The sequence below is a fragment of the Cyprinus carpio genome, chromosome A12 (assembly GCF_018340385.1).
Source record: "Cyprinus carpio isolate SPL01 chromosome A12, ASM1834038v1, whole genome shotgun sequence".
NCBI classification, from domain to species: domain Eukaryota; kingdom Metazoa; phylum Chordata; class Actinopteri; order Cypriniformes; family Cyprinidae; genus Cyprinus; species Cyprinus carpio.
In genome coordinates this window covers 19,036,531-19,108,619 of record NC_056583.1, presented here as the reverse complement: position 1 = coordinate 19,108,619, position 72,089 = coordinate 19,036,531, and the positions used below count along the sequence as shown (strand labels likewise).

At 35.5% G+C, this 72,089-nt stretch overlaps 3 protein-coding genes across 4 annotated transcripts; 1 reads left to right on the top strand and 2 right to left on the bottom strand.

Annotated features, from left to right (window-relative positions):
- Nucleotides 1–22,794: 22,794 nt before the first annotated feature.
- map2k6 (mitogen-activated protein kinase kinase 6) lies at nt 22,795–47,140 on the bottom strand. Of its 2 annotated transcripts, none has more exons than XM_042768002.1 (12): nt 45,949–47,140; nt 32,541–32,604; nt 32,335–32,383; nt 31,256–31,369; nt 28,982–29,101; nt 28,551–28,667; nt 28,311–28,362; nt 28,102–28,229; nt 27,065–27,142; nt 26,365–26,504; nt 25,202–25,247; nt 22,795–24,547 (listed from the first exon to the last, which is right to left on the bottom strand). In XM_042768002.1, the coding sequence occupies exons 1-12, from the start codon at nt 46,034–46,036 to the stop codon at nt 24,470–24,472; spliced, it is 1,074 nt and encodes a 357-aa protein (XP_042623936.1). In that variant the 5' UTR covers nt 46,037–47,140; the 3' UTR covers nt 22,795–24,469. The 2 variants fall into 2 exon arrangements, with proteins under 2 accessions (XP_042623936.1, XP_042623937.1); XM_042768003.1 differs by lacking the exon at nt 45,949–47,140 and adding an exon at nt 32,846–33,077.
- An 85-nt stretch (nt 47,141–47,225) lies between these two features.
- LOC109046634 (BTB/POZ domain-containing protein 17-like) lies at nt 47,226–53,819 on the bottom strand. Its single transcript, XM_042767995.1, has 3 exons — nt 53,472–53,819; nt 51,288–51,570; nt 47,226–49,523 (listed from the first exon to the last, which is right to left on the bottom strand). The coding sequence occupies exons 1-3, from the start codon at nt 53,563–53,565 to the stop codon at nt 48,437–48,439; spliced, it is 1,464 nt and encodes a 487-aa protein (XP_042623929.1). The 5' UTR covers nt 53,566–53,819; the 3' UTR covers nt 47,226–48,436.
- A 7,916-nt stretch (nt 53,820–61,735) lies between these two features.
- Nucleotides 61,736–71,461, top strand: LOC109052894 (probable G-protein coupled receptor 142). The gene is made up of 3 exons (XM_019070326.2): nt 61,736–62,112; nt 68,136–68,283; nt 70,459–71,461. The coding sequence occupies exons 1-3, from the start codon at nt 62,083–62,085 to the stop codon at nt 71,409–71,411; spliced, it is 1,131 nt and encodes a 376-aa protein (XP_018925871.1). The 5' UTR covers nt 61,736–62,082; the 3' UTR covers nt 71,412–71,461.
- Nucleotides 71,462–72,089: the final 628 nt, after the last annotated feature.

The window sequence follows — 72,089 nt, the reverse complement described above, 5'->3', positions numbered from 1 at the left end:
GAAATTGAGAGAAGATGCATTTTCATCCAAATTAAATGTTCACACACAGTTACTTACATTATAGCTTGTTAGGAAAAGTCACATGGGACCTTCTGTTCAAACCATAAAATAGAAACACTGACATTGAAAATGCGAGATTTGTTTGTATTTAAACCTGGAAGAAACCAGAAAGCTTTTATGATTTTGGAGGGGGAAAAAAAGAAAGTTATGATATAAAATGAATAAATTCTGCATTATTAAAAATGCATTATTTCAAAGTCATTAATCACTGATATCTATCTATCTATCTATCTATCTATCTATCTATCTATCTATCACAATTCAAATTGTTGTAATTTTTCATATTATTAAATTTAAGTATGATTACACTTCAAACTTTTGCAGACTTTTGGACCCCCACTGTATAACATATACATAAAAAATAAAATACATACATACACACATACTGTACATACTTTTTTTTAGGGAATGAAATAAAATGGATAAACTCCACATTATTAAAGCCGCATTGTTTTAATATAACTAATCAAATAAGCATATCCAAAACACAAAAATTGTTTGTGTGTCTACACACACACACACACACACACACACACACACACATATATATATATAAATAATAGAATTCAAATTATGCTATTCTTATGCAGTATATATGCAGTTTAAATTTAGAGTTTACATTTTCATTTCAATCTTTTGCAGACTTACTAAAATACAAACTGTACAAAATATATCTTAGATTTTCCCCAAATCTCAATTTAAAACAGTAGGCCTTGACTACTGATAACGTCAAACATTAATTCTAATTTGCTAGCTTCCATTCTTTTCATTATAAATTCACTTTACTTGCTCCCCAGTTTCCATGAAAGCCACTCACTTCTGCGAATGCCAGTAGAGTTTTTATTCACCTACTTTGCAGTCACTGTCTCCTATCGTGCTTCTTCTTCTTTTTTCAGTCCCATGAAAATCTAACAGGGAATCACATAGATTAGTAAGCAATTTTTTACATTCTCCACAAGGAAGAAAAAACAAAAGCAGCATAGTTCTGGAGAACATCACATTAATTGGTGTGCTCACACAGAAGCTGAGAGGTGCTCTCACACCAGTCTCCATGACAATGGCAGTGCTAACGGGCTGTTAGAGTGTCCACCTAATGAAAGTTGATGACACATTTAAATGAGCTGACAGTAAGCTTTCGTGCAGTCATGGCAGAGTCAGTGCAAAGGTTCTTCGAGAAAATCAGCAGAAAATGAGTTTTAACAGGCAAAGATTTTATTAAATCACAACAGCTTAATTGTTATTTTATATGGTAACTGGCTATAAAACAGAATTCCTGTCATGCCACATCCCAGCAATATTATTATCTGAAAGACTTAAATTTTGTTTAATTATGTTGCATTTACTTTTTTGCCTATCATACAGGCCAAATTAAAAATGACAACGCCGCAAGGAAATTTATTTACAATTGCAAATGACCATCATTCCCAAAGTTTTACAAATTCCAAATTTGACATTTGAAATATTAGAAAACAATTCATCTATCTATCTATCTATCTATCTATCTATCTATCTATCTATCTATCTATCTATCTATCTATCTATCTATCTATCTATCTATCTATGCCTATGTTATACAAAAAGGTATTTTTCTTGGTTAAAATGTATGAACTATCAATCAGATGATGAGGCATGTAGAATTTGATTGTGTGCAAGAAGTTTTTTCAGAAGAATTTTGATGATGTTGAAAAATTAGAGGACTTAAAATTGTGTATAAATATGATACATTAGACATTATAGGGTAAATGACGTTATCTGAAGGGTTTCACTAACCTAACCTGTCACTCCTGCCATTAATCAAACGTCAATCTTTGCCCATCTTTTTTTTCTTTTTTGTAAAGTTGTGCTTTAATTGTATGAATTTTCCATTTTGTATTTAATTGTATATTCTTGGCCTCCTTAAAAATGAAAATGGGCTTTCTAACAGGTTAAGTTTACTGCAGCAGTTGTATTCAAGGCCTGTTTACTGAGCAAAGATATTCTAAAACAAGTCTGTGAAAATATGTGTCCTTGAATTTTCAGTTTGTATCCTAATTATATCTTTACTGGTACAACAGCAAGGTTATTGCACAAATAGTGCACTAGGACATGTTATGTTAGATGCATAACAGATGCTAACCTCCTTCATTGTCCCGTCTATAGAGTTAAGCTTGACCAGTGGTTGACCAGAACTGATGGTTACTTGTTGGCTGATTGAGCGTCTTTAGTAAGAATCAGATTTCAGCCACTTGTGAAGTTTTTTAAAGCTAAATGGTCTTGGGACAAGGTTTTATACTCCCAAAGGAACCAAAGAGCCTGCTTCAGACTGTCATTCAACTCTGTCCTCCAGATTGATCTTTTTTTAAGGGTGATTCTAGCCGTAATTATGAAACAATGCTCTCTTTGGATACTTGGTTTGGAGGAAAACACTGTACGGAAACTCTTTAATGTGAAAGACAAAGATACCCCTCTACACTTTACCCAAATAGGTCCTCTGAGGTTTCTTTCTGGACATTGAAAAGAGCGAATCCACAGTAATCAACAACATAAGAAGACAGATGTCAACTGGTTAAAAGCAGGGAGTTTTTGTGGAACATGAATACCGTGTGGGAAAACAAGAAGACAATTTGGAGATGTCAGTTTGCTTTATAACTTTCACTTTCAGATATAATTCCTGCCAGTATAATGCCAGAATTAACCCTTGAAAGTTTATTTTGTGGGTTTGGTGTTAAGTGAATCAATAAATAAATTCCAATATATGCATTTCAATTAAAATGTAGTTCCAATACAAATAAATAAATAATCTGTATGCAGTTATTCTCCAGACAATAACAGTTCTGTGGTTGAGGAATAATGATTGAATGATTAATTGATTCAATGAATGAATGAGCAAATATTTGAATGACAAATTAATTAATGACTGAATGCATGCATGAATCAATCAATCAGTCAGTCAATCAGTCAGTCAGTCAGTCAGTCAGTCAGTCAGTCAATCAATCAATCAATCACTCAGTCAGTCAGTCACTCAGTCATTTAGTCAGTCAGTCAGTCAGTTTTATGTCTGTCTCTCTCTCTCTCACACACACACACGCACACACACATACACACACACACAACGCTCAAAACTCTGCATTTGAACAGTCAATAGCAAATACTTAAACTAATAACAAAACATACTTACAGCTGATTTTGAAGCGCCAGATTGTCGTAGCAAAGTCAGAATTACCTCCTCTCCTAGGTTCACGAAACGGTCGTCCATAAAATGCGTAGCTGTTCTGTTGTAAGTAATTTTCAAGATTCCTAAATGCATCTATTTTCGGAAGGCAAAAATAAAGTGCTTTTACTTTCGCCAAGAAACACACAGCATCTCCTTGACATGGCTGCTTCAACACTAACTGCGGTTACTGAAACCACGCCTTCTTTCTTTGCGTGAACATTTGTGTGCATTACGCAGATATTTCCACATTGTGACGTAGACATGTGGGGGCGTGTTAGAATGAGCCCTTTTAGGTGGGTGTGGCAGAGTCTTAAGTTTGATAAAGAATATCTCTTTGGTTTTGAGACTTTAGTCTTTGCAACTTCAGGGATCTTATCTATGCACAATCAGCTTGTAACACTCCAAAGAGAAAGGAAATCTTGAAATCGCATCATATGACCCCTTTAAGAAAATTTAAGGAAAACCACACATTCATCCTGAATGACCTCTATATGATAAAAACAGCTCTTCTAAAGGGATGAAAGTTTTATTTTTAAAGGCTTGTCTGATGCTGTTTTAGATTTCACCCAGCTGTCTCCTCTTTCCCACTCAGCTGGTCAAAATACTCCCTATTTGGCCACCATGGAAACTCAGAACTGCACTGAAAACGGGACACACTGCATTTAAAAACAGCAAGCGGATCTCAAACAGATATTGTCCTTTTCAAACCCATACACGATCCAATACTCTCCCTCTCTCTCCTAACAGCTGTCCAACATTGCAGTGAGCAGCTGTCTGAACTGACATACACTTTGCTAAGGTCAACATGGTGTTTTCCTCTTACACACACAGAGACACTATAATGGGAAATCCCTTGGTGGGACAGACACCAATGGCCCTCGTGAAAGCAAAGACACATGTCCGCATGTCCATAGACTTCCTACTCTTTCACTCGGCCGTACTGTTTAGATGATTAACAGATGACAGTAGATTGCATCAATTTTACTGATGTCCTTTGAATAATATTCTTTGTGCAAATTTAATGTAAAATCAGGCTTATTAATCCAGACTCATGCAGATTCAGATTGGCTGCATTTAGTGGTCAAATAATGACCAAAAAACTGTATATTTGACTGTTTTCCCTGACAAGGTAGTTTTACCTGATTCAGTAGTAAGAAACTAATTGTTAATTGTCCCTATAAGATCTCTAATAAAGAATTTTAACCCATGAATCACATCAGCATCACACCCACACTAGTACAATCAGCACTGACACTAGCTTTAAAGATTTCTTTAGAAATTGCATATGGTACGGTTTGTTTCACCTCCCATTGGCCACAGGAGGCCTTGAATATTTTTATTACTTTGGACAGCTGTGATCTAAATATAAAGGGCCACAACCTACCTTCAGGAAACAGAGAGAGAGGGAGTGAGTTTGTGTACACATTTCTCGATTCCCTCCAATCGGTTTCCTGGGTATAGAAGCCTTTACCTTGCACATTTCTCAAAGCACATTTCTCTGGGAAACCATGTTTTTCATTTTTCTTTGTAGTTTGTTTAAAAAAAAAATTACTGACTCATGTGCCCAGTTCTGACTACACGTTCTAAATGTCAGGAAGATCGCTATGCTTTTCAGACTACATGACTTGCTGTCTGTCTAGAAATAGTTGTGGTGTCACTACATAAATGATCCGCAACAGGAGATCACACACAACTCTGTCACCCAACGACTCTATTTGGTCCCCAAACAATGTTTTGTCACGAAAACACATGCAAGCACTGGAACGGGTATTGACACAAACGACATGTGAAACTGGAGTTGTTTATTTGAAAATGGATATCGGGAAGAAATTAGCACTGCAAGCTATTTGCCTGATGATTTGTTCTGAAAAATTTTGCTCCATTTCTTGTGTCCACACTTTTCTTAAAGCCATGTTGCTGCTGCTGGTTTTCTTCTGGTGACCTTAACCCATGTCTTGCCCTCTTACTGGCTGTAGCTCGTCGCGACACCTGACACCACGGGATGTCGAGTCGGCCAACAGATCCAGATATTTAGCATGGAAGATATTTGTTTGGTGACGGCGAGGTGTCAGCAAAGCCTCTTAGATGCATCTTTGAGTAGTTCACACATAAATATAATATGATAGTACCTAGGATAGCAAAGTCCACTAAAGGAGGTAGAGCTTTTTTGCATTTGGCTTCCAAACTCTGGAATAGCCTTCCTGATAATGTTTGGGGTTCAGACACACATAAAAAACACATCTCTTTGACCAAGCATTCATATAATGCATCTCATAATTTTGGACTGCAGTTATATCTTATCAAATGTGCATTATTATTCTTTAGCTTGGGTTAAACTAATTAATTTTACTTGGCTGGAACAGCAGCTACGCTAATTATGTCTCTATTTGTTTCTCTGTTTTGCCACGCGATGTAACTAGGATTTACACAACCTCCAGTCTGGATCCAGAACACCTGAGAAGAGATAATGCCAGCCCCTCAGAGGACCTCAGATGATGCTAACCCAGAAACAACATACAGAACTACCAAATTTTGCTATAAGTTTGATTGCATAATTGCTGTTAATAATGTTCATTGTCTGTTTGTTTACGTCTTTAATTGATTTTTCCGAACATTTCTGCCATATGCACATAAACTGACAGTCATCGCTGATAAGCTACTACTAAATATTGTAGAAACTTAATTTTCTGTAAAGTTGCTTTGCAATGATTTGTAACGTAAAAAGCGCTATACAAATAAACTTGAACTGAATTGAATGACACTTATGTAGGCAATTATATGTAATTTAATTGATTAATTAATCAGCATATAATGTAATTTATTTGATTAAATACAGTTAGCAAAAATAAACTACAGTACAGTATAACTAAGTATAAATGCTGATATGACAGCTAAGAACAACCAGCCGCTTACGGCTGACTATGAAAGTCTCACAAATCAGCTGCCAGATTCCTCTAAGTGCATCAGTGTGGAAAATATCCACAGGGGTTTTTACTAAGAAGTTTTTATAAACTCCATTCGGTTTATTTATGTCGTTTATTTATTTAAACATCTTGCAGTATTAAAGGTGCAGTTTGGAAGTCACTCTAAGCAACTCTTTGAATCGTAAGTGTCAAGTGTTTTGGAGTCAGCTCACACTTTTTTAGCCAAACAAGAATACTCTCTACTTGTGAATCAGTTTGCACATTTGAGCTTGCTGACATTAATTTAAAACATTAAAACATCACCATTAGAAACGCTCTTCTTTGCATCACTACATGCACAACCTGGTGAAAGCATTTAATTCAACTGTTCATTATGAATTTTCTGTTTGAGTAGTTGTATTGATGATGCATCATATTTAAACAGCTTTTAAATGAAGATTGAGGACTAGGTGTCTTACGGAACCTTATGGTAAATGCTGATTTTTGGATAGCGCTTGTCATATTTGTGCACAGTGTGAATCAGACGATTGGTGAATGGACTGCGGGGGTGCGAAAGCAAAAAACAACAACAAAAAAGGAATGTAAGTCAGATCTCTTTGTTCAGTCCTTCAGAAAGAGTTCAGATGGCTTTGTTGTTACTGCAGACAAAGGGTAGGTGAGAAGTTGTGTGGACAATAACAGCAGTAGACAGACTGCATACACCGAAGAGGATGCTTGATAAACTAATGACGGAACCCGTGTGTGTGTATGTCCGGCCTGGGCACGGCTAGATGATACACAGGTAAACAGGTTCTCAGTCAGGTCCTTGGTGTTGGAGTGAATCTCACAGCAGCAGCTGGTTCCATGTATTGTTCTGGACAAAAGCGTCACTGCCGACTGTGTGACATCTCTCTTGGGTTATCCCCCTGATGACCTAGAGTGACAACACCTTCCCCTCTCACACATCATTAATCTCAATACATCATATCCACTGTCACTACCTCCAATGACATGCCATTTATGCTGCCATGGCAACTCAATATAAATAAATAACAAGGAAAGACCGATGAGGTCATATACTCTTCCATACTGTTTTACAGTTAACATATACAGTTATAGGTCTCAGTGTAGTGTATTAAAGGGATAGTTCACCCCAAAAATGTTAACATAATATTTACTCACCCTCATTTTAATTGTTAAAAGTTTTTTTTTTTATTATATTTAAAAATATGTTTTATATACATTATTTACTCTCTTGCACATATACATATTATTAATAATAATCTATATTAAATTATTTAAAATTTATTTAATATATGAAATAAGATTGGTTTCTTGGGAACCAAATCAGCATATTAGAATGATTTCTGAAGGATCATGTGGCATTGGACTGGTGTAATTCCTGCTGAAAATTTAGCTTTGTATCACAGAAATAAATGACATTTTAAAAAATGTATTTTAAATTGTAATGATATTACACAGTATTACTCATTTTGCTGTATTTTTAATCTAATAAATGCAGCCTTGGTGAGCATAAGAGTTTTATTTCAAGCACATTTAAAAATAACATGGCTATAGCTACTGCTCCTCTAGCTAGAGCAGCTCCAGACCAGAACTAACTAGCGTAAACCAGCTAGGACCATCGTGGAAATGCTGATCTAAGTGGGTCTTTTCAGCAGGTTGTGTATCTCTGGTATATAATTTAAGCATGTGCTGCTGGGGCAGGCTTATGGAAAGATGTCGATACACATGGGAAAATATGCAACAAGCACATAAATAAACACACACACACTTTGTACGTTCTTTACATGACACACCTTTAAACAAAGTACCAACTGGTAATTTCTCACTTTTTATCTCTCACTTTCATCCATGAGATGCATCGTTGCAGCTGTCCAGACCTCTTAGCATCTTTTCTCAGGTACAGATCATGTTTCACCGTCTATAGCAAATATAGTCAAAAACCACTTGGCCCATGGATAAAGAGCTCTGTATGTGTATGCCGGGGGTCTCATTACCTCCCTTAGAGGCTCAACCCCATCATTAAACCCATAGGACCATTAAATGGACAATGAAATATTCTAAGCCCTCTTGCCCTGCGGTTTCAGCAAAGTTCAACGTCTATCAAGACAGACTTAATGGCAATTATGTTTACAGGCATATCAGATGTATCCAATCACCCCAAATCTGTCAATGGAAGACTGAATGAGAAGTTCATAGCTTTCAGCAGGCTGCAAATCAAACATGTTGCTATCTGTGTCACACAGGGTAACAGATTATGACCTCATAACTGTATTAGTGCTGGGAGCTGGGATTTAGGAATATTACTTTCAACGGTTTGCACATGGATGCATTTACAGTACAAACCAAAACAAGTTAAAGTTAAAAGTTAAAGGCAAATTGTGTAATTTCTACTCATTGATATGCATAAATAATGACTGTGTTCAAGCAGGTTTCCTAAATACTACCCCTGGCTGCCCAAACAGATACAGTAGCACTACCCTAAACTCCCACAATTGGCTGAACCAGTGCTGTTGGGCTCCAACAAACTATATATTTTGATATATTGATTTGAAGAGGGGGTCAGAACAGGACAGAAAATAGCCTATTACTTAGAAATTATGATGTTTTTTGATGTAAAAATCTTGATAACATTATAAGTGGACCTCAGAAAACAGTACAAAAAAAAAAAAAACGGTTCATGTCCCCTTTAATGAATTGAACTTTTTTGTAAAGTTTGAGCTAAATTGATTTGTAAGTTATAGAATAAGTGTGTGAATGACATTTATCCCAAAATATAATGGACCAATAAATCATGCAAATAACACTTTATTTTACAGTGTAATTGTTACACATCTTACATGTTATTATAGTAATTCAATTCAATTCAATTCAATTCAATTCAAGTTCTTTTATTCAGCCATGATGTTATTCCAAACACAAAAAAAGAAGAAAAAAATAAATCACATCCACAACAAAATAATAACATTCAATGCTGAATAGGAGCATGAGGAAGACATAGTCTTATAATTTCATGCCCCTTTTTTCAATAATCTGATCTGGCACAAAACAGATGGCTCGTCGTTTTTTTTGTCTTGTTTTTTTTTCTTGTTTTTCCCTATGTCAAGGTACAATATTACTTCACATCTAAATAATTGACAGTTTCAAATTTGTCAAAACATTGGTTCTTATGTTTCACTGCCTTCATATTTTCCAAATACATTTTTTATACATTTTTTTAATTGAACAATTGTGTTACATGATTTTTGCACAATGTCCAAAGAGTTCCATAAACTGATCCCAAGTAATAACAGTAACTTCTGCATAATTACAAGAAACTAAGCCTAAACCAAACCTTAATTAATTGTATAGTAAGCATATGTTGTTAATTAATATTACTCAGTGCTTATTTGTATGATTACACTATAACAAGGGAACTTTAAAATAAATTGTAACCATAAAGCATTGTGATCTTGATTATTATTATTAAAAATTAACTTAATGTTAATTTTTAAAATCAAAATTACGGCTACTAAGTTAGTTGTGGACTGCAGGCATTTTAGGCTTGCAGCTAAAAATGCAAGCGACGACGGCCGACCACTTCATGATCGTCACCTAAATGAAACACATTCAAGGAATATGATCGCCTTGGCCTACAAGATGGAAACTACAAAGACACAAACAAATGGAAATGAACATGATCTCATAAGAGCATTACTAACACTCATTACTCTCCATTTCAAACTAGGCTTCTCTTCTATCTCTTCACTGTACAGCTTGGGTTTTAGCACATGCCTCAGCAAATTGTGTTGCGTTGTATTGAGTTACATGGAGCACAAGCTGATGGAAAGAATACGAGATGAAGACATTTGATACAAAAGAGCCACTGGAAAGAAGTCTTGCGATCATGCCAATGGACCCGTGAGCTGTACTGATTAAAGACGTAAAGAAATTTCTTATCTGGTGTGTGTGGAATTCTCAGGGCAGGAATAATTTCACACTAACTCCCTGGCCTGATGTTTCTGACTCCCCCCCTCCCCCTCCCCCTCCTCTCCTCTCCCAGTTTCCGCTGAGGTCTTTTTTAAAAAGATTTTTGCTTCCTAAAAGCACCGCAGACCGCATGGGAAATTCCTCTCCTTTTCCCTCCATACAGGGGCCTAACCGCGTCCAGTCAATAAAATTAAATCCTCTCTCTTTTTTCCCTCTTGACACACACACACACTTTGTAAACATTTCATTCATTCATTTCATCGTGCACACATACATAAAGACCATCTCATTGAAACATTATAAGGCATTTTCCATGAATAGGGTACAAGTTGTGGTTGCATTCATTTTGCATTCTGTGCCATTTTAAGCATTAGATGCCCAAGGTTTTTTTTAATTTATTTAAAAAAAAAATTTATGAAAAGTATTAGAAAGATATACACTGATTATCTAACCTAGGATAAATCTAGTTCTAATACTAGTTAAACACATCAAATGTCTGTATCTTGCCATATAACCTCTTGACCTTCTTGAATGTATGCATCAATCAAAATCATAATCATAACGTGGTAATCTGTTGAACTGATATTCAATTAACTGTAGCAAAAAAAAAAAAAAAAAAAAAAAAAAGTAAAATATCAATATCATAAAATTGTTTTTAGATTAACTAATTTTTATTTCCAAAATATATATGTATAATATTTATAATTATATTTAATATTAAATTGCTTTATGTGAACATGAATTCATATTTATAATAAACATAATATTAGAATATAAATCTTACAGTATTACATAATATAAATTAAATAAATAATAATATTATATAAATATTAAATATATTCACACACACAAATTATATGTATACCTCTATATAAAATATATTAATATACAAACTTACAAATTATATAAAATAAAATATAAAATGCTCTCTATCTATTATCTAGCTATCTATATATTATATAAAAATATTTATTATATAAATATAAAAACTTTGTCATAACCTTTTTCAGCATGCACTCAGAACCGTACACTCTTGATTATAGATTAACGTTCTGGACTAGACAGATAAAAATCATGAAGATCAGATCTGATTAATTTTTCCTTTCATACTCCATATAATCTGCTGTCCCGTTTTTGACCATTATGCCACTCATTAGGTTCTTGGTGACTCTCACTCTCATTCCCTCCTTATTTTGTTATCAAATACATATCCTTCCCACAACCTGTCCACCTTTGTCTATATTTTGTAATAACAACTTCTAGTTCCGTTGTACTAGGTTGCCCTTTTTGTTTACTTTCTTTCTGATGACGTACTATTGTTGTGCTGGTGTCAAAACTTTTGACCCATTTGAGGCTCTTTGGACAAGTTGTTGTTGTTTTTGGTACTAGATGAGAAATTGTTGTCAGAGGGTAGTGTTGCAGTTTGGAAGCATCTCTTTAATAAGAACCATTCCCTGAAAGCCAAAGCAGTTAACAACCACAGCACAACTGATACATTCATAAAGCTTCCAGATATTCTGTAATGGGTTGAGGGAATACAACACATTTGGATTTGGATCCAAGCCTTGTGGGCTTTAAATTCACCAGGATGGTTAGAAAATCTCAGCTTCGTGATCGGAGAAACCTGTTGCGTGATACTGCATCAAGAAGGGAGTTAAGAGCAGACCGAATATCCAAGACTTTTGGATCCTTTCCTTGTCCCCTATTGCACTCCTCTTGAAAACCTCATCTTGACCTTTTACTTCTAAAACAGACAAATCAGTATTTTCTTATAAATCATATTCCAATAATATATATTTACAACTTTGAAAAAATATTTTTACAGTATAGAAAGATTGTAACTTAAAGGAATAGATCAGAAAAAAAAGACAAACAGCAAATAACTCTTCATATTATATTAATAATGCTGTTAGCTGTAATGCACACTCCTCTGTACAGACGCACAAAGCCACACAACTCTTCCGTCATCAATCTGCCCCAAACCATCATCTGCCCCACTGCACTGCATTGCAGGAGCTTTGTAACAAAACATGAGAGATCATGTAAAGATCCCCTGCATATTTGTGATGGTCCCTTACATAATTGTGTCTGTTGGATGTGTGTGGCGCATGACACATTTTTTGTCCCATGCAGTCCAGTCCGTCAGCTAGAAGGGGTGTGTTATTCAGATGAACGTGGACAGCTGTACTGCCAGGATGGCATACACAAGCCTTGAATGGCATGATGATTTGGCACACAAGCATCATCACGTACACCTAGGTATCATTACGGATACCCCTATGAAAGAGAGAAAGAAAACAGGACATATGCCAAGGTTGGACTAAAGAATCTGATGGGTATATACACCAACCTCTGTGCCAGAAAATGTCTATCAATGGCATCCCAAGTCAACGTGAGTGATTTGCAGAAAGGGAAGGGAGGGAAAGAGTTGGCATGGATAGACCTAGTTAAGCCTTGACGGTCCCAAGGCTTATTTCCTTCATTATCCCAATTACAGATCAATCCTTTCATCAAGAAGAGCAGCAGGACACATTGGAAGCTCCCAAAGGAAATAGTTTGGGGTTGATCCAAGAACAAGCTTTCATTTGGCTCTGTTACATCATCTGGCTAATTTCAGCTAATAATTGTGCAATGATATCACATGTTTTAGGAGCTGGCCAAACTGGTCAAAATGATGAGGATCAAGTCTTGGGGTTTGACTGCGTGAGAAAGCCAAAAAACATTCATAGAGCTGTATGTGTATGTGTGTGTTTCAGCCATGCACCTGGTGCAGCTGGTGCTAGAAAGATCTGCTGGCCAACAGATCCGATCAGTCCTGTTCACCCAGGCTACACTGGCTAGAGCAGAAAGAGTGCAGACCAGCAGAATAAAGAGTCTAGACCAGATTAAGGATTGGCTCAATAAATGATCCAATTAACCCCTGCTGGTAGGTCTTATAACTACAACATCTGGCAGCAAAAAGCATCTTTTTCATGTAAAATTTGCATTTCTGTTTCTTCTTTTTTCTATATTTGTATAAAACAAATAATATAATTTGTAGTATGTAAATATTAAGTTATTTGTTTTATAACATATATAGTTTATTTTGTAATCTATGATATTCTAGAGAGAGAGAGAGAGAGAGAGAGAGAGAGAGAGAGAGAGAGAGAGAGAATTTTCAGGATTCATTACTGAATAGAATGTTCAAAAGAACAGTATTATTTGAAATATATATATATATATATATATATATATATATATATATATATATATATATATATGTGTGTGTGTGTGTGTGTGTGTGTGTGTGTGTGTGTGTCTGTAATAATGTAAAAGTCTTTGTCACTTTTGATCAATTTAATACATACTAGCTGAATAAAGGTTTAATTAAAAAAAAAACATACAGATGACTTGAATGGCAGTGTAAATTTAATAGAAATAATATAAAATAAGATAAAATCAAAGACAATACTATATAAAACCAACCATTAATGGAATTGACAGGGAAAGTAATTTCATTTAAATAATGTACTAATTTACTAATACTAACAACTTGTGTAAAAACTTTTAAATGTGTAGATTAACAATAAAAATAATTCAAAACAAAGATAAATATATTTGCTATTTAATCTATTTCCATCACAAAACAACACACCAGCATAAAAACCTAATCATACTTATTAAATATTCATAATGCATTTGTTTGCCCCACCTACTGGTGTCAAAAAGAAGAAATAAAATTAAAATTAAAAATTAGACACTTTAAGATAAAAAAAAAATATGTAATGGACCTTTAAAAAATGAACATGAACGGTTCAAGTGACTGGTTTAAAAAAACATGGAGCTGATAGTCTCTTGTGAAATATTCACTCAGTTGTGACTGGTGAACCTGTTATATCTCTCAAAGACATCATTTTGCAACCTTTTCCCCTCACGTTGTTGTTTATGGAATGCTAAGCTAAGACAGGAAGCACTTTTTGTGAACAGGATGCCCCCTAAACACCACGCTCCCGCTCAGCAAATAACTTTAACACTTTGCCTTCCCATAGCCAAACACAGCCACCACGCACACTTCCCTTCACATGAACCTTTCCTTTACAGAAAAAAGCCATGTGCAGGAAAAGCCTCCATGCGTGTAGACATAATTAGCCCAAACTCTATTGGTTCTGGTCCTGAATCACTTAACTGTTTGGATTCGGTATAAATAGCAGGCAAACAATGACTCCGAAGTCAGCTGTAAACTATAACATTACCATGTACTGTTGTGATGACTGATGCTACATCCCCCTTTCTCTTTGAACATAGACAGAAGGAAGTCTCTTGTAATTAGAACTTAGTAGGAAGTCCGTGTAAACGTGTGGTAATGCCTCACTTTATCGCCACGAGGAAATGATGGTGTTATTCTTTCACATTTTTAAGTTTTAGACAGAAGAGTTACGGCATGAAGCGATTTTTCCACAAAAAGGAAGGGCTTTGATTCCAGTAACACTTACTCAGACTATCATTAAGAGCAAAGGATATGCGCACACACAGTCACTATTTATCTCTCTGATGACTTTTTTCTCTTTGCCTCTCTCACACACACAAACACACACTCTATTCATTGGCTTTCCCCTAAGGTAGAATGAATGAAATGAGAGAGAATCAATGAAACCCAATCTGAAAATACAAGACCACCCACTCTCCTTTCACCGTCCTCCCCACCGTATCCTAATTCATTTCATTCCCACTTTTCACTCAGGAGGCATGAATAACCAAACACACACATACACATACAAACAGCCTGAGGAGGAGGGGGAGCTGTAACAGGATGTTGTTTGAGCTCCATATCCTGTTTTTTCCCTTTTCCCAACGAGCAACGACACTGCAGGTGCAACTTGTGATCACCCCACCGCTCCACCCCCCCTCCTTTTTTCCATCTCATCTTGCTCTGCCATGTGTACGCACTTTATCTACAAAACACATACATCTTCTGCTATTTCTAGCACAAACTCACACCAAATCTGTACACAAGGATTTTATGTGTATATGACCATGACTAACCGTGAGTTGCCTTGGCCAAACTAAATTAATAAATAAAAAATGTATTAATAATAAAAAAAAAAAAACTCAGTTTTTGAGTGATAAATACAATATTTGGTAATAATAACGTCTGTATTTATTACTCAAAAACTGGTGCATATGCTCAGATCAATGAAGCCTATGAAAACTAGTTTATTATTATAACTAATTGATAACTATATACTTACAGATATTGATTGTATTATTTAGTTACTGAACATTGTCTAGACTTGTCATTCTCAATGTTTCAGGAGAGTGAGTGGTCAAAAAGAAAAAGAAAGAAAGAAGCATATATAATTTAATTTCAGATAGGTTTGTTCTGAAAGTTTCATACATTACTGTTAGAAATAAATTTCTCTGTGGAGGAAACAAATGGGATTTTTACTTCCAGAATCAAACTGCTGCACTTTATTGGGTAGTGCATGCTGTTATGTATATTCTAATACGTAAAAAAGTTATGCAAGTTTTTCTGTGACTGATTGTTACCTTATGTAAGGTCCTTATGTCACATATCTTTTGTGCAAATATTAAGAATAGCCACTGGGTTTATTTTTTTTTTTTTTTCATCCCATAAGCATAAGTCTCATATGCCCCCTGGTCTCTCTCAATGTGCTTTTCTGTTTGAGTGGTCTGGCATGAGAACCAGACAGTTTGATATAAAGGTCTGCAGAGACCTTGTGTCTCGGGTCGACGGGTCTTTTGTACTGCAATCAATTTACAGTGTCTTGTCTGAAAAGCAGCAACGGATGTAAAATGTACATTAAAACCATATTTTACTGGAGGCCCTACTTTTTAAAAAAAAATGTTCAGGAGAGTGAAATTCAACATGAACAGGGTCCCACCAAGCACCCTGCTCTTTATTGGATCTCCATCAGGAAGGCAGAAAAAGTATGAGTTCAGCTCAGGTAGATGGCTTTAATGAACGCAAAGGCTAAAAGACGACCACCTCCCCCCATTTCCTCAAGAAAACGAGGGGAGACTGAGGGGAGAGCTGCACTTCATTACAAATCATTCTCCTGTTTTTAAGTGCAATCATAACAGTTTCCATGACATCATCAGCTGTCAGTATGGGAAGCCGGTCCTTTATATTGTGAAACCCAAACCAGGGCACAGAGAGGAAACCGGCCCCCTCACGCTACGAGAAGTCCCACTGAGAAACACACTCACAATGATGAATGTTACGGTGTGAGTGCGTGCTCAAAGCCATGGAATGACATTAATAGTTACGAAAATTCAAACAAGGCCACTCACAGGTCACCACATACATTGGCATGAATGGCAATGAAACTTAGGGAGACATTATGATCATTATGATGAAAATCTCCTATCACAAAAACAGAATACTGCACAATAGAGATTTTTACATGCTTTTTTTATTTTTTACACGGTTTGTTACAAAATCATGTAGTGATATATGCATTCCAATACTTTGGTGACTTAAATACTTAAAAAGTGGGGCTTCATCTTTTTTTCCCAAATTTGGAACTTGATAGACATAAAACCAAAAGTTAGGTCTAGAATTAATCATAACAAATGAATGCAAGTCTCATATTAGTGCAAAACATTATGTAGCACAAAACAATAAAGCAACATAAATAAGACCAGGTAAGCCACAAAACAACATATTCTAATACTATCTGTGGTATATTTAATATGACAAAATGGATATGTGTTGCATGCCGTCACATCAAAACTAAGCTTGACTACACAAGTACAAGAACACGTGCACCGCGTAGGTGCTTTCAGAAATGCGTCAGACTGTAAGTCATATTGCAAAAAAAGAAAGAGAAAAGAAACCTGTTCACAGATTAGATATTACTACAGGCATATGTGCAAATGTCACCTTCGACAAAAGAGCAGGCGTGCAGAGCATATTTTAACACTTCCTCTGGACGTTTGTGTTTATGACCCCTCAATCCGTGAATTCTCATAAGTAAGAGGAAACAAGTGGAAGTTCCAGTGCCAAGTGGGTAAACAGAAAAAAGGAAAAGAAAAAAAAAAAAACCTGTTCAAACACACTTGCCTGATTTTGTTTCTCTTGATTTTAAAATGTAAAGGCCTTTAATTGGTTTCTGTGATGTAGAATGCTTGTGGGAATCACTCAGCTTTGTTAATTTCTTACTTCTTTCGACAGAATTCAATTGTATTATAGGCTAAAGACAACATGGAAGGCTGAATCAATGCTATAATTATAATTATTCACACAGACACTCTCCTTTTCCTCTAACTCTATTAAACCAACTTGTGACGAAAATAATATTTTTATTTAACAGAGGTGAAGTTCTCCATTATTGAATGGATCCTCTTGCCCTTTAGCTGGATTTAGTTGTGAGAGTATGTGAAGAAAAATATGTTGAGATCTTGAAACAGAGGCCTTGAAGTATGCTATAAATACATCCCCTATCCAAACGGGACATTATTTAGCTCAAGATCATGGGGCGAGGGATGTGCGTCAAAAAACACACAACGCATCAAAGCAGGTGTCCATAAATAGGGGCCGTTATATCGTGCCACACAAACAAGGGCCGCAGGAATTCATCTACTCTTACTGACTCTTATTCTGACTCAACAAGTTCAATGAGTTCATGTGGCCGCTTTACTGTATACACTGCTATGTGACTGCAGCCTAAACCCCATTCAAATAAAAAAAATCAAATAAAATAAAAAATCCGTGATAGGTGAATGTTTTGTTTAAACAATTGTGCAAAGAAATGTGTCTAATGTTCAATTTATTGGATTTTGATTATCTTTTTCAGTCTTTTTCATTATAGGATGAGACCAGGCATTTCTAAAGGATAAAATCCGTTTTTTTTTTTTGAGCCCCTTTCATTAGGGTCACAAAATCGGTCAACTGTTATCTAAATATTCACAAAAATATATTCAGCTGTGTAGACCAGCAAAAATACATGTCCGTACATCTGTTCTCTCAACAAAGAGGAAAAAAACACTCCAAAAGGTTATGCTGTCTGCCTTATTTCTCATTGCTGCAGTCTCATTCATGGATAAAATTAAGTTAAAGCTTCTATTTCATCCTCTGAACCTGCTGAATGACTGGTGACTGTCCTCAGCTCCACAGGGGCATTGCAAAATAAATAAATAAATAAACATGGATAAAATAAGGGTAAAAAGGCTGACAAAAAGGCAAAAAAGGCCCCAAAAGTCCTCAAGCAAAAAACTCACTTTACTCTTTCTACAAAGCAAAGGCAGTTAAAAAACAAACTTGCTGTGCATTTACTGCCAGGTTCAGTACACACTGTAGCCTATAAAAACATTTTGTACACAAGTTGATTTGAGTGTACAGTAGCTAACTAAAAGCAGTAGCACTAGTAACTTTAAGTTAAAAGGAAGCTCACCCAAAATTTTAAATCCTGCCATCATTTATTTACCCTCATCTTGTTCCAAACCTGCATGCTTTCTTTCTGCAAAACACAAAGGATAGTTTAAAGAATAATGTCCAAACAACACTGGACCCCACTGACTTTCATTGCATGGACCAAAAAATAAATAAAAATGCAACATCTCAAAATATATATATATATTATTTTTAGATGAATTATACATTTAACTTGAGAAGGTAAATCATGTGAATGTACAGATTAAGGCCCTACATAAAAGAGTGTCGTTATTGTTAAGTAAACCTATAACTAAAAATGTGTTAATTGAAGTAAAGCTGAAATAAAATAAAATCTAACTATTAGATGAAAACTTAGACTTGATAAAACTTAAATGAAAAAAAAATGTTGCCCAGGAAACTGAAATAAATCTTAAATTTAAGTATTAAAATTATATATTTTATTATATTCATTATAGAATTTAACATGTTCTAAAAAAATAATTGTTTACTATCAACCTAATTGTGATGCATTGTTTTTGAAAGATGAAATGAAACATGTATAAATCATTACATGTATCATCATCATTGTATTTTTAAATTACATATAAATTATATAATCTCATTAACATTTATGAATGACTGTAATTGAACTACTTTAAATTAGGAGCAGCTGGTACCTTGGGAAGCTCTGTCAAACTGGCTTCCCAGCATTCTATGACATGAAGACAGATTTGACTGCATTTTTGAACTTTAAATACCTGAAGGCTTTTCAGATTTTAATAGAAACCTGCACGCTCTGCACCCCCTTCCGACGCGCTGTGATTTCCCCCACTCGTTTTACGGCATCGGAACAGGAACAGACATGTCCTCACATTTCCTTTAATTCTTTATCTGTGGAGATTCATTGGATCAGTCACATCAATGTGCAGACAAAGCTTTGTGATTAATTAAAGCCATATTCTTATATTCTATTCAGAGGAGATGAACACATCTGATTCATTCTTTCTGAGATCACTTGGTTAAAGGAGAACTCACCAATGGTTCTCGGGGCACGTTTTTTATTGTACTGTACAGGTGACATATTATGAGTTTAGTCAGCATGTGGGTATCACAGAGCTGGCACACAGAGACATACGCACATGGAAGGCTGAAACCCTTTAATTAACAATTTTTGACACCTACAGTGTGGCTCGCCATTTCCTGTCAAAAACCATGCAGAGGAGAGAAAGAATAGACAAACCACAGCAAGCACAAAGCATAATAATTATATGATGACCTCCTGCGGATTTTTGATCAAAGAACCCCTTTCTGCTTCTCTTTCCATGTTGCACTGATTAATAAAGGATATATACAACTGGCTTTGCTTATAATGCTTATTTTGCATCCCCACCTCTAAAAATACTTAGATGACTTTTGGACAACCTGTGAAGATGAGTATTGCCTGAGAGAGTGAGATGTGGAGTTGGTCATAAGTTGGGTTCTCAGCACAGCTTTTTGTCACATTGACTAAATCAATGGGAAATTTATTAGTGTGACCACAGAGGGCATTCGGGGATGGCAAGTCAAGATCCTAAAGCTCAGCATTTATTCATAAATTTTCTTAAATGTTAAAAAATATTTAACTTTTTCATAATATTTATTTTATTCAGCAAGGATGCATTAAATGTATCAAAAGTAACACTTTAAAATGTTAACTGATATTCTCTTGAACTTTCTATTTATCAAAGAATCAAGGTTTTTAATATTAGTAATAAGAAATGTTACTTGAGCACCAAATATGCATTTATGATTAATGAAAGAAATAACTTATGAAAATTCAACTTTGCAATCACATTAATTACATTTTAAATGATATTAAAGGAGCTGTATGTAAGAAATCTATTTCAATTAATCATAAAATGGCCCTGATGTGTCACTAGACATTAAGAAATCATGTTCACTTCAAATACTTATATCACTGACAACAGTAGTCCGGCCAGGATATTGTCATTTAAAAAGTGGACTTGCAGCCCTCAACTGATGTTGATGTTGTCATTTTGTGTTTTGGCCTGACGCGCCTCCCTCCACCTATCTACCAATCACGAAGTCAGTAGTGTTGCGGGATCCGTGTTGCCAGCTTTGCTGTAACCTACCCTAACTCCAGTCAGATAAAAATGTCTAATGTTACTAAATCAAAAAGTCCTCGTTATAATTCAGAAATTCGTCGTGACAAAGTCCGAAATAAAACCAGAATTTGTATTGGAGATGCTTTTGAAAGATGGAGACGGCTGAAAACGGAGAAGAACTTGAACACAGACGCCAACGTTGCTAATTTTCTCCTGGACAGGTAAGATTCATCTATGCTTGGCTAACTTGTACTTGATGTCAATGGACATTTCATATATTCATGACAGTCGAACAAAGTTATGCATGTTTGTGCAAAGTAACATAACGTTAACTCACATGGACGTATGCTAACATTAGCAATGCATTACAGGAGCCCGTTTCTCTGTCATTATGCTGAGGAAAACAACATTAGCACGCCCATTATGCCAATTTGAAACGTAATTGAGACCATAGCCTAGACTAACAGTTACCGTTCTGTCTGTCATGTACCAGCATAAATCTTTACGATTATACTGTCACATACGAGCATAAATCTTTACGATTATACTGTCACATACGAGCATAAATCTTTACGATTATACTGTCACATACGAGCATACATCTTTACGATTATACTGTCACATACGAGCATAAATTTTTAAGATTATATAACTAATGACAATTAGTTAATTTTTTTAAATACATAATTACTTATCAAAATATCTCTCATGAAGCATAAACATAATTAACAGAAAAAAAAAAAAATGGTGATGTGTTGTTTTGTTCTTTTATTGCCATTGGAAGCTCATTGAAGCAGCCTACGTTTCTGCTGAATCCTGCAGCTCATCTGGCAACCTCGAGTCAGGGGGTAGGGGGAGGGGATACACCGCTCTACAGTATTTTTATAGTGATTGCAGTACCAGTTTAGGCCACAATCCTACATACGGCTCCTTTAAAATAGTTATAATTTGCATTAATTACAAATATTACTGTTTTACTGTATTTTGATCAAATAAAATGCGGCCTTGAGCATAAGAGGCTTCTTTCAAAAACACACAAAAAAATCTGAAAACTATACACAGAAATGTCATTTTTGTTGATGCATTAAAAGAAAATGTCTATATTAAAACAATGACATTTGTCATCACTTTTGATTTAGAGTATTTTCTTTTTTTTAACTCATAAAGGACATTAATGTTACCCATTTCATTGAATGACCCCTCTCAATTGAACAAAGATGACAAAGTGACAAGAAACTGATAAAATAGCAGTTGAAAGTAGAATAAATTAGGAGAAATAAAGAGAATTGTATAGATGAAAGATCTCTCATTCCACTGGCCATGAAAAATAGCATTTTCAAAGTGCTTGTGCTGAATGTTTTCACTCATACTGTCATCTGATGGTCATGTCCACTCTCTATCATCTTATGTTATAACATACGATGGCTGGGAACATTCATTTGGATGAATGAAGCAGACGAAGTGGAGAAATTTGGGTGGCATCCAGCGGTCATCTTTTTTAAGAATAACACTTTTAGGACTACAGAACTAAAAAAATAAAAATAAAAAAGGTTCAGGAGGTCATTAACATGTTTGTTTGCATTTTTTGTTGGTTGAATTTTAAGGAAACATGTCCAGGTCACATTTGAATTCAAAAGAATAAAATATTTTTTTCACATTGCGGCAACCCCTTAATTTTTTATTTTTTTAAAAAATTCACATTCACATTCTTGATTATTTACATTAAGGTATCCATATTTTTCTTTTTTGTACTATTTTTGTTTTTTATACTAAAATGCTGCAAATATTTAAGTAATCATAAAGGCAATACAAACATACATTTTTTTTTTTTTAACTTATTTACTACTTAATTGACATTTCATTCACACTGTATAAATGACTCTTTTGTCATCCAACAAATGTAAAAATAATGAAAATGCCACAATGGGGGAAGGTTGGGGGGGGGGGGTGATGTAACCCAGGCCTTGACAGTTTTCACCCAAATAATAAAATTTTTTTTTTTTTTTTTTTTTTTTTTTTTTTAGGTTTTGACCATTTAATTCTACAGTATACAAATATTATGCACTAAAACCAGGGTGAAATTAAAATTTCTTATTTCAGACTGACTGTCCAAAAAAAAAAAAAAAATCCTGATGTTTAATGTTGCATATCAAAAAGAAACAGCGAAGATATAAGAGAACTTTTATGTTTGAATCAAACAATATAACGATTACAGGCAAATCAGCAGTGTTATCAATTCTGTGTACAGTGGTCACAAGACAAAACAAACAACCAAAAAAAAAAAAAAAACCCACACACTCGTTACACATTCATCATCTCCACCTTACAAAAATTATATGAGAATAAAACCAGAAGCCCAGAAAGCAAACAACAGACCCCCTCCCTCCTCATCTGAAGCCTGTGGAAAGCAAAGCATGTCTTATGACAAAGCAGCGTGGGTTTTGTAGTTTGTTTTAATGTATGTGTTTTTGATTTCTTTGTTGTTTTTTTTGTCAATAAAGAGGCACAAAATCGGGCTTCAAGGTCACAGTGAGGCTTTGAAAGAATTCTCAGCTACGTGTGTTCAGACTTTTATATAATGCTCACATGCAGACACGTATACACACGCGCTCTCACAAATGACCACACGCTCATACCTGCACACCACCTTAAAATTAAAAAGAAATTGTCAAGTTTCCAATGAGAAAAACAGCAGTTACAACACATACAGAAACTGCACCTCATTACTGTTAATACATATGCACGGTGTATAATAATAATATTAATAATAATAAAATAACAATAATGATAATATAATAATTTCCAGTTTGATTGCAAGTGAAGAGAGTGAGAATTTTTTGATTGGCTCAGAACAGAGAGGTCTAGATGTAGCCAACAGACTTAGATACCTTTTGCCCAAAATTACCTAGGTTTAGACGAATAGCATATAAAGCACACAAGCGTTTACACCCATTTACTCACACACAGAGTTCATGGAGGGCATGTGAAAAGCGGCCTTTTCACTTCTGGCCATTGACATCTGATTCAGGCACCGCTCTATGGGCCTAGCCCCTCACTATTACAATAGCATTTATAAACTGATCCGAGATTAGCCTTCAGTAACACAAATGTACCAATCAGTCTTTGCAAAATCAGGAAAAAAAGAAAGATGCTCCATTCATAACCATCACTCCTTACAGCCAACACAGAATATTGTCCTCATGTACTCATTTAACAAATTCAAGATTTTTTTTTTGAGTATATACATATCTAGATAATAGATAAATATATCTATACCACTTTCACTCTCTATCTCTCTTTTTTTATATATATATATTTATTGAAGAACTGGACGTTGTGGGGGTGGGTAACATTTCTGAATACTTTAAGAATTACACTGAAGTGCCACTGGGGAAACTCAACAGACATCTATAATAGACTCACCTGATGTTAAAACTGCTTTTTGGATTGAGAGGTAAAGCTGGAGGAGGACTGAGATTGAACAATAGATGAAGTTTGACTTGGGACTGTAAAACCTTTTAATGCACATGTATGCACATACAGGCAGGTGAAGAATTCACACACACTCTCACACAAACGTGCTTGTTCTCACACACGCACCTACACATAAATGCACGCACACGCTGAGATTCCCGTCCCATGCCCTACTTCGTGTGTTGCTAGGAAACGCCCCGCCCACCCTCAGTTTCGGTGTTCTTTCCCCCAGACCCTCCTGTGTGCCTGTGCATTGTTGGCTGCTGAGGTGGGCGTATCTTACAGGTGTTATTCTTGCTATTGGTGCTTTTTCTGAAATAGTCCCGTCTCCCCCCGCGGCAACACATCAGTTTTGCTGAGAGGGACATTCTCAGTCCCCAAGGATGCTCTTCACAAAGCTAGCGACGTCGGTGTCTTTGGAGTCATGGAGAGTGAAAAAGGGATGTTGCTGGGTACGAAAAAGATTTGAAACATCAATACTAAATTTATGTACATTTCAATGCAAAATTGTAAAAAAATTAAAATTAAAATAAAAGGTATTAGTGCATTACACAAATAACATGGACATGGATATTATGTTAAAAAATATATATTTTATAAATTATATTAAATAAATCATATTATATATAAAATGCTGCTGCAGAGTGGAATATAATACATCTGTTTTATATATATATATATATATATATATATATATATATATATATATATATATATATATATATATATATATATATATATATATATATATACACATATATATTATTATGTATTATGCAAATATATAGTATTTTTTGAAAAAATATATTGTCCAGACTATTTCCATTAGTGAAAATGTATGCTAAAATGAATGTGTTTGTGTGTGTGTGTGTGTGTGTGTGTGTGTGTGTGTGTGTATACATAAACATACACACACACAAGATTTTTATTTGCAATAGTATTGGATAAAATACAGCAAGTCAAACTGCTGTCAACTACCAAACAAGTCTGCATCGAAAGCACAAGTCTGACACCTAAAGGCCAATCCAGGGAAGTGTTTGTTCACCAAAAAAAAAAAAAAAAAAAAAAAAAAAAAAAAAAAAAAAAAAGCCATCTAACTCACCATTAGTTCTGTGTAAGTTGGCCGCTCTTTGGAATTCTTCCTTAAGCTGAAACACAATCAGGGAAAAGCAAAACATGTATGTTAGAGACGCAATACGAATTAGCAGAACCGGAGCAGGAACACACAAAAACCTCAATGCAGCAAACTGTGGCCTCGAGTACTTCCCCTCACGATGTGACAGAGAGGATGCAATCAGGGTTTCGACATCCTGTTCGCTTTCCAACTACACAATGCAGAGTCAAGGTACATATAGTGTGTGTGTATGTGTGTGTTGATGTGTCTCTAAGTAAAATGAGTGTGTTTTCACTTTCACGAAACAATGTGGTGTCAGCATTGTTTGTTTCGGAGAAATGCAATTCTACAGAATTCAGTCATGATCATCCCACATACTCGAGTAGCAAATAAAGCATCCTGTGTCAATTCATAGGCCGAATTTACATATTGATATCCATCTTGGGTGATGTAATCACAAATGTGTATTACAGATCTAACGGAGTTCAGTGATTCAGTCACTCAATGTAACTATATCGCATTTCTATTAAAAACACTAAAGCATCCTGGAGAGGAAGGTTTTGAGCTTTGTTTAGTGCTTTGAGAATGTCAGGACAATGATTTATGCTACTGTTCAAATGTTCGCTGATGATAAGTTTTTTTTATATTTTTGAAAAGAGACAAAAAAAATTATATTGTGTAATTTTTTTTTTTTTTTTTTTACAATTTAAAATAACTTTTCTGATTTGAATGTATTTTAAAATGTCATTTATTCCTGTGATGAATCAGCAGCCATTACTTAGGTTTCACATGATCCTGCAGAAATCATTTTAATATGCTGATTTTTTCCTAAACATTTTTGTAAAAAAAAAAAAAAACTGATGCTTTTTTTCCCCAGGATTGTCTATGTAAAATCAATTTTACTGTAACTTTTGATCAATTTAATGCATCATGGATGAATAAAGTAAAAAAAAAAAAAAAAAAAAAAAAAACTGAAAAAAAAAAAAAAAATGTTGTCCCCTCCAAAAAGGGCCAGGTAATAGTAATATTAAGTGAAAATAATTTTTTTTTTTTTTTTTTTTTTTGTATTTGTGGTGCAGCCAAGGAAAGTTGGAAATCATTATTGTTGTGCTCTAATGTGCAAGTGTGCAACTGTGTAACAGCTCGCCCACCATTGTGATGTGAAGTCCACAAACTCGGGTGAGAAGCGGTCTGCAGGCAGCTGGGGTGACGGCTCTTCCACCACTTGCTTGAGCTGCTGAAATGGCGTTCCCCATGAGTCATAGGGAAACCTCAGAATGGCCAGCTCGATCTGACAAGATGAAAAACACACGTCACAACACAACCATCACAAACCATGACGTGCCATGCAACAGAGGAAGCAGCACTGATTTTTTATTTTTTAATGTAACAATCAGCAAGTAACAGAGAAAGACCCTTTTTATGGATAATTTATAAATCAAATCAACGTGAAGCAATTTTTACGCTTTGCAAAGTGAAATTTAATCATCACTGAAGCTCGACAAGAGAAAATGCCATTCATATAAATGTAAATTCATTTTTGGATGTGTAAGATTATATAAAACAAAGTTATTTTATATTGTTCAAGTGGCCTTAAACTTTCAAATCAAATTTAAATCTTAACCTATTAGTTATAACAACATTATGTGATTGTGAATAAATATTAAAATCAACTGACAGCCCTGATATTGATACATAAAGTTTGAGTGCACATTAAGTATCTGGTAAGCTCTTTAATAAACATAATATTGCATAATCTCATAAATAAAAAAAATAAAAAATAATAATGATGAAGTGTTACAATTAAGCAACATTAAGGTGTTAAAAGTATCCAAAGTCACTCAGACGTACCATTGTGATTCCTAAACTCCAGATATCAGACTTGACGTTGTAGCCTTTCTGATTGGTCTCTGGGTTGATTCTCTCAGGCTGTGAATGAGAAAGAAATATGACTGATTAAGCTGATAGTGAGCAAAAGAGGAAGAGTGTTTTCATAAGTAGTCTAGAGAGATAAGCAAGCCTGAGAAATAGTTTTAGAAAATGTGTCACTTTTGCTCTAACTACAGTTTCCTCTTTAAGTCTCTCATTCAGATGTATAACGTTCACAGCTTTATACAGAGCTACATGAACACTGGCTCTGTGAGCAGAACTCTCTAGAGCATGCACACTTTATCGATATCTCAATATGTGTTTTTGAATGTTTTTTTTTTTTTTGAACCAATAATAAATTAATGACAAAATTTTCATTTTGGGGTGGAGTATCCCTTTAAAAAGATATCAAATAAAAACTGACATTTTAACTATCTTTTTTTATCATTCAGATATCAAAATTATTTGGCAAATACTTATAATTAATAAAAAAAAAGTTTTTAATTAACTTAAAAAAAAAAAAAAAAAGTATTACTTTTTAATTTTATTTTATTAGCCTGTATAACACACACATATATAGGCAACATATGCAAAATAAGAAAAATGCATACTCTAACCCTGAATATTTAGATTCATTTAGAAATATATTGCATTAAATGTGAGCAGCTCATGTCTAATTCATAACCGAGTACAGTAGGTGGTTTCAATATTTATTCAATAAATATTTTATTTATTCTTAAAATACCACTTAAAACATTCTGCAGTTTCTATGATCCTAAAAGACATAAAATAAAAACTGACCATTTAACTATATTAATTACTATTTATCAAATACTTACATTAACAAATGCATATAAATAAATATTCTAACCCTAAATATTCAGATTCATTTAGAAATATATTGAATCAAATGTTCTTGTGTATACTGTTATTAACCGACTATGATTATGTACATATGTACATAAAAAAAAAAAAATTAAAGAAAATTAAATATACAACTCTTCTTTCTTCTTGCTTACCGCCATGTATGGCTTGCAGCCAGCATCCATTGTCTTCGCCACTGAATCCACAAGGTACCCGCTGATGCCAAAATCACACATTTTCACCTGACCCTGCATGTTTATCAGGACATTAGAGGGTTTCACATCTGGAGAAAGACAACAGGAAATTCAGTTGATGGCATCATTAAAAAGCATATATACAATACTGTATTTGAGCAGCAGCTCACCTCTGTGTATCACTGACAGGTTGCTGTGGAGATGCTCCAATGCTTTCACGATCTACAACAGGTATATAAAACATCAGGCTCATTACAGATCTGCAGGAGCTCAGAGTTACACAGTGTTAAAATGATCGTAAATGCTCAGGAAGTGGGGATGCAATTAGAAAATAAACATAAGCAGCATTAAAAAGACATCTCATGTACTATTTTTTGCTCAATATAGACAGAAAATCCGGTGGCACTTACAGAAACGGTGATCTTTCCCAGGATGTCCTCTGGGATGGTCATACCCTTTTCATGCACCTGTTTATAGAATTTATCTAGAGAGGTGTCCATCAGCTCCATGCAGATCCACACGTCACCCTGACAACACAATGGGCCAATCAGGTTAGAGCTGGGATTTCAGACATGACAACAACAACCTGACATAAAAATTAGACAGCAGGAAATGACTAAACACATTCCCATTGTAGGACTTCCTGTGGAATTTTCTTTTGAATCAAAGAACAACAGTGGTGTCGAGACATTATAAGGACACAGATTGAGATAACTGGGCTTGCTCAGCCTTTAGTCTGTGCAATTACCACTCTGTACTCTAGTATTAAAACAGCTACAAATGCTATCAGGTAAAAGAGATGACTGCTCAGAGCATTTACTGTGTTCGGTGTTTACTGTACCTCTCTGAACAGGGCTCCATAGAAGGTAACAGTATAAAAGCAGTCGACTGTTCTCATTGAGATGTCCAGATCCATTAGCAGCCGCTTCTGCTCCTGTGTGTTTACTGTGGCCCGGATTCGCTGTAGAATAAAATGGGTCAGGAAAACGAGCAATAATATTGTAAATTCTGAAAATGATAGTTTCAGTCCTGGAAGCTGGTGAACAAAGCATTCAAAAAGTGCTGAAATACATACAGTTACAGTTTTGTCTAATACTGTAATGTCACAGAATATACTTTCTAGGAGAAGGACACTTAATTCGCCTTAAGTTGAAAAATGTTTTAAGAAAAATAAAAAGGTAACAAAGTGTTTTTTTTTTTTTAAATTAAAATTAATACTTTTATTCAGCAAGGACACATTTATTTGATGAAAACTGACAGCAAAGACATTTAATGTTACAAAAGATTTCTATTTCAATAATTGTCGTTTTAACTTTCTATTTCTCAAAGAATCCTGAAAAAAGTTTAAAAATATTAAGAAGCAGAACTGTTCTCAACATTAATAAGACGAAATGAATCATGAGCATCAAAATCAGTGTATCAACATGATTTCTGAAGGATCATGTGACGCTGAAAACTGGAATATTGGCTCCTGAAAATTCAGCTGCTAATCACAGGAATATATATATATTCATACATATATATTCATATATACACATATATACACAGTCTAATAAATATACATATATATATGTACATTTATTTATTGTTGCTTTCAAACGTATATATATACACACATTCATATATATATATATATATATATATATATATATATATATATATATATATATATATATACATACATATATATATATATATATATATATATATATATATATATATATATATATATATACATATATATATATATATATATATATATATATATATATATATACACATACATATACATATATATATATACATATATACATATATATACACATATACATACATACATACATATATATATATATATATATACACATACATATATATATATACATATATATACACATATATATATATATATATATACACACATTCATATATATATATATATACATACATATATATATATATATATACATACATATATATATACATACATATATATATACACACATATACATATATATATACACATATACACATATACATACATATATATACACATATACATATATATACATACATATACATACACATACATATATATGTATATGTATATATACATATACATACATATATACACATATATATATATATATATATATATATATATATATATATATATATATATATATATATATATATATATATATATATATATATTTTTTTTTTTTTTTAAATGTATCATACAGGAAACAGTTATTTTAAATCAGAATCAGAATTAGCTTTATTCGCCAGGTGTGCACAAACACACAAGGAATTTGTTGTGGTTTTTAAAGGTTATATTATTACAATTTATTATTAAATTGTAATAATATTTCACAATATTAATGTTTTACTCTTTTTCATCAAATGAATGCCGCCACTATGGGCGTAAGAGACTTCTTACAAAAACATTTTAAAATTCTTACGACCCCCAAAACTTTTTAACAGTGGTTTATATCTTCTATGAATAGCTTAATAAATGTTTTAATGAAAATAAAAATATTAAGGACAAAAATAACCAAAAAGGTTATCTTAAGGAAGATTAACTTAAATTGCTTAACTTATGTTGTTGTTTTTTTTTACACATTTTCTGAAACATTTTATGCTGATTGAACAAAATAAAACAAAAACTGAGTTATGATAGAATGGATAAGCCATTCAAAGCCAGTTCCAAGGTAGTTGTAAAATGTTAATAAACACACCTCTAACAGTACATTCTATCTAAACAGGACAAGTTACCAGGTTGCTTAGCAACTGTACACAGCACTAGAACCAAATTACTTGGCAGTAAATTACTTTATTTCAGCAATTAATGCTAACAAATTTAATTTACTGACCTTGTATTGTTACTAAAGTTTTATAAAAGCAACAAGTCACTTTAGGCTTACTGGTTTATTATTATACTGAACAGCATTTTAAATATAGATGTGCACTGCAAATATTATTTAAAGAAATGCTAGGAAAATGCTACAAGCAGGACAACTAATTTTCTGAAGTTTAATAAATTTTGAGTTGAGACGTTTAATTACAGCAATATACCCCACATGAGTCTGGCTAGTATAGGCCTGTATGGACTCACCTTTACTGCCATTATTACTCCACTTGGGATGTGTTTCATCTTGTCCACCACGCCATACGCCCCTCGCCCCAACTCTCCAATCTGCTCCAAATCATCTGCCTTCACCACAAAGTTCTGTTCGCAAAAAATAAAATAAAAAAACCACAAGTTAAAGGTATTATATGAACTTTATGAATGGGGAAATTGATGCACACACAATGGAAACAAACAAGGAAACAAAATGAAGCCTGCATTCCAAACAGACAGTCTGAAGGACATCTAAAAAGAAAAAAAAATGCACAAATGAGCACGAGCTGATTGCTTCCGATGAGGTATGAAGAATGGAAGCACACTATTCCAGATAACATTTTCCTATCCCTGTATCAGCTCGCTATCACTAGCAAACACCTTAAACCTTGAGGCAACAAACCCAGCTCCTCAGAAATTCTTCACAAAAACTCTTACGTGCCAACCTGACTTCATCAAAAAAGTTAGTTACTCTTCTGGGTTGGTTGTAAGACAAAAAGCCTTAATTTTTTTCCAATGGAAAATTCCACTTATTTGATGAGTTTAAAATAAATATTTTACAGCCTGAGAGGCAGTAAAGTGCATTCCAGGCTGCCTACAATCAGACGTATTCAAAAGGGCTGTAATGTGCACTGGGCCATTCTTTACAACCCGCCGGTCTTTCACCAAGCCAAGCTTTCGTATCAAGCCCGGGACAGGAGTTGCATCACCATAAAAAGCAAAGTAAAATATGACATCTGAAAAGATATGTCTATCACCTTAGAACTGGAATGCAAATTACAATGACACTTTGCATACAGGTGACCCAAGGACAGTTCCTCTCATAGTGATTTATAATACAGATGAGGAAGGGATGCAGGCAAAGTGAAACCCTGCAGCATAGAGGCTAGATTTTGTTGTTGTTGTTGTTTTTTGCCATGAACAGATTGATGCAGATTAATTTGTTAAAAACAAAAATGAAAAGTGAAAAAACATAAGACGGGAGACAAATAGGGTAAAAAAGGTATAAATATATAAAGATGAAGATACACAAGATTCTCCTTCTGAATTAAAGAAAGGATGATGAAACACACCTTATCTCCAATAGTAACGTAGGCTTTGGAGTCCAGGTCTCTCGGGGGTCTGTGCAACAAAGAAATCCCATTGACTGTCGTTGTCTGACACGGTAAATGACTCACTAACTAAAGCTAGCCTTAATTAGACGTGCTTGTGGCAACATTAAAAAAGCTTAATTATCTTAAAACGTAATCAATGCACTGTAATCTGCATAAAATCTTACGTAGGAGCAGGTTGGGGTTTCTCAAACACCTCTTTTGGAAGCTTGAGTGGTGGCTTCTTTTTACCTGCAGAGAGAAGGAAAAAAGAAAAAAGTCAGTCAAGACCTTCTGCATTTGTTAGTAAAAAGATCCTTTCAAGAGAGAAAAAACAAAAGTCTTGCAACAAAAGCTTTATGTGAGATAAAAAACTCAAAAGGCCTGTCTAAACAAAAGAGGCATTCTGAAACCGTCCCGAGGGATATAGAGCCCTTTCCTTTATTTCTGCTCCCCATGGAATTCCGAGATTCCCTATCGGATGAGCACTTACGGTCAGACAGCGCAAGCGGCTCCAGATCCTGGCTGAGTGAATGCGAAAGAGCGAGAGAGTGCGAGGAGAGAGAGTGCAAGTGGGAAAGAGGGAGGCGAGATGGCAAGACCAGGTGCATTCTCTCCATCTGGAGCAGATCGGAGGTGCTACATCCACAGGCGGGACCCGTCGTCATGAGTGACACCAGAGTGGGGCAATCCACATACCTGATGCCACCTGAACAGCCCACACCCACCTGACTCACTCATTCCAGTCTGCTAAATGCAAACAATAGGAATAATGTGTGCTGAATGGGTTACTTCAATACATATCAACAGTTGTGCTTGGATAAGGATGTCAGATGCTGTACTTCTATGACAACAAATGCTAAAAAGATAAATGAAACAATCAGCCTCTGTGAAGCATCAGCAGCTCTCAATCTAGTACCTAAATGCTGTCTGACTCATAGGTGTCTGCTTTTAAATGCTCGTGCATGTGTCTGCACATAGTCTGAAAAGGTTCAAACTTCATAAATTAATACAAAAATATATTTTTTAAATTAGCTATCTGAATTCTTAAAACTACGCTTAATTTAAATTTATTTTCATTTAAAATTAATCAATAAATGCTGGCATTGTACATGCCATTGTTTTAATTTTTGGAATATTAAGATTAATATTTAGCTTTTCAAATAAAGTTTAATAGTATATTAGTTTTAGCTGTTGGTTATAAAAATTGGTATTGAGAAATTTCCCTTATATTTATCTTTTTAAAATTTTTAATCCTTTTTTTTTTTTTTTTTTTTTTTTTACATTTACTTAAAAAAAATTGGTGTTACTGAATTTTAGGTATTAAAGTAGAAATGTGCCATTTCTGTGATACTACCACAGTAATGTATTTAAAATTAAGTACATAAAAAATGACCAAATAAAATTTACATTTAATCAAAATTAGGGGGGGTTTGGAGGCAATAAATATATGGTTGAGCCAAACTTGCGGTGTCTGGCTGCTCAAGCAAACAGAATAATGTTCTTAACAAATATTCAATGGCTGCACAGATCACTACCCGAGAAAGAAACCCTGCAAAAGGTGTGGCTTCAGAAAAATCCTGACCACACCATGAGCCCACAGACAGGAAACAAAAGCAGAGACACTTCCCATATTGTCACAATTCTACATAAAATGCGAGCAGCTATTTGCCACTGCAGCATGAGAAGGGGGTTGTGAATTGTCAACCTTCACCCACAGTCCTGTTGTATGCCCATTACACTATTGTTACCGGCAAAAGAGTTGTTCTGAACCTCTCCCACCTGCCTTTACATGCACAACAATAGCAACAGAAAGCTGACACTCAAAAAAAACCTCACCAAGGACTCCAAACTCTTTTTAAGTGAGGGTACTAAACCACAAAACTGTTGCACGCCTCCTGCAGAAAGTACATCGCCGATAACGACTGCCAAAATACACCCCAACTGGAAATCACTCCCTAGCAACCGACTCGAGCAATGTTCCGTGTTGAAAGCTCTAATCCTTAAAATCACACATGCTGACACATTACAGGCCGAAACCCGATAGCTTTCTTCAGTCTGATCACATCAGCGATGAAGGGAAAAGGCTGGTCTCAGTTAATGACTTTGCTAACTTTGTGAATACTGTTGCATAAGCAGTAAAAACAGCCACTTCAGGTACTCCAAATATAACAAGTGCCCTTCCATGTCAAAATGCTCCCAGTGAAAAGTTCCCATTAACTACTGCAATTATAGCCATAAAGCGACCAGAAGTCATTTGTTTTTATCAAGAGTTGGCAATTAGCGAAGCAGCATGAGTGAACGTTGGCGATGTGACAAAGTTGAGCCGAGTAAAATGGCAAACAGTCCAGGACTATAACGAATCTACTGCCTACAGCAATTTAAATGTGTCAATGTACAGACAAAACGTAAAGGGAGATGCAAAGGCGGCTCTATCTATTGGAACATGTTGCGGCTTGTTGAACACACTGGAGAAGCTCTTTCATCCATGCTGAAGCCACCATGAAAATTACCAACCGCATCTAGAAGAACTAAACACATGCATGCAGATAAACACATGTTGCATTTATTTTGGTCACATAAATGAACTCGGTTTGTAAATAAATTCTGTTTTTGAAGTGGTTGGCAATTATTGCTTGCATAACGGAGATAAATAAGGTTTCTTATTGAACAGAACCGCTGTACAAAGTGTACAACTGAAAGACCATGCAAAGTTCAAACTAGGGCTGTGCAACATATTGACTAGTCACCATATTTGCAATGATTTTGCTAGCAATATTAAATTAAGCGAGCAAATTACAACAACGTTATTGTGCATTAGCATTGCTTTGTGCAGCAAAAATGCAGAAAAAGATGGATTCACTGAACGGATTGAAAACTACAACAGAATGTAACATTACTCAAAAATAAAAAAGCTAAATATCAAAGTTTATGCCTACATACCTATGCATTTGTTTAGAAACAGTACGGATAAATCTTGATTATTTATAACAAGACTTATTTAACTTGCACTAAACCTTTTGAATGCAACAATGATAGCAAATTACTCTGCACAATGACTTTTGTTGAACAAAAAAAAGTATCAAACTCAGTGTTACTGTAGAATTACTTATATTATAGCCTATTGTATTACAGTATATATATATATATATATATATATATATATATATATATATATATATATATATATATATATATATATATATATATATATATATATATATGCTTTATTTCTATTTCAGTCAATGAAAAGCTGGTTACACTTTATTTTAAGGTGTCCTAGGTATAGTGTAATTATACATACAAGTACTTAGTAATATTAATTAACTACATGTACTTACTTATGGTTAAGGTTAGGATTAGAGTTTGGCTTAGGGCTACTTGCATGTAATTATGCATAATTAATTGTTATTATAATAGTAATTACATGCAACGTGTAACAAGGACACTTTAAAATAAAGTGTTACCCAAAAGCTTTATTTCAATGAATGATTAACTATTTTTAATAGATTTAGTTTCCTATAACAAAATGCATTACATTTTTTAAGGTAGGCCAAACTCAAGGCTGACCAAAAAAACACTGTTCCCATAGCAGTAAACAAGAAGGGGGGGGGGGGGGGGGGGGGGCCCACACACGGGACCGAAAGCACACAATATCAGTACATGTGAAAGTGCATGCTTAGTGAGAAAAGGGCAAAAAAGATCAATAGATTACATAATCATGCAGTATTGGCAGGAAACAAAGGTATTGTTCAACAAGCACAGAAGTAAATTGTCAACTACACAATTTGTGGTTATTTTTTTATTTTATTCTAACTCAGCCTTCTAACGTAATGAAAAGCACACAGTTTCCAGGTATGTCAGAAAATGCTTGCAAAATCTTCAAAACATGTTTAAATACATCAAATGCCTAATTCATTGCTTCATTTGCACCAGAGAGGGCTTGGCACAGAACTGTCATTGCTAATGTCTGGGCAATCCTTTAGCACCTGGCCTCAGGTGACCGTTAGCAATGTGAATCAGGCACAATTGCCGTCGTGTTTTGCGCTATGGTGTAACATGAACTTTACTGACCCCTGAGACCCCTAGCTGTAGCTTGTTTGACTTGTGGTCGTCTGCCCAGGACCGTGTTTACCATCCACAAAACCCAAGTCAAGCAGTTCTAGTCCTTCACTACCCTACTCTCACTCCGAATTCCAACAATCCCAAGAGTTTTTCAATGGAATTTCAGGGACCCAGGAGAGGGCTGCTGAAAATAACTTCTCTTGGGCTGCCGGTTGTTTGGCCCCTCTGACTGCACTGGCTGTTTGTAAGACACTCTATACTTCCAAAGATGGAAGACCCTTTGGGTTACAGCAGCTGGGAACACTGCTTTAGAACGAATGTCGTCACTGCTTCTCACTGTGCATCCTGTACTGCTTTCCACTTACAGAGACAGTCCAGGAATGACATGTCATCCTCAGACACAGATAAAAGCCAGTGGCTGAAAATATGCTTGGTTAAAGGATGCAAAAAATGTAAAAAGAAAAAAAGAAAAGGGACCTATTTTAACGATCTAAGCGTATGATGTGTCCGAATCCACTTTTGCTAGTTTAATGATGGGAAATGGTCAGCGCACCCAGACGCATGGTCTAAGAAGGTTGTCCCTATTCTCTTAATGAGTAATGGGTGTTTTAAACCAATCAGAGTCTCATCTCCTATCCCCTTTAAAAGCCAGTTGCGCCATGGCAGATTCGCTTTTTACATGGCAGAATGTAATTTAAATTTTTTTTAAATGTTTGTGTGCTGCTGCACGTCCCTGTGTGTGTAATAAGCAAAGTGCACGCGCCTATAGGCGCATATCACTAACGCGCACTTTAAATGACAAAAAAAATATTGCGCCAGACTTTAGACCAGGTTTGAGTTGGTCTATGGCGCAGTCTATTTTCAGTTCCTCAAAATAGCAATGTGCCAACAATACGCCTGAACACACCTCTTTTTTAGACCAGCATGCCCATGGGCGCGCAAATGCATTTGCTATTTAAACAACGCAGCGCAGGACGGGAAAATGAGAACTGCAAAGGGGCTGAAACTATCAAAAACACTTGTGCCGCATTGCGCCGGGTGTATGATAGGGCCCAAAAATGTTATTATACATACAAAAGTTTGAAGGCAGTAAGGATTTTTAGAACTTAATATAAATCATATAATTACTAACATAATATAATAAAATCTACAGAGACAAAAAAAGTTTTTTTAAAAAAGCAAATGCACAAATGTACAAACTTTGGAACTTTCTATTCACCGTGCAATCCTGAAATAAAAATTATTTCACAATATTATTGGTTTTAGTGTAATTCCGATCAATTAAAAGCAGATTTGATGATCTTAAGAGACATCTTATATATATATATATATATATATATATATATATATATATATATATATATATATATATATATATATATATATATATATATATATATATAAAAGGCCTTTAATAATAAATAAAAAAAAAAACAGCTGAAACAACTGAAAAAAAAAAAAAAGAAAGAAAAAATATACACACACACACTTTTTTGTTGGGGGGGTGTGGTGCTGCAGTACTGAAAACCTCAAAGAGTGACTTTGTGGTACTGAAAAAAAAAAGTATTTTTGCATTTTTGTAAAAACATGTAAATTATGCATTTGAATGGCAGGGACCACAGAGGGAGCTGGAGAGGAAAGTGCACAAACTAAATTGGGAGCACTTCATAAAAAATGCTTTAAGGTAGATCATACAGCTTTGTGTGGTTTGCCGTGTAAGCTCTGACAGACTGCTTGTTGAGAGATGTTTTCCACAGTGTATAACTTCATTCTGATATATTGCTGTAACTGTAGATGTTATGAATTCAAACTTAAACAGGTAATTCCATTTAACAAAGCATTTGTACACAACTGCACACTGTCTGACTGATAAGGTGCATGGATGCAATTTGGTATAGAAGACCAGCCCAAAACAGCAACACTGTTTCAATAAACCAACCTGTTTGAAAACAGTTATTTTTGCAAGTGCAATTGGTGAAGTAAGTGGCACATAAATTTACCTTTAACTGTAAACTGCAATCTAATAATTTTTGCACACTTGCATCGAATGTTACTATTTTAGATGCATGTATTTTAGGATAAGAAACGAGCCCAACAGAACAACACTGCCTCAATAAACCAACCTGTTTGAAAACAGTTATTTTTGCAAGTGCATTTGGTGATGCTTTGTGTGCACATATTTTTGAATGCACATGTTGCATGCCACCATTTTAGATAGATGAAGCTTGTGATAGCAGACCAACCCCAAAGAGCAACAATGCCTCAATAAACCAACCTGTTTGAAAACAGTAATGTTTGCATGTACATCTGGTGATTTTAGTGGCACATAAATGTACCTTTAACTGCAATCTAACAATTTTTGCATGCCTATACTACATGCTCTCATTTCAGATGTATTAAGCTTGTGATAGGGAACAGCTAGTGATGTGAGTGTCACATAAATCTACTTTTAATTGCAATCTAATAATTGTGCATGCATATTCTGACAGCAAACAAGTTGAAATAATAAGCCATGATGTTTTTGATGATATTCTCCTCCAAGCATGGGAGGATACCGGGAGGCGTCCCAATTCCACGATGCATGATCCGGTTGGCAGAATTAGAGCAAGGCAACGTGCTACCAGAGGGTGGAGTCCTCGACCTGTTGCTGTTGACACTCAATCTCTGCCCTGACATCTTCCATGAAACACTGCCGCAGTCACACTAAGTGGTTGGTATGAGATGCAAAAAATTTTATTCTGCACACATAGAATAATTGGTTGTGACATAGCCATTTTGAAAATCAAACAGAAATTTTAACATAAACACGGGCATTAGAAACCATCACGACAACCTTTTTAAATTCAAGACCCAAGCTGCAGCCTTCTGCAAATCATTCCTCAATTTCAGAAAAGCATATTGAATGTTAGAAGCTTTATTACAAAATCTGTAAGGCTTTAACAAAACCATAAATTTCATAATAGTCAGTTTGTACAGACACCAGCATAAGAAGAATCATTTTGCACCGCAGAATGAATTTGTCTTGTCATTTGCAGAAAGAGATTATTTCCTGCATGTGAGAGTGTTTTCACAACTGTGCACGTGGGGCCAATTAAGGGCCGACTTAATATCAAACACATTTTGGCTTCACTGGATGACAACAGAAAGCGATTTACTGCCCCCTGCAGAGAAGGGGCCTCCCTTGGGTGATGTAAATACACATTTTTTAAATAAGGATACATGACGCAATCACTCTCTACAATAGCTTAATCACCAGTACCTTCATTGGTGCAGGAGTGTGGGTACTGTATGCAATTTAATCTTTCGTGGTGCAAGAAATTTTTGTACACTTGCAGGGGACTCCAACCCTGCTACCTGAGAGCTACCATCCTGCACATTCAGCTCCAACCCCAATCAGGCACACCTGAACCAGCTAATTGTGGTTTTCAGGGCTACGTGTCAATTACATTAGTGGTCAACCGATATTGGTTTTCTGACAGCCGACGTCGATGCCGATATCTTGGAAAGCACGGGGGCTGACAGACGATATAAAGCCGATATATATATTTTTATTTTTTTATTAATATTTAAGAAATTTGAAATCATTTGACAATGGATTAAAAAATAAATGTGTAAAATAAATTAAACATTAATTAAACATTAATAAACAGTATTTTTCACAAATAAATAAATATTTAATAAAAATATAATTAAAAAGGAAGTAAACACTAAACAACAGGGCACTCACTATTCTGGGAAGTTTGTGTGCATTGGGAATCATTTTTCAAATAAAGCCAGGGTAACCCTTTTACATACAGCACACAGAGAAAATGACATAAATATGGCAGTGGGCATATGCATAAAGCGCACCATAATTTGAATCAAGTTTAAAGCATTAAATTCACACGGACCAACCGTCACGCAGAGAAGACGTGATCATGCTGGATACATGCACACTTCACAAGATCTCACAGCTGGATTCGACTAAGTTTGCAAGGTCTGTGAAATTAAATGTTCATTGGCCATTCAAAGATTTGTTTAAATTATATAAATGCGTATCTGCTTAATGCTGACGGCAAATTATATTATAATGGGTATTATAATGTTTGCCTTCCTATTACTAATAATATAAAACCAATCGTTATAATACTTTTTGTATACAATAACTCCTTTGTTTAACCGTTCTATCTGATTATTATACAGATTTCTATCCGTATTAAGCCCTATTCGGATGGGACTAGTTTTCAAAACTACGTTTACCACCTGACGTCTGCGATTTTCATGTACCAATTTAGATGGGACTAACATCTCTGTGTTTATTACAGAGGTGGGAGGGTCTGTTATCTGGGCGTCACAGAGATCACACACTCTGTATGCATGCAGTGCGTATAGTCATTTGGATTGATTACCATTAGTATTATCACACAAATATCATGGTGAAGATAAATGGCTATAGCAAAACCATGTTAATGTGTGGTTACTTTAGTTTTTTTTTTGTTTTTTTTTTTTTTGTAGTAAAATGTTTTTTTTTTTTTATTGTGGTAGGCATCTTTTGTTATTTAATTATTTTGTTATTAGGATAATTAATAAATGTGAGTATCTTACCTGACACTGATATTACAATAGCCAGTCTTAACAGTTTACGTGATCTGGCTCTTGATTTTATTATTTTTATTGTTTCTTTACCAGGAAGCAAATATATCAAACATGCGTGCGGTAAGAGCATCTACGGTAATTCTCGTTGGCAAAAACACACAAGATAACCGGTTGTGAAATAAAATATCGCCGACAAACACAGACATTCGCATGGGATTATTTTTCTCAGAGGATCACAGTAGGTAATTTGCTCTGGAATTATTACAGAAGTTGTGTGAGAAAAAAACACAGATGTGGCAGATTCGGACGGGATTAAAATCACCAAGTACGTCTGTGAAATACAAATTTCTCTAACGACCCCCTGTAAAATTAGTCCCGTGACTATTTGAAAATTGGCAAATATCGGCCGATATATCGGCCATAGCGATATATCGGCCATAGCGATATATCGGTCGACCACTAAATTACATGCAGGTGTATTAGAGCAGGGTTGGAACTGAAGTTTGCAGGAAGGTAGCTCTGGGTTGGTATTAGAGCAGGGTTGGAGATCCCTGTTCTAGAACATCTAAAAATAAATTTAATTCCAAAAAATAAAAATAATAAATAACAATAATTATTTTGCCTGCACAACTAATTCCACAATTACAAACAGGAATCACTTTTTTACACTTCCGTTCAAACATTTTGGGTTCTGCAAGTTTTTATATTTTTGAAAAATCTTTATGCTTACCAAAGCTGCATTTATTTGATCAAAATTAATCATTTGATCATACAGTAAAAATAGTAATATATTGTAAAATATTACAATTTAAAATAACCATTTTCTATTTCAAAATACTTCAAAACAATTTATTCCTGTATTGGCAAAGCTGAATTTTCAGGAGTCATTACTCCAGTCTTCAGTGTCACATGATCCTTCAGAAATCATTATAATGTTTATTTGATGCTCAAGAAAACAGTCGTGTTACTCAATATATTTGTGGAAGCAATATTATTTTTTATTTTTTTGGGGGGTTTCTGTAATGAACAGAAAGCTCAAAAGCATTGTTGAAATCTTTTGAAATTATAAATTATAAATGTCTTTAATGCCAAGTTTGATCAATTTAAAGCACACTTGCTAAATAAAAGTATTATTTTCTTAAAAAAATATATGAACGGAAGTGTGTTCTTATATATTATTTTATGTGACTATAAGAATTTACAAGAATCTGATTTTTAACTGCATCACAAAAAAAAGAAGACTGCAAAGGATGACAATAATGCGTAAATCGTTTAATCAAGAAATGCATCATTTGGGTAAAAATTTTGGATTGCGTTTGAAAAACCAACTACTATTCGTCCAAATATGAGGCATTCGAGAAAGTAATCTCCGCCCTTTTTAGACATGTATTTCACACCTTGACTGCAATAAGCTAAAGGCAGCCCTTTCTTGGAAAGCAATACTGTTAGTAATGCTAAGGTTAAGAGACACCCTGGCGGCCTTCAACAGAAAACCCTAAAAGTAGTCAATTATTCAGAAGTCTACAATAAGATGGATCAATGTCAGAATGCAGTTCCTGCAACCCAGCATAGCTCACGGCCCACAGGAGAGAGAGAGAGAGAGAGAGAGAGAGAGAGAGAGAGAGAGAGAGAGAGAGAGAGAGAGAGAGAGAGAGAGAAAGCGAAAGAGCGAGAGCATGAAAGATAGAAAAAAAAAAAAAAAAAAAGACAGACAGAGAGGGGCCTCTAGACCGGGCCTCCCAGAGAGCCAACAGAGTCATCATACTGGTCACTCCCAAGCAATTCAGCAGGAGGACACTCCCAGGCTTGACATTACCCCATTAAACACAGCTTAGCTGTTTAGAAAACGCATGCAATGTACTGCTTTCATTGATACAGAGACTGGAATGCAGGCTTGCCATCTTGCAGACTGTGAATTGCATAGAAGTATAGTGGAGATTCCATGCCCTGAATTGCAGCATGCATAAATTAATGCAAAAGCATGCCGGAGAAATGGAATGGCACGGTTGTGCTCTCCATGCACACAGCCAAAAAGTGAAAGGCCTGGGGGGGATCAGCTTCACAATGCTTGAAACATTCCTCATGCTATTGCATCAAAACAACACAGCAAAGCTGGACGGTCACCAACAACTGAGCTGTCGCAAATAGGGGATTTAGTATCTATTAGCATGACAAACGTAACAATTGTGCATGGCGGCAGCACGCTGCATGGTTGCATGGTGGGGGACATCAATTTGCTGTGTTTGCCACCGGGGCCAGTGCAAACTCAATGAACCAGGGGCCAACAAGCACAATATAGACCCCCACTGACATAAGTAGGGCTGCTCTTCCAAGAAATCACTTCCAACCAGGACAACAGTTGCCAACTTTTAAAACAGTATACGCGCATCCTCTTAAAACTGATTGTTTTGAAAATCTGTTTTGAAATCTGGCTTTCAGTTTTCATTATGACCTATGCAGCTTTAAGGTATTTGACACTTCAAACTGCCGTTTTAGTATGCAAGTATGCATCATAACAAAAATATAAGCATGCATACGCGTGGAAGAAAATTTAGCATGAATTCTTATAGGAATAGTTTACACAAAATAAAAGTTTTACTCTCCCTTTTGTTTGTTTCTTACTCGGAAAAGAGATTTGGTGAAATGTAGCATTACATCACTTGCTCACCAATGGATCCTCTGCAGCGAATGGGTGCCGTCAGAATGACAGTCCAAACAGCTGATAAAACATCACAATAATCTACAACACAACTTGAGTCAATCAATTAACATCTTGTAAAGTGAAAAGATGTGTGTTTGTAATAAACAAATCCATCATTAATAACTTCCAACTAAATTATGAGTATCTTATCCGTAACATTGCTTTTTCTAGTGAAAAGTTTGTCTCGTCTGGATCAGGAGAGAAATATGCACAGACCAAGCAATCTTTAGAAGTGAAAACAGTCCAAAAATCTGAAACAACTTTTCAAAATATTATATATATATATATATATATATATATATATATCTATTTATTTTTTTTTTTTTTTTTTTTTTTTTTTTTTTTTTTTTTCCACACACGAAGGAAATGCATACAGGTTTGGAAGTACATGAGTAAAACACTGAACATAATACCTTTAAGGAGTACCCATTCAATACATTTATATTTAAGTTTAAACTAGTTGCACTATAAAGCAATAGCAAGCAGCCCTTAAACATTGCCCTTCATGATCCATTGCTCCTCGTGCAAAGGTAAAGCTGTGTTTGTTTGCATGGCGAAGGGGTTGGTTCATAAGGATTTAGTTCCTCAAATGTTCCTCAGGTGAGTCACTGTTACACAACAACACAATTATTGCTCTTTCAACAATGCAAAATCACCTCATTAGGGCGTCAGAATAAGACATTCTTCAGCCTACTAATATCTGTTCTGAGAATTAAATGCCCCTGCGCTGCAGTCTGCCTCTCAACTGTGGTCAGTGGATGGATAGGAATGGACCCAGTATAACTGCTGATGCCACAGCTTTAATTTGGGCTTGTGCATGTATGTCAATTCAGCCAAAGGTGTGAGAAACCTCACACACGGGCTCTATACAGTACTTCCGTGAAAAAGCAGGGATACTAGATATGTTGCAAAGGCTGCATGGATTGTAATTAAGCGGTCTAAGCATGCAGTGCTGGGAACCCTGTGTTTTTGTCAGAATTATTATTATTATCCTTCTTTCAGTGCATACATTCCAAAATTTAATTGGTAGAAAAGTTTGAAACGCGCACCAGTGCTAAAGAGCGCTATATACTACAGGTTTTTGATATACATTAATGAATTTGCTTTTGCAAACTAGTCTTATTTTGAAAGGCAAATAAATAATTTATTACATTTATTAAAATGTAGTACAAAATAAGTACTCCCTATAAGTACAACCTAAAAATTGTCTTTTGCATGCCATTTCTTTGACAATATAACGACAATTGCATAATTAAAAAATACGTCAATCAGCCAGTAATATAACTTTGCCTCACATCATCTGTCACATAACTTGGTAGGTCAATTTAAGGGCAGAGTCTGAAGCGACTCGCAAAGCGCCATGCAGTGTGACACTTATAGGTGGGAAAAATGAAAATGCAAGCAACAAATTTGCATACAACTTGTATAATGATTGTGCATGAACTGCTGAACAAATGCCAGTGATCTTGCATTCATGGGACATGAAACAATATTTTTCTGCAGCTTTTGGCTTGAGGGTTTGTGGATATTTTCTGTTAGACTTGTGTAGCACATATGAAGCCTTAAACTGTTTGCAGCAACAAAACTATATTTAGCCCCTTATTTTTGCAGCCTCTACCTATGCATTACTGCTGGAACAAAGCTTGCATGACAGAGCGTCCGAATTATTTTCCATTACAGCAACTAATAAAAATTGTTGCATGCTCAACATGGCATGCAAGCAGGCTGTCAGGTCCCTGTTTCCCCATTGCACTTGCACACTCACCCGTCGGCCAAAGTTTCATGTTATCTAACGCACCTCACATGCATCAACGCCAGAAGTTGTACTAACTAATCTAAAGGTGCAGAACGACGCCGAGGCCGTCATGACGTAACAATCGAACAGTGTTCGAGAGAAAATCGCCTCGTGCGCGTGAATAAGTCGGGTGCGGACTGCGTTGCCATTGCACAATCACTTTTTGCATTGCTGGCTAGGCAGTTCCTCAACGCGGAAAGAAGGCGTTTCTTTTAATAATCGTGGCACAACACGAATGCAAATAGCGCCTGTGCGAGTGTCTAAGGAGAGCATCGCCTTACCAGAAACTCTGCAAAAAGGCAGATCATTAAAACAGGCATTGCAACTGACCCTCGCGAGCCATCAAACTTTTAATGCATTGGCCACGATGAAGCTGCAGCCGTGCACTTTGCAAGCCATGCAACGCTGGCTGCATTTCCGAGGTTTTGCACGGATCGGTTGAGTAAAAAAAAGTACCTACCTCCTTTTGGCAGAGACATCTCCTCTTTTGGGTTGGGGGAAGGGGAAGCACAAAAGACTTTGCTTTCCTTGTCGCTCCCTCCTTCCATCTATCCCTCGCAGTGAGGCTTCAAGCGGGCTTGCTTGCAACAAAGGTGCAAAATACAAGCCGCGATCTTCATGCACTCGGAGCCTTTGGGCGTCGGATAACTTGTTCTTCGTGCAAAGGCTGGCCTTTCAATTGCACGCAACGAAAACGGAGGGATTTCTGCAACCGCTCTGCAAAGAAACCTCGGCAGGCACTTACATGATGGGCCAAGGCCAGCAGCTGAGAGCTCCTAACTTGGATCAGTGTGAGCCCCTGCTAACACACGTTCTTCCTGCCTGACGACGCCGGGGATCATGGGACTCGTAGTTTGCACGTAATTGCTGTGCGCCGGGGAAAAAGGAGGAGCAGGCCTAATGCTAATGTGACTATTTCAGGCTAACAGACAGTTATGCTTGTGTATTTCCGACAAGCAGGTTGTGAAGTACTTGAGGAAGTGTACTTCATAAGTGTCATTGGCTTAATCTGTAGTCATCAAGTAATTCTGAAACTGAATAAGTGATGATGGAAATGTTTTCTTATTGGAAATCTAAGGAAATTGTCATCAGTTCTTGTTCCTGTTCTGCCAGATTTCAACAGAACAGATGTTACAAATTAGAAATCAAGTTAATACAGTTCTTTCAAAAAGCATGTGGTACTGTTTACACAGATTTTTGGCCTAAATGTAATAACACTTACTAAGTAATTCTATAAAATATAAATGATTACAGCCAAACAAAAATACACACATCTAGTCAGTAACTATACCTAATTAAATTGGCTACATAAGAGTCGTGAGATTTAACACAAGCTGTTGTTTCGTTTTGACTAATTTATAGACTAACCGCTCCAACTGATTTATATGTGTTTTCGAGTCGTTTGAAAGAACCGGCTCATAGGAGTCATTAGATCGCGAATCCGACTCTACTAGTGGCGCTGCATATTGTTGATTCACTTAGAAGAACCGACTCATTAGATTCGTTCTTTCGTGAATCGGACTACATTTATCTTTATTGATTCAGTGAAAAGAGCCGGTTTATAAAAGTGTTTTGTTCGTGAATCGTCGCAGTTTACTGTCTTGTAAGAAAATCTGTACACTCAATAAAACGTGACCTCATAGTATGTTTGACAGAACTGATCGAAGCACGATGACCATGTGTCTAAAGTCTTTTGTCTTCTTTCTTTTACCTTCATTATCAATGATAAACTCGAGCTTTTGTGAAAGCATCATGCATTTTATTGTGTGTTTTGCACAGGGGAGTGAATACTAAACATACTTTATAACATGCAAGGAAACTGATCTCTCAGAAAATATGGGCACAAAGATAGGATAATACAGAAAAATAACTAAGAATAATTATATATAGCCTATAACATCACTTGCTGTTCTAAATAATTAAATAACTATCACAACTGTGCAACATTTCAAGACATTACAGGTTTGAAAGAGATTTGATATTTCTCTTTAAATTAACAATAGCACCTTGAAACACTTTAAATAGCATATTAAACCTTTAAACGTTAAGAATAATGTGTAATTGTGTTTCTTGTTTGCGATATACATTAGGCTATTATTTATGCTAGATTCAATACTCTGAGTCATGTGCACTTTCACTTTCTTTGTCCATTGAGTCCAGTGTGAACAAATGATGTTGTGGTAATTATACAGAAATTGGTTTTCCTAAAAAGGAAAGGGCTTCTGCCTAATCAAGTAAAAAATACCTTTGATATGAGTTATATCTGCAACACTAGTGTATGTCATGGCCTATATTAAAGCAATAATTGCTCAAAAATTACAATTGTGTCCTAATTTACAAAACTTTTATTTCCTTTCCTTCATGGAACGCAAAATGAGATATTTGTAGCAGATTTTCAAAACTGTTCTTCTCCATACAATGCCAGTAAATGGTGACCACAGCTAACAATCAAGGTAAATTTTTCAATTTTAGTCTGTTCTTCACACAAAAATAGTCTTTAGAAAACTTGGAATGTAGTGCATGACTAATATTTATACTGTTAAGATGTATGTATAGTGTTTTTGTGCTTTTTAGAGCTTGACACATCTCGTTCTACATCCACTTTCACTAAAAGAGAGCAGCATTAACATTCCTCAAAGCATTTCCTTTTGTGTTCCATGGAAGAAAGAAAGTCATACAGGTTTGGAATTAAACAAGGGTGAGTAAATGATGACAGAACTTTACATTTTAGGTGAACTGTCCCTAAAATTTTGTACATGTGGATTAGCGCATTTCACTTTTTTTTCCCAGAGTAAACCTCTAACTTCCAGTAGCCTACAATATAAGGACAGTGGAGATGCACTTCATTAGCGTTAATCACATTAGACCTAAAGTTTTTATTCCATGCATCAAAATTTTTTTAGATCTTCTTAATCTAAAATGTTTCCTACTTCAGTGTGCTTGTTACATTATTTCTTGGTTGCTATGAGAGTCTGGTAGATAGGCTTTACAATGATCTGCAAGTACAGCGATCCATCCACCAGGTACTCAGATGTGCGATATTGCAGGTCCACGCCAGCCAGGAAGTCCCCCACCTCCTCTGTGCTTTGGTGGAAACTGAAGATATGCCGCACCACAAGCTTGTTCTTCTGCTTTGTCAAGATGAGTACCGTCTTTTGGAAGCTGACACCTGCAAAATCTGCACTGGAAGTTGCAGGTGTGATGATGATACGAGGCCGGGCAATGCTAATTCCTCCATCGGGCCGTGGTGGCTGCATGGCACCTTGCTCGGTGTACATGGGCCGCATGCTGAGAGGGAGCCAGCGGGGCGAGAACAGGGCGTTCCATGTCACCCGCTTACTGGAATCAGAACCGCTCGGACCCAACTGGGTCTGGAAATTAGTGCTTCGGTCATCCCTTGCCGGGTTGCTTATGACCCACTGAGATCCCCACATAGATGAGAGATAGTTGCGGGGCACGAAGAGGCTGCAGTTTACATCGAAAAACTTGGCCAGGTGAAGTGGTGAAGCTGAATGGAACTGGTACGACATGTAGAGAAGATCACGCACCGACTCGTGGTAGCGTGTCATGATCGGCGACTGTTGCTGCAAGCGGAAGAGTTCGCATGGAGGGATCATGGCGTAGCGCACCAGTCGAAGGGCGTTCTCTGCTGTCAAGGTATCCGGGTCATTCTGGGTGAACCAGATTTCAAGCGCCTCAAACAATTCCAGCTCGTTCTTCAATACTAAATCGGAGCGCTGCAGGAGGGTCATTAGCAAGTCAACACTAACTGACGGCCATTCTTCACTCTGAAGCACCGATGACAGATTCCACGATAAAAACTGAAGGCAGTTGTCTCTCAGCGCCGTGTCACCAACCGACACGGCATACTGGTACCAGCCCACCACGTGACCGCCCAAAGAATCAGTGGCCAGGTTCTGGCTCATGTACTGGGTTAGTCCTTGCTGGAGGCTGGAGATGCCGTACTTGGCAGCCAGTCTGTGCAGTGGAGTGGCCTGGTCTAACTGCAGTGTGAGTTCACCACAATACAGATATCTGCAAAACAGAAGAAAATGGGTCCATCAAGGTTCATTCAGTGTATCTTACACAAATTGCAAATTTTAATTCAGTGCCTGAGTTTAAAGGTAGCAAACAATAAGCAAAGTCATAAGTGCAATTTTTTTATTTTATTCTATTCTATTATTTAAATTTATATTATTGTATTAATGTGTATTTAGTAGTAGTATTATAGTACTTTCATATATTTAATACTTTTTTAAACCTTAATTTTTATTTCATATTTAATAAATTACTGTTTTTACATTAATATAATTAATAATAATAATTAACAGATTCTTTTAAATTAACTTGATTAACTTACTTTATTTTTATAAAGTTAGCTGACAAAATTGTGGTGAACGTTTGGCTGTATTGTTTTGGCCAGATGGTTAAATTTTTTTTATTATTATTATTTTTATTATTATTATTATTTCCTTTCCTTCATGGAAAACAAAGGAAGGTATCCACAGCAGAATATTCTATAATTTTATATTTATTAAATTAATTTTATTAATTTAAGTTAGCTGACAACATTGTGCTGAATGTTTTGGCTGTATTAACTATTTTGGAAGTAGCTGAGAACTGGTTGAGAAAAATAGTGATGCAATTACTTATGCTTATTTCTAAACTTGTGTTAGAAGCTTTGCAGTTCGTCTTCCTGTCCTTATGATTTGAATTCCAACTCCACTTCCTGCAGGGTGTGTCTAATTCAATTCATATTTCAGATCATGAACTGAATGAGTGCTAACATTTTCTGCCACCCTGGTATGTATTTAACAGGCTGTGTCAGATATGGCATCCAATGACTCTGTGAGCCAAATGGGATTGTCACCTAAGAAAATAATATGCATTTTACTCTTATAGAAATATACATTTTTATAATAATGCATTTTGTTGGGGGTGTTTACAGCTGTAGTTTTATGCTTTCACTGCCTTGTTTGCCTTGTTTTCCTTTTTTTTAATTCTGATGTATCTGATTGTCCTCTTATCCTTTGGATCACTATAAAGGAAATAAAACCCCAAACAAAAACTTCAGCTCATTCAAAATAAATGAGTAGGCGGCATGTGTTCTTGTAACCAAAACATCTTCTCACGCTAGCCACACATCACTATTGTAACATCACCCTATTTGGCCCTTCTCGTTATAAAGCTGATTTACATAAGAGCAGAGAGTTCATTTTTTAAATATCGCTGTTGTGTTTCATTGATCTTATCTGCTTTTGGGTCTGAGCTGCTTTGACAGCAGGAAGGTTGCAGTTCCAGCACTGGCCATTAGAGAGAGTCTTGGACATGTGTGGGATGGGAATGTTCTCATAACTGGTCATGTTCTAACATGTTTTAGGCTAAAATGTTGGGATGATGCAGCACTGCAGTTTTGTATATTTGTATATTTTGCAGTGCTTAGAAAGTGAAATAGCATCAACAAAATCTTCCACCTCACATGCTTTTGTAAATAAAATGTTTATGATGCTCTACAATTCTAGTTTAGGTTTATTATTTACCTAAATTATTTAAATATGTGCTCAGTGCTTTTATTTTATTCTAACACACAAAAAAAGACATTTTAATATTAAGAATATTATTTGTATCTGTTTTTAAGCTTGGCAGTCATTGTCACTGTATTTTTGTTGTATGGTAAAAGACAATGTTTCAGAATTTCTCCTTTTGTGTTCCACAGGAAAATAGTATTTTATTTTTAAAACACTTATTTTAAGAATAATAAATAATTAAAATATAAAAACAATATAAATTAAAATAAACCTGATGAATTTCTCAAACACGGCAGTGCATTCCGCTGTTTCTCGCAGCACTAGCGTGCTTCTGTTGCGGTTTCTCAGCATCTCCTCAAACACTCGGCTCTGCAGTGATAGCACCAGCGTGTGGGCTTGGATAACCTTGACCTCATCTGCATCCACTGTTTCCACACGTAAGGAAATGTCACTGTTATTCCCCAGCACCAGAAGGCCCTCCAGCCGTGCTACAAGCCCCTGTGAGTGACTGATCACTTCTGTGGTGCCTTCAACCAGTCCCTCTGCCCTCAAACCTGCAAAAAGAGGGGGAAGAAGTGTAATTATCAATTGACTGCAGTGACTAATCATCTAGATTTAGTCTGATTTGTTGAATAGAAAGTGCTGTTGACTGTTGAGTGGAACTTGCTTTGAGAAACATGTATTTCTCAAACAATGGGTGAGTAGTAGTTATCCATTACATTATGCTGCTTCATAAAGGCCTTGTTGACAAATAGGTATGTATTCTCTGCTTTGGCTCAGCATTGAAACTCAATTTGCAACAATGTAGCAGGCATCATAACCTGACTGGTATTGGTTTTCTGAGTCTGATTGTAGACATTTTGACCTTAAATATACACACAGTTCGATGTGGCATTAATGGCTTGTAATGTTGACCTTGTTCCATATGTATTTTATAGATCAACTGTATAGCGCCTGGATGATCAAAATCTATATATAAAAAAAATATTTTTTTTAAAAAAAGGTTAATGTTGGTAAATTTTTAAGCCACGTTATTATATTCTTTTTTTGAAAGATGTCTCTTATGCTCACCATGCATTTATTTGATAGAAAATACTGTAAACACTGTAATTTTCTGAAATATTCTAACAGTTTAAAATTAAAACGTAAAAAAAAAATGTTTTATGTTTGAAGTGATGTAATTTATTCCTGTGATGCAAAGCTGAATTTTCAGCAAAATTTCTTCAGTTTTCAGTATCACATTTTCCTTCAGAAATCATTCTAATATGCTGATTTGGTGATCAAGAAACATTTCTTATTATCAATGATAAATACAGTTGTACTGCTTAATATTTTCGTGGAAATCATGATAGCTTTTTGTCAGTATTATTTGATTAATAGAAAGCATTTAGTATTTGCATGAAATGGAAATCGCTGAATCAATTTAATGCATTTAATGCAAGTATTTTAAAAAATGTAGTGACCCCAACCTTTTGAACAGTACTGTACATAATTATGATACACATCACATAATAAATATATTTTATTATAAATGATACATAATTTCCTATAAATATACATGAGATTATCTTAAATATTTCTTCTTCATTTTGTCTTTTTTTTCAGAACTTTATGTTTGCTAGTGTGTTATATAAAGTGCTATATAAATAAAGCTGACTTGACTTGTTTCTGCTAGATTCTAAATCATAGATTTACAATATAGCTAGTCTCTGACTTTTGGACTCCTCTGTATTTTGAAACAACTTTTACATGTTAAAATTTTACATGGTTAAATACAAATATAGTAGAAGTCTTAACCCTCCTTTTTGCCCAGAAGGGAGCAAGTGTTTTTAAACAGAATGTGTATTCATAATGGGCAAATGAATCTGGAACTTCATGATCATCCAGCCTAGTGCATTTGCCTGAACACTGGGTGTCATTGCAGAGTTCTCGGAAATGCCAATGAGCCGCTTGTGTGCATGCTTTTGTTTGCATTGGTGTGCGTGTGAACGAACCACTTCTAGTGCCCTGGTTTCCTATTACTTGTTACCACATAAAGTACAAGCCGTTATTAATCATAAAACAGATCTGTAATGAAATACAACATAATAACAGAAATGAAAGAAAAGGCTCAATGGCTGCTGAAACATTTTTTGTCATCAGATTCAAACAATATAATTGTCTTTTAAAACCAGACATGATTAGGTATGCAATTGTCTTTGATAGAAAATATGTGGGCATAATTTTTTTTTTATTTGAAAACATGCTTTTTGTATTAAAAAATCTTGATGAATTGAAGTTTAACTGATATGTTATAATCTATTAATCTCTTAACATGTAAGTTTGCAAAGTGCAGACTTCAGACTCCAGACTCATTATTTTCTAACATCCAGTAGATGAAAAAACAATAACTCTGACATGATGTCCAAACGAAGCATCTATCATCTGGAAGAAAGCGCAAGAAAAGTCATCTTACCTCCATGGACAAGTTGCACATGAGACCCGGCGGCCAAAAGCAAGAAGAGCAGGTAAATGTACTCAAGCAGCCCATTCCCCAACAAATAAGCCATTTTTTTATTGTCCGATAGCTGATTTGATCTCCCTATTTTCTGTCTGTATTCTATATTTTTGTCTATTTTCTTTCTTTTCAACCCTCTTCTTTAATTTAATTTTCTTTCTTTTGTTTCCTCCTCCTCCTCTTCAGTGGATGATGGATGGTCTGTCGGCCCCCTTCTCTTTATGCATATAGGCTATGGTGCATAACTAGTATGTAGGTTACTGGTTGTTTTGGGTTAGTTCCACCCTCACAATATCCTATCGATCAGTGGAACCTGTGGGGGGCGGGGAGTTCGTTTCGGTGGGCAGGAATGGCAGTTGCCATGACAACGGCTTTGATTTTGACTTTTCTCTTTTCTAATGTTGTATGACACAGATCCAGAGGAGGCCTCAGCTGTTCGGGCAGAGCGAGCATGGAATTTTAATCACAAATTATAACTGTAATGGAAAACTGCAGGTGTGTTTATGCAAATGTATCAGCATGCATAAATGAATACATGCTTTTGTTAGAATAGCACCTATTTTTATGTTTCATTGAAGAAAAATGTAAGTAAAACATGCACGCCTGTAGAAAATGTGTCTGTATGATGCCAGGGTGTTGTGAGAGGTTAACAGGAAGTTGCTATATGGTTGCTTTTAGGGTAATTCACTGCTGGCAAGATGGGCTTTTAATAAAACATTGCAGTCGGAGTACAAACACATTTTTATATAAATTTGTTGTATTCTGGATATGAAAGAAATGCAAACAGGTTTGACATAAGGCTGAGTAAAGGAGAGAATTTGTCAGTTTTGGTGAGCCTTTTCTTTAAAATGGCATAACTTGAATAGCACAACATCCTGCTCAATTTAAAATATTATGCATGTCCGTATCACAAATGTTTCATTCTTAGAATTAGAGGTTTGTTCAAAGTCTAAGAAGCAGGCCTAGTAATAGAACTGTCTAAACATGGCACCCAGAAGTATTTTAGATCCTTGTACTTGTCTGTTAAGCATTGAGCCAGTCACTCAGCCAGACTGAACATGTGGATCCTATTACATGCTGTCCACACTCAGGATCAAAAGAAGGATTGGAGTCTATTTCTCTCTCTGTATGTAAGGACATCCACCGCTGCTGCAGAGTCCTCTAGTTAGAGGTTATGTCACTTGTTTACTGCCAGTCAAAGGAGCAGTGGAAATGTGCTGAGAGAGCCTGAACATTGGCTGTGTGACAAGGCAACACCAGAACCTATATGTGTGTGTGTGTGTGTGTGTGTGTGTGTGTGTGTGTGTGTGTGTGTGTGTGTGTGTGTGTGTGTGTGTGTGTGTGTGCGTGTGTGTGCGCAGTGCATGTGTGAAATGAACTTCCGAGTAAAATTTGGGTAAATCATTTACTTAGGAGAAATCCTAAAGCTACAATCAGGCCGATCGTGACCCTGATCTAGACTAATAGCAATGAATGGATTCCTCTTAAGGCTACATCATACAACATTTGCTTGGGGGAATATGAAAATTGATTGGAACAAAGCCCAGTCAGAGTTTAAAGGTAGGGAAGGTGATTTCGTAAAAGGCTAGCAATAGCAAGCTACTGTAGCTTTGAAAGCAAGATCCCACCTTCCCTGCATATTCACTCTGCAAAGCCACACCTACTCCAAAACATATGAATCTGAACAGGCAGACCAGAGGCTAATCAGCGACTCAATGACAGATGGCCTTGGTGGAGGATTGAATACCACGCTGTCAGGTTACCTCATGTCTCATTCACCGGTGAGAAGACATTACAGTACAAAGCGCATAATATTAAAATAATAAAAATACAAATAAAATACTGTTCGTTGACAGGCAGGTAGGACAGCCTATCGCAATGTTCGGACCGAAAAGTCTGATTTATTGAACATTTTATAGTCCTGCACATTCCACAGGTGATATAATTACATATTTAGATCATTTAACTTATTGATTGCTATCGGGATGTGAAGAGACTTACAATCAACATAACAATTTTCAGCAGCCATTACTCCAGTCGTCAGTGTCACATGATCCTTGAGAAATCATTTTAATATGCCGATTTGCTGCTCATTAAACAATCTTGTTATTATCAGTGTTGAAAACAGTTGTGCTGCTTAATATTTTGTGGACACTGTAATGCATTTTTTTTTCAGGATTCTTTCATGAGTAGCTGTATTTATTTGAAACAGGGATTTTTGTAATAAATGTCTTTACTGTCAATTTGATGAATCTGTGCTAAATTAAAGTATTAATTTCTTTAAAAAAAAAAAAAACATTTCAAACTGTCAGGACCTGTCAGTCTTCTGTTCACTTAGTTTTCATTATCATGGACTTTTAGTTTGTTTTATTTCCTGTTGTCTATGTTCTAGTTTCCTCCTGCTCTGTTTAGTTAATATGGCAATTAATTTGATCATCACATGTGTCTTTTAGTTTGTCATCATTGTATATGTATGTGTCTTTGTTCCCTCAGTTCATTGGTGGTTGTTGTTTGTGTATCATGCACGCTATTATTACCACATGTTTATTCTATTATTAAATACGTTCATGTTGGAACTTTCTGACTCATCTCTTCTTTGTGTCTTTTAAAACTGTGACACAAACATTGTATCTCACATCTGATTGGCTAATTATTTATTTGGTACACCAAAGCCACATAATGCAGGATAATGTACAGTCAGCTGATAATGACCAGCTGATTATACCTTATGCCTTACTTAATGTTTGTATTGTCTCATTGGTGACCTGTCCTAGGAACGGTCAATATTATTGTAGAGTGCTAGAGCAGTAACTATGAGTTATGCAGTGACTCATAGACAGTGTTATAAAGCAGTAAGCTTCCCGCAATAGCTTTCATATTCAGGTGAAAGAACAGCAGTCAGTGACAAGTATAAAGGCCATATTATTATCAAGTCCACATTGAAAAAAATCTAGTGTAAGGTTGATATTAAAATTTTCACTCAGAAATTTCAAAGCAGAAAGACTAAATTAATATTCTGTAAAACACTCCAATAATCTTTGTAAATTTTTCCCTCACATTTTTAGATTTACATGTTTACAGCAATGATAATTGACAACTTAATTTAATATGACCACAGAACTTTTGGTTTGTTATTTTGTACTAGTAATTCATGCTCTAGTAATGTACCTCTCAGTGAAGTGAAAGCCAGTCTGATCAGCCTGCAGCTATATTGATTGATGAGTGTCAAAATCAATGATACAGTGACCCAGCAAGCCTAGTTCGATTCCATATATGTCCCACTTGGCACCTCTGTTTGCAGTATCTACTGCTCTACTGCCTTTCGGCTGTATATTGTGTTGTACTGCATATTTTTAGTATATTTCCTTCGAATTTAGTTAATTATTTTGGTTTAAAATTACGTTGTCATTCATGTCTCCAAAAATCACTAAACTTGAATGGGCATTGTCACTAGAGGGCAGTATTGTCGCAAGCTAAATATGCCATTGATAACACAGAAATGTGCATTGCTGATCTAATTTTCTGTTGTTATAGAGACAAAGAAACATTAATAATCCATAACTCATCACAAAAAGGTCATCTGTGTTTATCTCTATACATTCATTACTAATTTGCTTTAGTTCATGACACTTATTCATCTGTTGTTCATTTTATCTTGACTTTCTCCCTTCATCTCCCCAACATGCCTCAGAAATTGGTAATTAAATTTTTTTTTCATTAATTTTTTTTTTCATTAATTTTTTCATTTCATTAATAATGTTAGTCCTCTCACAGCAATCACATTACCTGCTTTTATAAATGTATGTGTTTAGATGGAACAGAAGGACCCTTCACTTTAAGTGCTTATATGAGTATGAATTAGTGTTGGCAATTTTTTCTTCTTCACTCTACAAAGACTAGATAAAAGCAAAGTATCAATTCAGAGTGGACAAAGTGGACATAACCGCTCTCTGCATCACAGCATGTTTAATGGCTCTTTTGTAAAGTGGAACAACATAATAAATTTTTTTAATTTTTATATATATATAAATGACAGGATTTATAAGCCTGTGTAGCATACACTTTAAAAAAAAAAAATCTCTGACATTTGTGGTAAGATATCAGCAGATGTGGTTGCCAGAACTTCAACGCGATAGATTTTTTAGTGATATTTTTTTTTTTAAAGAATTATGTTATATTCACAATAAAATACCGTATTTCATTAACTGATGTACTGTTAATAAACCAACATATTGAAGTACTAATATCTGTTTTGAACCATTGTAATGCACTGATAACCACCAAAAACTGGTGGTGATGAGAAAGCCACATGATGAACCAAATCTCATCACAAACAGCTTTTTTACGAGCTGAGGAGGGCAATACTTACATAGAAGGTGCACAGTGTCATTCACACAAACATTAAACCCCATCATGGTGACACATGATATTGAAATAATGCAATAAACATTAATTTAACAACATTAGATGTAAGATTAAACCCTAATGTACACAACTGATAGGAAAAAACTAAGAAGAAACATGTTATTTCCACAACAACAACTACAACACCACAAAAACATCAAGAAGTGTCATGCAGGGAATTCTGGGAGTGTCAATTTACGGTTTTTCATTGTAAATTATACAATGACTTTTTCTTTTTCACTTCCAAAAACCGTATTTTAAACAGTATTTTACCGTAAAAATACATTAAATGTAATTACATTTATTCACTGAATATAGTATGGAAACTTACTGTCAACCAGTTAACAGGTTTTTACTGTACCATTTTTACAGTCTTTTACCATTAAAATCACAATAATTTTTCACAGTTTAGAGCTGTACACGTACACATTATGCTATGGAAGCTGAGATTTTTGTAGGCCAAATGAACAGAGACTGACCACTTCTACTATTTAGATAAAATGAGGGAATTTTGTGAAGTACAAACTTCTTTTTAACTCAGAGCTGCTGACTTACACTTCACAACACTTGTTAGTAGTCATGTTGAGTGAAGGAATTGATAGACAATGGTTTGGAATACAAACTATGACCAGCCCGATAACAAATGTGGGATGATCATGTTAAGAATATATTTATAAAACTATAACTCTGGCATGTTTCAGATCTGACATGTTGAAGTGGAGCAAGCAAGCAATGAATTGAATGCAATGAACACTATGAAAACATGGATTCCAAGTTCAGACCAAACAAAGTTGCTTGCTTTTCTTTTAAGAGAAATGTTTTATTGGTGTCTCTGCCATCTAAAAATGTTATGATATACGACTAGTGTGACAACATAGTTGATCTCTGCACTTTGATGCATAACTCCTGAATACAAAAAAATATTCTTGTATTAGGGAATGTTGTGTCACTGTCAATGGAAAAATACTGAAATGCAAAAACATGTATGTGTTTAGCACATTTTTATTTTGTGGGAATTTTTTTGTGCAATATTTTATTATTTTAGTGCATTATTATATATTATTTCAATGGATTTTATTATATTTTTATTTTGGTATTTTATGTTTTGCTAAAATGTATTTTCATTTCATTTAAATTATTTTCTATTTCAAGTTTGTTTAGTTTTTTTATGTAAGTAAAATCAATACATAATTTTACTAATTAACAAGAAACACAGTTTCACTGTAATGCAACTGTAAGTAAAGAAATGGTTGCTTAAAAGAGAGAGAGAGAGAGAGAGAGAGAGAGAGAGAGAGAGAGAGAGAGAGAGAGAGAGAGAGAGAGAGAGAGAGAGAGAGAGAGAGAGAGAGAGAGAGAGAGAGAGAGAGAGAGAGAGCATCCATTCATCCCAATAGTCACTTTCTCTCCTCCTGAGTCCATATGGTGGTGTACATTTACTTTTTGTTCCAATCATTTGGAGACGTGATGTTGCTGGCTGGTGAGGGAATCTAATTCTTCTAGAAAACATCTAATACATTTTTTGATCTGGCTAAAAATTGGACATATTGGACATCATTAAATGAACAAAATGAACTGTAACAGTACCATTGTACATTGATGGTATCAGATGGTAATACCATGGTACTAAGATACTGATGACATGCTAAGCCTAAACCTTTCGAGATTACTGTGAGTCTACCATCGTAGGTCAAAAAAAACAAAACAAACAAAAAAAACCTTGGTACAACTAAATTAAAAAAGCCAGATTTGATTCAGATTTTTGATTGACTACAAATTAGGTAACATTTTGAACAGTGTTGTTAATTTTAACTAAATTAATAAATCAGAAATAAAATATTATACACAAATATTAGATAACATAAGAAGATTAGAAATTTTGACAGCTGAGTCAAATAAAATAAGTTTAAGCTGCAGTAATAAAATTACTAAAACTGAAATAGATATAAAGGTTATACTTTATTTTAAGGTGTCCTTGTTACAATGTAATTATACATATAAGTACTGAGTAATATTAATTAACTTCATGTACTTACTATATGGTTAGGTTTAGGATTTGGGTTTGGCTTAGGGTTGCTTGCATGTAATTATGCATAATTAATTGTTATTATAATAGTAAGTACATGTAACGTGTAACAAGGACACCTTAAAATAAAGTGTTACTGATGTAATTTAAAGCTAAATAGAAATATTAAAAAAATGAATAAAATGACAAAAGCACATTATGACTAAAACTTAAAGGGATCATATGATGCTTTTTTAAAGATCATTATTTTGTGTATTTGGTGTAACAGAATATGTTGACATGCTTTAATGTTCAAAAAAACACATTATTTGTCAAATACTGTACATTATTGTAGGTTCCCAGCCTTTCTCAAATGTGTCGTTTTCTACAAAGTCCCTCCTTCTGACAAGCACATTCTGCTCTGATTGGCCAACTGACCCAGTGCATTGTGATTGGCTGAACATCGCAAGCACTCGTCGGAAATGTAACGCCCCTTTCCATAATCGCAGCTTCAATTTTCAAAATAAATGTAAAGACAGTTAATAATGTCCTTAGTTTTACCATCAGTTCAAGCCCGAAAGGGAAACAGAATCGCGTGACAGACACAGTGATGAAGCTTGTATGTATTTGCAATACATAAGCCACGGACGGTTAAGAAAGCTGACTCCACTGTGTGACCCTCTCTCTCTCTCTCTCTCTCTCTCTCTCTCTCTCTCTCAATTCAATTCAAAAATTGCTTTATTGGCATGACTGTAAATGAAACAATATTGCCAAAGCTTAGTGTACATGGACAAAAAGATTAAAAAGTCAGAATTACGTCCTCTCCTAGGTTCACGAAACAGTCATCCATAAAATGCATTGCTGTTCTGTTGTAAGTAATCTTAAAGATTCCTAAATGCATCTACTTTTGGGAGGCCAAATAAAGTGCTTTTGCTTTCGCCTAGATACACACAGCATCTCCTTGACATGGCTGCTTCAACACTAACTGCGGTTACTGAAACAACGCCTTCTTTCTTTGCGTGAACATTTGGGCGGCATTACGCAAATATTTCCACATTGTGACGTAGACGTGGGGGCGTGTTAGAATGAGTGGTTTTAGGGGGGCGTGGCAGAGTCTTAATTTTGATAAAGAATATCTCTTTGGAGTTGAGACTTTAGTCTTTGCAACTTTACAGATCTTCTTCATGCGCCAAGAGCTTGTAACACTCCAAAGAGAAAGAAAATTGAAATCGCATCATATGACCCCTTTAAATTGACACACACACATAGACACACACACACACAATCCTCAACAAAATAACTAAAACTTATATATAAAAAAAGAAAACTACAAATATAAAAAATAAAAGCTAATTCACAATGCTTTTAAAAGTGCTAGCATATAAATAATACTAAAATGAGGTTTTGAGGTGTGCTACTGTAAGTGATTAGACTTACAATTTTCTGCTGTTGGATCATTAAATGAATGATGATGAAAATACCATGAACTTACATTGAAGGATTTATTTACATATTTACATATTACAAACCAGAATACTGGATTCTTTTGACTTTCCCCTGTAAGCAACCACCTAGCGACCGCATAAAAAAGTGCTAAAGACCACTCATACCCTGGCAACATCCTTGAAGAGCCTAGCATCATGAAGGGTGAGCAAGCACCATTCACATTTTCTTCAGTGAATGTACAAATCTATTGATTCAAATGATTCAAGCTTAAAAAGAACCACAGAAGCTATACTTAGGTTTAAGCTAAATTTACATTCACATCACAGCCAGAGGAATCCTATAAAGGGCCCTAAGAAGAGCACACAACAGATAAGAGCTCCCATGGGTCTGGTGGCATTGCTGTGTGAAACTATACACCCTTCTCCTCATGCGTCTGCACTATATTGACTTCCCTGTGAAAGACAGACCTCTATATATATCTGACTCCCCTTCATCTGCTTCCCCCGTTTACCAAAATCCTCCCTATAGAAATCAGCCCTGCTTAACCCCTCCCTCCCTCTCACTATCTCTCTCTAGCTACTTCCATAACCTCCTCCCGAACTCGCTCTGTGATTGCAGTGATGTGTCTGTTATTCAAAGACCCTTGTCCTCCCTCCCCGTCCTCCTCAAGGGTTGCCTGGCTGGGCATCGGCGGTTAGGACTCCTGCTCCAGAGTCCATGGATGGGGACCTGCAGCGATTTGTGAGGGTAAGAAAATCAGTCTTTATCTGATGGATCACTTAATTTTTATTTAAGAGTGTTATGTGAATTTACTAAATTGACCATCGGTTGCAGATACTCTTATTGTTACTGTGTTTATGCTGTATTTGTAAGGCATTTTATTTAGTATTTCATTATATTGTAAAATGGAACGAACATGTCAAAAGGCTAAGCACTTGGAATCATATTTTAAAACGATACCAGTGATGAATTAGCAGAAAGTATCACACAATAACATTTGTGTCACTTAATTAACAATTAATAATTGTTAATCTATAATATTCTCCATAAGACCCTTAAGACTGTGATAAGTAAATTTTTTATAAAATGTTATATAAAATACATGTATTAAATTTACTCTATAAAACCCATATATATATATATATATATATAATTTATAATTTACTCCATATAACCCTTGAGGCTGTGATATGTTAATATGTTTTATTGTTATTTAATATATTTTTATGAAATGTATTTAAAAACATATAAAAATAGAATAAATTGTGAGGTTTATATATATATTAATTTGATATTTTATTTATTAATTTAATTTATATGTATATATATATATATATATGTATAATATATGTATAATTTATAAATTATGTTTATAAAAAGTATTTAAAAGTATATAAAAATAGTAGGACTCCAAAACATCCATACGTGAGAAAACAATAATATTTTATGTTCATATAATGTGCACTTTCCACTGTTATTTACATCCTTTTACCAAACAGCTTTTTAAAAACAAGTTTTAACTGGTTTGTTCTAAACATAAATCAGTTATTTGACGTGTTGTGTCCTCTGTGTTTTGTCATCTTAATATTTTCTCCAAGAACTACCGGATATCCAGAGGTCAGCTCTGGAAGTCATAAAAGATTGCTTTAAAAATGTGTGCCATTGTTTGTAAGTGCCTTATGTAATCAAGAGACTATGAATTTCAAGATTTCTGTTTCTGTCATGTTCTCTCTTCCTTTTTAAAAAACAAGAAAACTTATGCTCTTTACCCTGCGTGTCCTGATATGGACGATATTGCTATACCGTCTTCCTTGAGCTTACATGTCTCAGGTGTACCAGTCGAATATGAATAATTGAGCATGTTCAGTAGAGCAAAAAGTCCATGGAGAGAGATCTGAAACCTTACACATTGACTCCCTGTACATCTCAGAATGGAAAACAGATGCCATTTATACTTCACAAGAGACAGTGTAGTTTATTATTTGGTATGGATTATTAATAACGGTTTATTAACAGATATGGATGCTTGCATGGGTAGCTGCTCTGAGGCAGGGGGCAACACACATGAATTGGTACAGTAATGGAAAACATTGCTGTTTGACATTCACATCATTTGAGCTGTGCTATAAGCTGCAATGTCATGCTTTCAGCTTAAACAGATTGTATGAGTTATTACATATGAATCTTTTGAGACCCCAATTCTAGACGGTAGCCTCTGGATGGGAACTTTGGATATCCCTGGTCATGCAATTAAGCTCTTGTTATATATGAGGAAACAGAGACCAGTAATGCTTTTGTTTTAAGACTTAAATTGTGATCAGAATGATTTTTTATTTGGCCATTAAGTTTTCTTAACAAGTTCGACTCATTTCATGATCCTGACTCTTGAATATGAGCTTGTTAGATAGAGATGTTTTTCTATGATTTAAACCAGCAAAAGCATACTCAATTCATCTGCATCATTACTTTAATGAACTTATTAAATAAACATCATTACTTAGATGAAAATATTATAGTAAAGATATATGTAAATATTGAAGGTTGTTTATTATGTATTGTAATATTGGTGCATTTTTATTGAAATTATTAAATATATTATGCGCTAAAGCATGATGGTATAACGATACCATCCATATCAGGACACATGAGAAATGGCTTGTTTGGTTGAAATTATGGTTACCATGACTGAAAAAAAGCATAAATATCCAAATATACATTTTATAGTGCCACAATGCTAAAATATATTAAGAAATATATTTCTAATTATATCACAAAGCCTATAAAATTGTACTTTAGAAAAAAAAAAGGATGGCAATGAGAAATAAAGAGCTCCCCTAGGTATTAAAGTCTTTCACTAACAGGCATGTCTAATGCATGAGATCAAGTTTCTATAAAATCTAAACCTTGTAAGAAAATGTCATTTATAATGTGTGATATGAATATTTGATCACATCTTGAATCTAAAATCATCAGTCTCTTCATATTGAGGAGAGAGGCAATGAGCATTTGAACTGCTTTGTAATCATAATCACTTGGGATTTTTTAACTACCAACTACCATCTAACACAGTTCATCTTTCCTAGATACATGCTTTCATGAAAAAAAAAAAATGTATTTGAATATTGAGTATTGGTGCTACCAGTGAATCCAACTTTTTTTAACTAAAGCTAGAGGCACAGAGAAAGCAGCATATCATATAAACACACTCACATAGACCCACACATACACACACACACACACACACACTTCTCCTCATTATTTGTGAATCTCTTAAAAGAGCAATGATTTGTTTGGAGAGATATTTTCAGAAGGGAGAACAACATTAGTAGAGTACATTAGTAAAACCTCTCTTCTGTATCCTAGCACACGCTCACCTGTAGTTAAAGATTTATATTTTATCAGCTTCTGTATCAAACAACTACAGAGTCACAAAGAGATATAAAAGTCTCATTACCACATGATGCAACTGTCTGTAATAATAGGATTATGCTCCTCTGGAAGTGGAAATTATAAGATTCTTTTCTAATTTTACCATTGAGAAAATACAAAATCAGCTTTTTTAACATATTTGTGTCACTATTAATTCAGAAATGCATTTTGAAAGCACATGTTTTCTTAGTTTCGCACAGATTTAATGTCAAGCTCAACCATTCAACCCTGTTATTGTAAGATAAAATATTTGTTGATTATTATTTTTTAACTATACAATCTGTTTATACAGTATAAGTATATATATATATATATATATATATATATATATATATATATATATATATATACAGGTCCTTCTCAAAAATTAGCATATTGTGAAAAAGTTCATTATTTTCCATAATGTAATGATAAAAATTAAACTTTCATATATTTTAGATTCAGTGCACACCAACTGAAATATTTCAGGTCTTTTTATTGTTTTAATACTGATGATTTTGGCATACAGCTCATGAAAACCCAAAATTCCTATCTCAAAAAATTAGCATATTTCATCCGACCAATAAAAGAAAAGTGTTTTAAAATACAAAAAAAGTCAACCTTCAAATAATTAAGTTCAGTTATGCACTCAATACTTGGTCGGGAATCCTTTTGCAGAAATGACTGCTTCAATGCGGCGTGGCATGGAGGCAATCAGCCTGTGGCACTGCTGAGGTGTTATGGAGGCCCAGGATGCTTCGATAGCGGCCTTAAGCTCATCCAGAGTGTTGGGTCTTGCGTCACTCAACTTTCTCTTCACAATATCCCACAGATTCTCTATGGGGTTCAGGTCAGGAGAGTTGGCAGGCCAATTGAGCACAGTAATACCATGGTCAGTAAGCCATTTACCAGTGGTTTTGGCACTGTGAGCAGGTGCCAGGTCGTGCTGAAAAACGAAATCTTCATCTCCATAAAGCTTTTCAGCAGATGGAAGCATGAAGTGTTCCAAAATCTCCTGATAGCTAGCTGCATTGACCCTGCCCTTGATTAAACACAGTGGACCAACACCAGCAGCTGACATGGCACCCCAGACCATCACTGACTGTGGGTACTTGACACTGGACTTCAGGCATTTTGGCATTTCCTTCTCCCCAGTCTTCCTCCAGACTCTGGCACCTTGATTTCCGAATGACATGCAAAATTTGCTTTCATCCGAAAAAAGTACTTTGGACCACTGAGCAACAGTCCAGTGCTGCTTCTCTGTAGCCCAGGTCAGGCGCTTCTGCCGCTGTTTCTGGTTCAAAAGCACACACCTGTGCACGGTGGCTCTGGATGTTTCTACTCCAGACTCAGTCCACTGCTTCCGCAGGTCCCCCAAGGTCTGGAATCGGCCCTTCTCCACAATCTTCCTCATAGTCCGGTCACCTCTTCTCGTTGTGCAGCGTTTTTTGCCACACTTTTTCCTTCCCACAGACTTCCCACTGAGGTGCCTTGATACAGCACTCTGGGAACAGCCTATTCGTTCAGAAATTTCTTTCTGTGTCTTACCCTCTCGCTTGAGGGTGTCAATGATGGCCTTCTGGACAGCAGTCAGGTCGGCAGTCTTACCCATGATTGCGGTTTTGAGTAATGAACCAGGCTGGGAGTTTTTAAAAGCCTCAGGAATCTTTTGCAGGTGTTTAGAGTTAATTAGTTGATTCAGATGATTAGGTTAATAGCTCGTTTAGAGAACCTTTTCATGATATGCTAATTTTTTGAGATAGGAATTTTGGGTTTTCATTAGCTGTATGCCAAAATCATCAGTATTAAAACAATAAAAGACCTGAAATATTTCAGTTGGTGTGCAATGAATCTAAAATATATGAAAGTTTAATTTTTATCATTACATTATGGAAAATAATGAACTTTTTCACAATATGCTAATTTTTTGAGAAGGACCTATATATGATATATATATATATATATATATATATATATATACTGTATATACAGTCCTGTTAACCATTGTGACTGATGTAATTTTTAATTATTGTATTAATTTTTACATGTATTTTTTGTTAAAGATAGAAAATAGCAAAAGTACATAAACAGCATTTTCTAAAGGTTAAGTACCTTTAACTGACTATTTCTTTCTTTAGATAATTTTTTATCTGTTTCAAGCATTTCTTGCATCAGTGAATCTTCTACTCACTGAAATTCATGTCATTTATGTATTCATAGTTGGGCAGTTGCGGCCTAATGGTTAGAGAGTCTGACATGTAACTCAAAAGTTGTGGGATTGAGTCTCTGTTGGGGGGAGTGAATGTACAGTGCTCTCTTCCACTCTCAGTACCATGGAAGAGAGCACTGTACATTCAGGTGAGACCCTTGAGCAAGGCACAAACCCCCAATTGCTCACTGTGTGTGTAAACATGGATAGGTATTGTGCAGAGCACAAATTCAGAGTATGGGACACCATACTTGGCCACACGTCACCTCACTTCTTTATTTATGGAAAGAATAGCTCCAGTCCGAACAAAGACTACAACATAACTCCCCAGTAAGGCAAAGACAGATGAAGAAATTATAAGGTGACAGAAGACCAATCATCACTGCCTTGTCCAGTTCTCACCCAAAGCGTGAATTTGCCCATCTAAGAAGGACAGTTGATGAAGCAGCCCCATCATAGCAGGCAATCATCTTCCACAACATAAACCCTCTCTCATATTGTTTTTTATTTTATTTTTTTGCCAGGAGGAAAGAATGACTGGCTTATGAATAACCCGCAGTTCAATTCCAATAACAACACAAAAATGGCACGCTGCAAATGGGAGATGCTTGACCCTTTTTATACAAGAAAAGCACCAAAGCACATTAGCAAAAAAGTTGTTCATTAAAACCCAAAGATGTCATGAGGTAAAAGGAAATATACAGCACAAAGCTATCATTTCCACTCTCTGCACTTGGGTCTGAAAGCAAATAAACATGTTTGGCACAGAGCTGATCACCTCATCCTCTCAGGAGGGGGCAGTTATGGGAGTAATCAGTGCTAAACACAGAAGGAAAAGTAGAAAGTGGAAAGATAAGACAAGTAAATGAGGGAGAGTGTTGTGCACTGTCTCTAGGTGACTGTTTTTAACCTATGAGGGCAATCTGCCTCTGTCATTAACACAGTGACCCGGTAAGAGGACACCAGAGCATAGTAAAATTCCTTGCTGAGATGCATTACACCTTCTCTTCTTCATTCTGCACTGCAGACTCCATGTTACAGAAAAACAATAAGGTTAATTTCACATTGATTTCAGTTGCTGGGCAAAGGTTTAGGGTCATATTCAGGTACTGGAGTTTTAAGGTTTCCTTCCTGTTCTCTTTCCTTTTACAAGAGGAACTCCGATGCCATGATTGATTGGCCCAATGGCACAGTGCCCAGCCAGTGGGAGGATGAGAGCAGCGCTCAGGAGAGGTCAGAGTGTGTGCTGGCTTACATCCCTGTCGTCTACTACAGTACTCTGTTGTGTGTTGGAGTGCCAGGTATGAGATGTGCATTTTAATACCTATTAACATGGGTCAATTAAGACCAGGGTCGTGGATATTTGAGAATTGAATTGAGAATGCTTTTTAAGTTAAGAATCAAGATTAAATTTTGCATTTCATTTAGGGAAGTAAGATGGAATGGAATGAAAAGGTGGTTTTTAATAAAACATTTATTTTTTCTATATAAATTACCTCAGAACATGCAGTATTTCAGTTTGAGAAGTTAATTGTTCTTTCGCCATTGTCCATAAAATAAGTTAATTTATTATTATATATATATTACAGTATACTATAAATGACCATATTTAAATCAAATGCAAATTATTGTATATGATCGTTTATAGTATATTTAACCTTAAAGGGACAGTTCACCCAAAAATGAAAATTCTGTCATCATTTAGTCACCCTCAAGGTTTTTAAACCAGCGTGATTTTCTTTCTTCTGCTGAACACAAAAGAAGATATTTTGAAAAATCTGGGTTAGTGTTTTTTAAAATGTTTCTGATCCCCATTGACTTCCATTGTATTTTCTTCAATGGACACCAATGGGGACCATCAACTGTTTGGTTACCCACATTCTTCAAAATATGTCTTTTGTTCAGCAGAGGAAAGAAACTCCCACAGATTTGGAATGACAACTAACTGGGTGAGATGATGACAGAATTTTAGTTCTCTGTCCAGCCTGAAACAATGTTATTTATTTATTAAATAAATAAACTGAGTAGTATATATTAACATATTAATATAACAATCAAATACATTTATAATAAATTATCTTTTATTTTATGGACCTTTGTGGAAGAACACCATTTTCCAGAATTGGGCTGTTTACCAAAAAAACCTCAAAATGGAGCCAAAAAACATAAAGCAGTTCATGAAATAAATGTGTGAAATTTCTTACTGAATTCCCAATCCTGTGATTCTAAAATTCAATTCAACATTCTGTGGAACATAGCCAATTCAAACTTTCATTAAAGCAGTGTAGCAATTACTGTGCAATAAATAAATAAAGCCCATGAAATATGGTGCATAAACTGTTCCATGTATAAAATATATATTTTTGGCACATGGGAAATGGATTGTCTTCACCTTGAGTCTTTTGATGGAGGATGGTCATGGTAGATTAATTCAGTGAGACACACATCAGACCAGTCGAGAAATCATTAAGTATCCACAAACATTTTCCTACAGCAATCCTAGGAGAGACTGACAGCTGCTTGAGGACAAGAAAGGAGATCAATAAACCAATCAATACAAATAACAATTAATTAGAGACTCATTTGAAAGCCACCCATAAACTGCTACTATAAATCAGATCTGGGTCACAGACAGATGCTTGGTGTTCACAACAGCCAATTTAAATCATTTTAATAGCTGTCTAATATAAGATCTCTTTAGTTTACCCAAAAATGAAAATTCTGTCATTATTAAAGACTTTCTTACTTCTGCAGAACACAAAAGCAGACATTTTGAAGAAAGTTAAAAATGTTTTGTCCATACGATGAAAGTTAAATGGGTCCAAATCATCATTGTATGGACACAAACATTCTGAGATATTTTCTATATTCCTTTTTTTATGTTCCACACAAGAAAGTAAATGATATCAGTTTGGAACAACATACTGTAAGCAAGAATTTTTATTTTTGCATGAACTATCCAAAGGCTTTTCTGCTGTGGTATGACATGGTAAGTAAAGTTTGATGGAAAGAATAACAGCATATGGGTTTGAAACACAATGAGTATGAATGAGAAGAAATCATATTTTAACTTGATTTGATTCAGTTGGGTTAAATTCTCCATAGTTTTATTCAATTTCATTCTGCTGTCCCTTAGGTAATAGAGACATGTCTTTTTTATAAATTGTTTCACTATATAAATCGTTAAATCTCCTGTTGTGTCAACCAGCAAAAACAGCACAAAATCACTTGAGTTGAATCTTTTCTTTGTGGAAAATCAGGGCAAAGGTTCCCGTGGGCCACCATGTTCTGTAAACATGACCCCCTAATCTTTTACTTCCCATCAATCCTGCTGTGTCAACTCCCTCCATGACCTTGATTTCTATCTCAGTCTTCTGCCTCTCCCTTCTCTGGCCTCATTCCCTAACTGTTTATGCCTTGTCCATCCTCCTCTACCTCAATACTTCTTTCTAATTCCAGTTGTCCCCTTTCCCTAGTGAACATCCTGACGTTGGTGGCTCTTTACCGGCTGTCTGTTCGTACTCAGAAGGCCCTGTACGTGTATCTTCTTGCTCTAACTGGTTCAGACATCCTCAGCCAGCTGTTCATCATCTTCGTGGGCTTCCTGTTGGAAACGGCCATGTTTCACCGAGACGTCCCTGTGCTGCTGCTGAGGTCGGTCAGTATGATGGAGTTTTCCGCCAACCATGCATCCATCTGGGCCACCGTACCCCTCACGGTGGACCGCTATGTCGCTTTGTGCCACCCACTACTCCATCGGCAGATCAGTTACCCGGCACGAGCCCGGCGGATCATCGCAGTGGTGCTCATATTGGCGCTAGTATCTGGCGTGCCGTTCTTCTGGTGGTCAGACATGTGGAGGGTCAACCGTGCACCTAACAACTTGGATACTGCCTTGATTTGGACCCACGTGACTATTATTTATTTTCTTCCATGCTGCATCTTCCTGGTGCTAAACTCCTTGATCATTTTGAGGCTCCGGAAGAGACAGCGACAGCCGATGTGCCAAGATGAGAGCAGGCAGCAGCTGGCAGTGCCAGGCAAGCTGGGTAAAACCACAGCTATGCTCCTAGCAGTGACTTCTGTGTTTGCTGTCCTGTGGGCACCTCGTACCGCAGTGGTACTCTACCATCTCTATGTGTATTCGGTGCACAATGATTGGCGAGTACATTTAGCATATGACTTAGCCAACATGTTAGCCATGCTAAACACTGCTGTGAATTTCTTTCTCTACTGTTTTGTCAGCAAACCTTTTAGAGCAGCAGTGAGGGATGTCCTATTGTTCCGGTGGGGACCGTTGCACCCACGCCACCCCCTACATCACCAGCGCACTGCTGCCAATGCCTCCACCTCCTCTGTTTTCAGCTCCAAACGTTCCCAACGAGAGGTCACCCCTCTCTCTCCCAAAAGGGTAGACATCAAGATGTAGTACTGCTAAAAGGGATATTCTGTTATCATTTAATCACCCTTATGTTGTTTCAAAACTATATGACTTTTCTTTTTTTGTCCATACAGTGACAGTCATTAGGGTACATTAGGGTTTGTGGTTTTGGAACCCATTAAATATTATTATTTTGAGAAAAAAAATGCTGAAACATTCTTCAGAGTACTGAAAGAAAGTCATAGAGCTTTGGAATGAAAGTTTAAGTCAGTATAAATGGTGACAGAATTTACATTTTTGATTGAACTATCCTTTTAAGCCACAACAAAGCATGGTATTTTTCTTAGAATTAAGTTCAAAGAATTCAAATTAGTGGCTTTTATGGATTTAAAAGTTGAAAGTGCGGTCACATTAGCGAAATGTCACATGCAAAAATGGTCCATTGTCTATAGTGCAGCAATGTATGAACCAGAGCTCACACAAAATTCACTTTTAAACCAAGCAGCACTCTGTTGGTCATTGCTGCAAATTCGTTAGACCAACCTGAATATGAGCAAAATCTAATCCTATTGTCATGAGTGGATTTCGTCCATGAAATTTCACAATTTTTTTGAGCCACAGTAAATGTCACCTCAGCATTAGTGTGTAATTTTGCATGATCGGCATCAACAACAGAATAGAAAAAATACTGACTTGTTTCCCACGTATCATCCTCATAACAAACAG

Bases quoted from the DNA above. Each gene is read 5' to 3' on its own strand.
- map2k6 (XM_042768003.1), bottom strand. From the start codon at position 33,020: ATGACGACGGGTCCCGCCTGTGGATGTAGCACCTCCGATCTGCTCCAG. The intron at 32,605-32,845 runs GTAAGTGCTCAT...TTCTCTCTGCAG, and splicing joins GCCGCTTGCGCTGTCTGACC to GTAAAAAGAAGCCACCACTC. The intron at 27,143-28,101 runs GTAAGCAAGAAG...TCTCATTCACAG, and splicing joins GCTGCAAGCCATACATGGCG to CCTGAGAGAATCAACCCAGA.
- LOC109052894 (XM_019070326.2), top strand. From the start codon at position 62,083: ATGGATGGGGACCTGCAGCGATTTGTGAGG. The intron at 62,113-68,135 runs GTAAGAAAATCA...TCCTTTTACAAG, and splicing joins ACCTGCAGCGATTTGTGAGG to AGGAACTCCGATGCCATGAT. The intron at 68,284-70,458 runs GTATGAGATGTG...CCCTTTCCCTAG, and splicing joins GTTGTGTGTTGGAGTGCCAG to TGAACATCCTGACGTTGGTG.
- LOC109046634 (XM_042767995.1), bottom strand. From the start codon at position 53,565: ATGGCTTATTTGTTGGGGAATGGGCTGCTTGAGTACATTTACCTGCTC. The intron at 51,571-53,471 runs GTAAGATGACTT...CTCTTTTTGCAG, and splicing joins TGTGCAACTTGTCCATGGAG to GTTTGAGGGCAGAGGGACTG. The intron at 49,524-51,287 runs GTTTATTTTAAT...TCTGTTTTGCAG, and splicing joins GTGTTTGAGAAATTCATCAG to ATATCTGTATTGTGGTGAAC.